This window comes from Solanum lycopersicum, chromosome 4 (assembly GCF_036512215.1).
Source record: "Solanum lycopersicum chromosome 4, SLM_r2.1".
Classification (NCBI taxonomy): Eukaryota; Viridiplantae; Streptophyta; class Magnoliopsida; order Solanales; family Solanaceae; genus Solanum; species Solanum lycopersicum.
In genome coordinates this window covers 59,670,855-59,732,036 of record NC_090803.1, presented here as the reverse complement: position 1 = coordinate 59,732,036, position 61,182 = coordinate 59,670,855, and the positions used below count along the sequence as shown (strand labels likewise).

Genomic DNA, 61,182 nt, shown 5'->3' with positions numbered 1-61,182 from the left:
GTTATTGATTTAACATTTTTTATAACAATTTTAATTTTTTTGTTATTGGGTTATCAGTTCTTAACGGTTTGAGGTTTTTTCTTAATGGGTTAATCGATAACCCAATATCAAATTAAATTATTATATTTATATTATTTTGTATATAAAATTGTTGATTTAAAATTTTATTTTATAATGATCCCAAACGTCGTTATTCATGGAGAGCAAAACGTTAATAGTAACTGAAATCTACTCTCCCAACAGAGTAGGATTATGCCGACAAGGCGGTGGTGCTCCAGAGGAACAAGTATCTCTAGAGCAAGAGGGTCCGGGTGAAGGGTGGGGAGGGAGGGGGGTCAGAACTTAAATGAGGCAAAATCTTATTTTTTGCAGGTAAATTGCTTCATTGTTTGTGTGTATGTATATGAATAAAGAATGTGAATCATAAATAATGAAATGATTATGTGAATAATACATGTCATGAACATGTTACTTGATTGTATGACTATAAGTACTGTGCATTGTGGGTGTGATTGTGACTGTGGTTGTACTAACTGGATCGAGTGTCATGTTTTGATATATATATAGAATTTGGTGCCACATTTCGACATATATATTCTCGATCGAATATCATCTTCCGACACACATGTATATTGAATCGGGTGTCACATTTCAAAACACTAAAAATTTAGGTGTGGGTTCCATGAGAGAATCAATTGTGATGATTATGTTCATATCTAATTGACTTAAAAATTGAGAAAATTTTAGGTTTACCTAAAATGATTATTGAATTGTGTATATTTTATATGTATGTTTATCATATGGTAATTAAATGACTTAATCTAGTTAATTGAAATTGATTGTAAATGAGCGGGCCCACATATATGTGATTTGGTTAGTAGAATCGAGGATCCATGTATTATTACAGAATATGGTTAAAGGGGCCGTAAGTGTTCTTGAATAATAAGAAGTAGGGGTAGTGTTCATGGTCTAAATAATAATTAGATTTTACCTTGGATAGGAGATTCATATTTGAAACAGTTAGCAAACCTGGATAGGGTATAATGTGTAGTCAAGGGTTAATTTATGGTGCAAAAAAAGTGAGGGTGTGTTGTGAGTGATTGGTTGGGTTTATAGTGATTGTATTCGAGAACTCATCCACGAGTTAGAACTATTAAGCTATGATTAAGAGCGAAGCGACTTAGGGGGTTAGAGTCAAGTGTTATGATATGCTTAAGGTATACGCTAATGGTAAATGTGGGAGGATAAAGGTTGAGAATGTACTTTCCTATAACATATTTCCTGCTGGTTGATTTCTTTATATTATGTGATGTGCATCGAGTTGACCGATGATGCCTACCAGTACCTGTGATACTGCTCTTACTATGTCTCTTGGCATAGTCTGATTGTAAGGTCAACAATATTTCAAAGGTGAAGACAAAGACAATCTCCAACAACTTCTACTTTTCCTTTCATGTGGTGGAAGTTGTGTCGTTAGTTATCGATTTTATATATTGTAATCGTAGAAGCTCTTGTACCTATTTAAATTAGGAGTGTGTTCGGGATGAAGGAAAACATTTCTCGAAAAATATCAATTTTCTCATGTTTGGTGGGCTAAAAGTTTTAAAAAATTTTCTAAATCAACTCATTCTCCTCAAAATTAAGGAAAATGGTTTTCCCTTTAACAATTAAGGAAAACATTTTCCAAAACTTCCTTCAACTTCAAATTACATTTTTTTTTGTTGAAAAATATATTTTTAAAAAATATTTCCAACTTCAAATTTTTATTTTTTTCACCTCACCCCGCGCCTACCCACGACCCACCCCCTCCAAAAAATATTAAGTTGTTTTTAAAAAATATTTTCAATTTCAAATTTTTATATTTTCACCGTCCATGCCTAAAAAAAACTAAGTTTGTTTTTAAAAATATATTCCATTTTAAGTTTTATCCCCCTTAGCCAGCCCTCATAATTTCATTTTTTCACCCCTCCCCTCCCCTCCCCCCAAATTAAGTTTGTTTTAAAAAGATATTTTCAACTTCAAATTTTATTTTTTCATCCCTACCCTTGACCCTCCCCCCCCCCTACTCCTAACCAACCCCATCTTACCTCCCAACCAAATTTTAATTTTGTTTTAAAAATGTTTTCAAAATTTTTTTTTTAAAAAAAATTACCCCTAACCCATACCACCACCATCCCTCCCAAAAAAAAATTAAATTTATTTTCAAAAAATATTTTCAATTTCAAAAATTATTACTCTAGTAAAAATAAAAGATATTTCTCAAAAATATTTTTCGTTCATAAATCAAACACAAAACATACCCTAGATCTTTGGGGTGTTATTTATTCCGTAAATTTAACCTTGGTATGTTTGAAACTCTTTATTTTATAAAAATCTAGTGAAATTCCTTTTATATCCAGTTTTCTTAATATTTTGCATGTTGTTAACCATTTGGCAATCAAGGGTTCTCCTACTTAGGTGTTAGAGTGGGTTCCCGCACGACTCGGTGATTGGGTCGTGACAGATTTTCTATTTTTATTTTTGCTTGCCTGAACTGTTGATTATTCTACAATATAAAAGTGTTTGCTTTTGAGCAAGATTTAACTTATGAACTCATGTCCACGGTTCATTTGGTTTATCGCCTCGTTTCTAAGTGATTTTCAATGATTTTTCTTGTCAAATCTTAACGGTTAAATTAATAACCGAACCGATGATATCAATAACCGATAAGTCAATATCTTAATGGTTTTATAAAGGATTAACATCTCTATAAATCGATAACCAATAAGTCAAATCGATAAACTTCAAAATCAAACCAAATCGATCGATATGCTTGCAAGAAATGACACCAAGACTCTCAATTGAGTCTTTCGATAAGAAATTCACTGATGTTATTAGTTCTTGTCATTTTTACTACTTTGAAGACTTCATTTCCACACTAGAACAAACTTATTAATATCATTTTGATGGATATAACTAGGGGTGAACGTTCATTTCTTGTGTTCAGTTTTATCAAATTTTGGTTTGGTTTTGATTTTAGAAAAGTGTTCATCGTATATCAAATTAAAGTAATCGATTCGGTTCTTTTTTTGTACTTTGGTTCGATTCAGTTCGAAGCTTTTAGATCGATTTTTTGATGTGAATGAATGATAAAATGAGGATAAAATCAAAATATAAAATACTTAGAGCCTGTTTGGCTCAGCTTAAAAACTGGTCAAACTGACTTAAAAGCTGATTTTTGATTTATTTAGCTGTTTTGCAATACTCAATATAACTTATTTTAAGTTTAAAAAAAACTTATTTTAAGCCAAAAGTTAAAAGGTGGGGTAGGGGTGTTTTTTTTTTAGTTTATAAGCTGTTTTAAGTTGACCACATTATTACCCTTTTGGCCTTAATATTTTTATACAATCTCCAAATTACCCACATAACCCTAACATCTCTTTCTTCCATTTTTTCCTTTTCACGTGTGGATGATAGACAATTACTATTACTAATGAATGAAAATAAAATAAATCTTAAATCTTTCAAGTGATCTATTTAAATTATATATTATTAAAATGTAAAATAAGTTGCGCATATAACTTAAATAAAAATTTATATTCCTCTTATAAATAATTTGTGGTAATAAAGAAATATGCGAATGATAGACAATTATTATTACCTATGGATGAAACTAAAATAAAATCTTAAATCGTTCTTTGATCTATTCAAATTATATATCTTTAAAATCTATAATAAGTTTATATTCCTCTTATAAATAATTTGCGATGAGAAAGAAATATGTGAATGATAGCAAAATATAATTATTTATGGGTGTAAAATATAAATTAATTAACTTTTACTATGTTAACAACTTTTAAGGGCATTTCAGACATTTTGATTTAAAAAACTGTTTATAGCACTTATTTGCCAAACAGATCAACAAATTTTTTTTAACTTCAACACTTTTATCCAAACGCATAACTGCTTATTTTAAAAATAAGTTTCAGCACTTTGAAAAGTGCTTTTTTAAAGCTACTTTTATTAAGCCCATCCAAACGGGCCCTTAGAAGTTGGAAAGTATGTTAAAGAATATTGTGTTGCCATGAAACACTTATTGTGCTAACTAAAATCCTATATTTATCTTTGTCAAGAATATCATGCATCCAACCACTTCTCGAAAAAACAAGGACGAAGATGAATTCTTTTACATAAGGTACATTGATATATTTGATTCCTCTTGAAAATTAATATTTGACGTTAACTATTGAATTATACATTTCTTCGTTTGAATGTCTACTTTATACTATTTAACAGATTTCTTATATTTAATTAGTTTTCTACATTCTCTCTCTAAAACTGATTGATAAAAGTTCTCCTAGTTAGCTATTAGAGTAGGTGTCCGCATAGATCGATAAATTGAATCATGACAAATAATTAAACTCATCAAACTCCAAATCTCTTTTTTCCAATCCCACCATGTAATTATTTTACTTACAACTCAATCTTGAACCTTCATAGATCTTCTAGACCGTAAGTCAATTTTTACATCACCTTGGATCTAGACATCTTTAGGCAGCTTATCAAACATTAAATATCTTAGAAACAATACATGCTTGAGTTTTCATAAACTCTTCCCCTACTTTTTAGATTTTTGGTTTTGATATTAAAAATCATGATTTATTTCATCAAGGAATATTCTTTTGTTAGGTTTGCACAATAAAATTTCAGAATTACTTAATACCAAACGTAATTATATTTGGAAACAAAAGTAATTGAACTTTTAAAAGATTAATTGGTTATCCTTTCACATCAATGAAAATCATTAAACAAACTGAAAATGGATTGCTGAAGAGGAAAAGCAATTAATATTTGTATGGTTGGCTAGTGAAGTGGGATTTTTCATAATATTAGTAAATGGGGAAGAGTGTGGATTCCACACGAATGCCACCAGCCTTTCATTATCTTATAGCAAATATCAACATTAAAATAAACATAATATTAAAAAAAAAAAAGCCCTATCTTGTGGCTTTACTTTCTTCATATCTCACTCCAACTTTAATTTATAATTTAAAAGTTACTTTTACAAAAATTGAAGTCCCACTTATGAGTAGTAGTTATTATTATTAAGTTGCTATCCTTTTCTACCATTTTGGTTAATGAATGTGTCTCATAGAATTCTTCTTCCATTAATTTGTCTAGTGAATTATAATTATAATGTTTTAAATTAATCGTATTGAGTTGGAACTTTTTAATTTGTGGCATAAAGAAAGATAAGTTTATTTTTTTAAAATAAGAAAAGTCTAGGGAAATATGGATAGGGTTGTCACATAAAGTAAATGAATTAAATAACAGTCATTATAATTACCTCCCAAATAAAACTATATTATTTACATAGTTATTCATCATGGTTGATGACAAAATTTGCTGAATTTGGTATCTTTGAGCAATATAATACTAATAACAATGTCCGATGAACATTTTGAAAGACTCGTTGAAATTGATTCACAACGAAATTAATACACAAACGAATTAATCTAAGTGTATGTGTGGGAAGTGGAAAATGGAAATATAAAAGCTAGTAGATGACAATCTGGTAAATTGGATTGTCATTATAAAGCTTGAATGTAAATGATTACACAATTGAAAAATAAGTGTTGAATTTGCACTAATTAACTTTTTCTTTTTTATCACGAACAAACATGATAATAAGGATTAGTTTTTTTTTTAATTAAATATTTCAAACTCAAATCATGTAAATGATTAAAGGATAATAACTCTTATTCAAAAATGAAACATACGTATAATTTAATCGAATCAGTAGATTTTGAATAGATAAAAGAATTCCTTCTTACATGCATGTATAAGTGTCGGCCTATTTGTTGACATGATAATAACGGCCATTGGACCTTATCCACCTTAATTTAGTTGGTCGTCCTTTCTAAATTTTATTTACTATTTTGGTTCGATTCTCATTCGCAATATATTTCGTACAGAAATTAAATATTTTATAAAAAATATTTTCGTAATATTTTATATTTGATTAATTAAATTTATTGATTTTTTTCTTTTATGAAAATTATACTATTTTTAGTGAAAGTAGAAGGATTTGTTGTTTAAAAATGTAACTGTTTTTTTTTATGTGAAAGTAATAAAAGATGAATTTTACTAGTGATATTACTTATTGATTGTGTTATTTTCGTTCTCTAACACTTATCTTCACCTTTACCTCACCCACCCCATGTTAAAGAATGACAAAAGTCCCACATCAATAATAGTGAGATGCATGGGCAATCCTTCTCCCTTTGAACTAGCTTTTAGAGTATGAGTTACGCCTAAGACCTAATTTCACATGGTATCAAAGCAGGGTTCGTCTCACCCGATGTTGGAAAATTGCCCACGCACCAGATGCTAAGCACTGGGCGTGAGGTGGAGTGTTAAAGAATGACAAAAATCCTAAATCGGTAATTAACGAGATGAATAGACTCCTTATAAGGCTTGGACAATCCTACTCCCTCTGAACTAGCTTTTGGGGTGTGAGTTAGGCCCAAGACCTAATTTCACACCCCACCCCACATTCAATTTATGAAGAATATCAGAACTAACCAATTATAGTTATATGTCAAAAGGTATGTGTATAAGAGAAATTAATACATCTACTGTCAGTTGTGTTTATGTGTGTGAGAGATCAGAGGGGGCAAATCTGAGATACCTTTTCGCTCTTCCCTATTTCTCTTGAACCCTCACCTCTCTAATCTCTAAATCTATTTTTATAAACTACAATTATACAAATTATGGTCCAAAATATAATTATTAATAAAAATTCCCACTTGAGTTTACTCATCTTTTAAATTAAGTGCGCACAAATCTTGGGCCTAACCAATTTTACGAGGGCCTACTTAGTCATACCATTTCTGTATAAACCTTTTTGACGTCACTCTTTAAATTATGTCTCTAAGCAAAATAATTCGTAAGTAAATACAAAGCTATGAACAAATATATAAATAAAAGTTAAAAAAGAGCAAAGCCAAGTTGAAAATGAGTAGAATTATTAATCATGTCCTTCCAAAGATGTATCTTTGGTCGCAAATATTCTTGTCATCAGGTCACCAACTTCCTTCATTTTAATGTATTACACATTAGATTAAAGTGTTAAATTCGTGTTTATAAACAGTTAATTTTTATTTTTTTACAAATAGATTAAATTTGGTCGACAGCCTCAAAAATTATTTGTGCAAATTTCCCCATTTGGAACACAAGAAATCTTTAATAGAAAATAGATATATAACTCCATTTCGTTGAGAATTAATAGTCAATTCTATTTTCAATAGGGACAATTGATAATCGAATTCGATTTTGATCATTATTATCATATTCGTAATATCAACAGTGAGCTTTTCCGACCCTTTTCATGATTTGAGAACGAGAATTAAACTCTACGAGATTGAATCTCCTATTGTTCCTTGGAAGCTCATTAGTGGAGTGTGATTATTATTAACTGATCAATCGCAATTTTGAATCCTTAATTCTTCAAGAGATTTGTCAATTAACATTCTATCTCATCTTATCACATTCTTTTTTGTAGAATTAGAAAATGACCATCAATATGTAGTGTACATCTTAATATTAACTTTTGGATGATTGTTTGAAGTTTTCATTGTTAATGACTTAAATGGTACGACATGCAATATTCAAAAGACTAATAAAGAAAAAGATATGAAAACGAAAGAAAGTAGAAAAAAAGGAAAAGATAAAAGGAATCTCACGATAATAGCTAAACATACGTGTGAAACATTGTGAATCATATATATTATTATCAAGCAGTCAAATTGTATAAAATTTAATGACCACAAGTAATTAAATAACTATGATTTTATATGCTTTTGTCAAAATAAAATTAAAGCTACTCAATAGTTAACTAACACTTGGTTCTACGGGGTGTTTATAGTGAAAATCACACTTTATCATTTGATTGTGCGATTCAAAAAAAAAATTAAGTTTATAAATATATAAATTATTGATTTGCTTAAAAGTTGTTTGGACGGAAATAAATTAAAAGTTGGTCATGATTCAATTTATTCAATTTTTACTGAATTTTATTTTTTGTTTCCGATTAGTTTTTTACTCTTTATCATAACCATATATAACATGAAGTATTATCAATTTTTAAAAAAATATATGACCAAGATTTTTTGGGAATTAATTTAAATTACATATCAACTGAATTTTTAATGAACTAAATGAATTGAACTGATCAAATAGAACGACAAAGTAATAACCAACTTAATCTTATATAAATTTAATAAATTATCTTTATATGAACTAAATTTGTCACCTCAATCGTCAACAAATGTTATTATATATTAAAGAAGATTGAAGTTTAGAACCCAAAAAGGGGAAGAAAAAGGCACAAATTATTGGGGTTTTGTGCAATTAGTCATTACATATATTATACAACTATTACCAATATATCCAAATTATTATCTAACTTTTGTACAAATGATATTAAAATATAAAAAAATACATCTTTCAGTAATGGTGTAAACTATACACGTAGCCAAGTCATCTCCATTATTAATTTGATTGAGGAAGAAATTGTTTTTTTTTTGTTATTAGAAAAATATGTCGACATTTTATCTGGAAAATCACCATTTAAAATCATTTCTCACAAAGACTAACACTACCAAGGGCCAAGGCATGAACTTTTGGTTTTGGATAATACAATCTTCTTTACTATATTATATAGTATATATTATATAACAAGATTAGGTTACAAAGTCAATTACATTAGATGGGTTGAATTGTGTTATGTCAAAAATCTAATCAATGAGACCATAATGGAGATTTTGTTTTTTATTTATTTATATATATATATATATATATATATATATATATATATATATATATATATATATATATATATATATATATATAAACATATCTGAAAGTCTGAATTTGAAATATATGAATTTCAATATGTATTTTAACATTTAAAAAAATAAAAGTACTTATTCTCTAATCAAAATTGATATGAAGTGGTATAGTACTTCTAAAAATTGCAATTATCTAATCAGAGTTTTAATTTTGTTACCATGTCCACCCGCTAGTGGTGATGGTAACTGAAAATATCGTGATTAATAATGATGATGGATGATGATTGACAATAGTTATTAACAATGATTGTTTTTAGTGATAATGGTTGTAGTGGATCTACAATATGTCCGAGTTTGATAATAGTGATTATTGATTATTGATGTTATAATGATAACTGTAAATAACAGTTATTGATAGTAACAATTAATTGTGATAATTAACGGTGATGATGATAATCGTGAGACATATATGAGTTGAGTAACAATTAATTGTGATTCCTAATATTATATATACATACATTTTGTTGTTTGACACTTGAACAAGAAAAGTTGAGTTAAATTATTGAAATTTTTTTTTAAAAAAATAAAAAGGAGAATGATAATTATTGTTTCCATTCTTCTATTTTAAAACTTTTCATGAGTATCCATTTGACCAAGAAAGTCATGCTAGATTTATCTTTTTGTGCTTAACAAAAACATTCATGGTTCTTGTCTAATCTGTCTCCATCTAATATATACTCTCTGTCAATCTTGCAAATTGATCTTTTTAATTTATGGGAGATATATATACTATGGATTCATTCGTAGATTTATGTCCGATGGACTAGCCTTTTTTCGATATTATGATTGAAAAATAATCGTTATCATGAAATATTTAATTTTATAAGTGAAATTCTATGGCAATATTACAGAATTTCATTAGTTAAATTTCGAACTTCATGATAAATAGCTATTTCTCAATAACATAACTGAAAAATAACTTGGGAAGATTTTACTCAAATATCATGTAGGATTTATTAAAGGAAATCAAGTATTTGTCTATTTTCCAAAGCTAGAACACATGATAATGGTAAATCACAATATTCTCATGATGCCCTTAAAGTGATTTATCTAATCTCATTGGTGGTCAAACTTTGATTTTTCCTAAAAATAAAAATATATAATATGGAGACAAGATTTAATGGTGGGCATAATGGATTCTCTACTCCTTTACCAATATGTAAAATTAAAGTCCTATCTTTTTTGACCATATAATACATATTGTCTCATGTACTTTCTACTCCTGTTGTTGCAATTGGATATGGTGTGACCAAGAAAGTTGACTACATATATTTATTGTATGTTATAGTGACATATTGAACCTAGCTAAGAGAAAAATAAATAAATGATATTACTTAGCTTAAGGGAAACCCTAAACTACTTCAATTCTAGAAATGAAAAGTGTTATGAGTCTAGAAAAACACATACATTACACACAAACACACACACACATGACACACAACACACACACACACAAGACATACACACGCTTCAAGATCATGCACACACACTCCAACATAAATCAAACAAATGATAAAAAAAAAAAAAAAAAAACTCAAAGAAACACAATTTTTTTCTCAAATTGGACTCACACTAACTATGATTGATCGGGAAAAAGGGGGAGAAGTAAATAAGTGGAGGAGTAAGAATTTTTTTTTTTTTTAACATTCGCATGGGAGTACGTAAGGAATTCAATATCACTAAAAATATTCATATCTAAGATTTTTTTTCCTTAATTATCGATTGATTAACACGATAGCTTAAGGGGTCATTTGCTAGCTAGATATAAGAAGTAAGTTGTTCATGTATCAATTTCTATATAACTTATATGATGGTTGGTAGGTAGAAAGAAAATAAGCTATTCATGCATAATTTATACGATGTTTGGCTGACAATTTAGAAACTCACATAACTAATATAAGTTAAAAAGGAAATCTATAGGTATACATTAATTTCATGCAATATAGAGGACGGAATAATTAATTATTGTACATATAACTGATACTATGTAAAATGATAAATAAGTTTACTCATATCTAATCCCTACATTATTAATATTCGCATAAATCTAACTAACTACCAAACGACCGGCAAGTTATTAGAGCACTCCTAATTGATTGCATACTAAATTTGGAAGTTTTCTTACTGAATTAAATTTCCAAATACCTAAAGCACCATTATTATCAATTTGACTTCCATGCAAGAACGTAACGTTAAATATAAGATTATGAATCACTACTTTATTTTTTTCCCCTTCATATCGACAAATGAAACATAAAAGCAAAATAAAGTATCTACCAATTAAGATACATCCCTTTCATCTTTATCATGAAATGTGACTTGAAAGAGAAAATAAAAAGAAGAAAGTTGCATTCTAAAAGGGATTGATAAAAAGACTTGATTTTTATTTAATTAAATATATTTTCCAAAAACTTTGAATGTTACAAAGACATGCATGGACACGACATTTATTATTCTCAATGTTATGCCCTATGCAGTAATACAATACGTCAAAAAATTAAAGTAATTTCGTCTCTTTCTTCCTTTTAATTTTTGATTAAAAAAAGTATTATAGTTTAGATGATAAAAAGAAAATATTATTATAAAGAATATATGTCACTTCAAACTCGAACATTTTACGAACCCCGGTTTGGTCGTTTATTTATAAAAAAAAATATATATATACTTTTCAATTATTAAACTCACACAATGCATTATTTGCAGCCAAACTTTTTAATAATATTATCATTGCTTTCGAAATATTTAGACTAGAATAATGATTGACTGTTAATAATACGTCTCTAATATTATTTTGACATTTGAACAATATTTATTTTAGACAAAAAAAATGCAACGTTGATAAAAAAGTAACCAAATTATCTAAATTTTAAATCTCATAAATATGCATACTTCACTAACTAAAAACTAAAGAGTGATACGATTAAATAAGGAACAAAAAGTACACAGACATACTTCACTAACATATATATTTTTGTCAAATTTTACGTATCTTACTACTAATTAAGAGTTTCTATCATATATTAAGGAAGATATACTTAGATATATATATTTTTACTACCAAAGATATTAAAATAGAGAGAGAGAGACAAGCAAAATTTATGTATAATACATACATGCGAATCACACTAGATATAAACTAGATATATACATGTATTTGTATGTATCAGTGTGATACACATGTATCTGGGGTATCACATAGATAGGTCATAGGTAGTGCTGGCAATTTAAGCCTATTTTTCACTAATCCGCCCAAATGGCCCATCAAATATGAGTTGAAAATGATTTTAAAAATGGGTAATATTTGGGATTATACCCATATTTTACCTATTAAAATATGGGTATATTATGGATAAACTACGGGTCAAATACGAATACAATAAGTTTTCTCCAAATTTTCAAAAAGCCTTCTGATACTAAGTTTTAAAAGCGATCTTTGAAAAATTTCATATATGGGTCTCTATAAATATTTTAATTCTCGACCTCCACCCTATGCTTCCCAAAAAAAATTAAATAAAGTTTATTTTTAAAAAATATTTTGAACTTCAAAATTTCATTTTTTTTACCCCTACCCTCGACCCCCCCCCCCAACCCACCCCACACCAGCCCCCTCACCCCCAACCCACCCCCACAATAGCCCCCTCACCCCCCCAAAAAAAAATTAAGTTTATTTTTTAAAAATGTTTTCAACTTCAAAATTTCATTTTTTCATCCCTGCCATCGTCCCCATCACCCCCACCCCCACCCAAAAAAAATTAAGTTTGTTTTTAAAAAATATTTTCAACTTCAAATATTTATTTTTCACCATACTCTGGACCCACCCGACCCCAGTCATCGTCCCCCCACCCACCCACGTCCCACCCCCCACCCCAACCTTGATATTTTTTTAAAAGTTTTTTTTTACTTTTATAATAAAATAAAACTAAATACAACATTTTCAACAGATTTCATCTAAAAAAAGACTAAATTATTTTCTCCATATTGAATTCTAAAGAACGAAATATGGGTAAACTAGTATTTTATCAACCCATTTATTACCCAACTCATTTTTATCCATATCAAATATGGGCGGGTTGAATGATTACCCATTTTATGCTTACCCATTTTCAACCCGCCCACATTTGACCCAACCCGCCCATTTGCCACTAGTAGTCATAGGAGAGTGACAGGTGAAATAGGAGAGACGCGAGCTAGATTTGTTATGTGGGTAGATGCATGCAAATTCACGTGGATACATGGTATTTAGAACAAATTACATCTAATTTTGACCTTATATATCTCGAGATACATGTATATGGACACACCAAATTTAATAAGATATGAAATATTACAAATTAGCTTCTAAACTAGTGAGATTTATGTAAGTTCCCACATAATAATTTCCCAAGGGCCAAGACCCACATTTTAAATCTACTCGAAAATTAAATTTTTTTGAAGATTGATTAAAGAAATTTATTGAGAAAAATATGTTTTCATATAATATATATATCTTTTGTCATAATAAGTGAAGTATTAAATTATCAAATTATTTGATCAACCTCGGCCTATTGTTGATATTAATCTTGAAGATCCTGTTTGTATAAAGTTGATTATTATCATATTTCCAAGAAGATAGTCGTTATGTAGATCGAGGGATAAATTTTACAAAATGCTACTGAACTGTTATAAACATGGTTATTATTGTTATAAATCAAAATATTTTTATTAAAAAAATATTCTCTTCGTCTTAATTTATGTGAAAATTTTCAGATTTTGAAATTCAAATAAGCTTATTTTTTATCTAAAATTTTCACATATTTAAAAATATTTTGAATTGTCAATTATTGTGACTTATGCTACTTTTTACATAGTGTGTAATAGATAAATTTCATTTCAAAAAACAATGAAGATTTTATGCGCAAATTTGCGGTTAAATTTAAAATTATTTGACTCTCGAAAAATGAAATTTGCCACATAAATTGAGACAGTGAAAATAAATATAACATCAAAAATAAGTTTCTAGAAATATTTGGTTGTTAATTATATAACTTGTAATCATGAGATGTTATTATATACAGGTCTGACTATGCTACATTTAATTTGAAGACAATATAAAAAATGTCATCGAAAACATGAGATGTATTATATATAGATCTGACTATGTTACATTTAATTTGAAGACAATATGAAGAAAAAACATGAAAACAAAAATAGTATGTATGATTGAATTAATTCTAGGCTTCTGCCTTCTAGAGATAATGCATAGAACTGTTGAGTTTTGACAAGTCAATCGAGTGCAAGCTGCATCATAGGCACATATTGAACTTAGAAGCAACAATATGTGATCCACTAGGCATGCAATGTTAGGCCTTTTTTGTACCAAAAATGTATATGCAATGTTTATGCTTTTTAGTCAACTCGAAAAGATCGGAAATAAATAGGGATGACAATGGAACGATAAAGTTTAACGTTCGAGGCATGTTTGGATATGCGTGGTTGCGGGACGGATCCTAGTTGTGAATGTTCAAAAATCTCATAGTATATATCACTAGTTAATTGTTTGAGTGATATCTACGCATGATTTTATTTTAAATTGTAAAGCGCAACTAAAGATGCATCTTACGAGGCGTACGCCATCATGCGCCGTACGATAAATGATTTTACGACGTTCGCCTTTCGTTCAAATATTGCCCTTTTGATTTGAATCTTATCTTTTTGTTGCCTTTTAGAATTTTTGCTCATCTTTTTTTCCTTTTTGGCTCCGAATTCAAATTTCTACCTTAATTTATAAAAACGAAAAATGACCTTAATAATTGTGTACCATTTTCAATACTTCGAGAGTATTTTAGGCCCTTTTCCGTTAATAAAATAACTCTTATCATGTACCTTTTTCTCTGTTGTAAGTACTTTTGAAAAGAAAGGATGCAAGATGGGCCAAAAAAATGCAAACCCATATCTGCTAAAGTTCTTTGTAGAGCAAGCAAAACTAATCCATAGAAATAATAAATATGTTATCTTTCAAGTGTTTTAAACTATTTTTATGGCAAAATTTACAAGCTCGGTTAGTTGACTCTCTGCACTTTACTTTTTAAATGCGACGATGACACACTTTAACATTATACAATAGTAAATAGAGGTTCTAGGATACTCGAATGTCACTCATTATAAAATAAATTTTCATATATTTCACCCATTAAAAAAAATCAGGTCTACACTAAAACGGCATCAATGTTATATAACTAGTGTATAATTATGTATATCTGATATATTACTATGTATATATATATATATATATATATATTATTTATAAATTGTACATCTTCCTCAATGGTTAGTTTTATTTTTCAATTCCAACCAGCTCGATCAAATCACATAGTATCAAATTTTATATATGAGCTCCTCTTGATGTTTTGCTATTCTTGATATATTATTCATGAATTGATTCGCATTTGGCATTTCCGGAAGGTTGAATTTTAAAAATTTGAACTTCAAAGGTCTTCGATGATGATTTTCTTGATATCCACTTCAATTTCCTATAAATTATCCTAAATTTTTTATATTATACACTTAAAAAGGCTGCATATTTGCATTCAACTATGGTAAGATTATTACTCTCTTTGCTGCATTTAATTCTATTTACTAAAATTTTTCAGATTATGTACATTTTTATCAACTTTCAAAGGGTCCAAATTTAAATGCATTTTACATGAATTATAAGAATAATATTTGAGTTAATAAACTTCTGAGTCGTACAAGGCTCCAACAAAATTAAATTTCAATCATTCTTTTCTTTTGAATTTTTTATGTTCAATTTTCAAGTTACAAATTGAGTTCTTGATTCTACTTTTATTTTTATTTTTTTAGAAAGAATTGGATTTAGAACTTCGGATTTTTAGGTTCGATCTCTAATAGAGGCAAAAATACAAGCTAGGTGATTTCTTTTGTTCCAATCTTGGTTGATAGAGTTGCTTGGTACATGATGGTGAGTGATAAGTATCCCGTGAAACTAATTGTGATGCACGCAAGCTTGCTTTGATACCAAAGTTATTAAAATATTTATACCTTATCTTTATTTGTACCGATTAGACATAAACTCATATAACTAATCCTATTAAGTTCAACATCGTCTTTCTAGATCCGTCCCTATATCCTATTAGGCTAATGAATAAAACAATTCATTGTGATCGTATTTTCATTGTCATTTGAGGAGTTGTGGCATTGAATCTTTAAGGAAACATATACTGATCTATGTTTGAAATGCAAAAATTAGTCCTCCATATTATAGACATTTGTGAAGAGTAATGGATTTTATTAGTTGGAGTTATCAATATTTAAAAAATGGATGTAATAAACTCATTAATTTAATTTTTAATTGTTTTAATTTGGAATTTATAAAGTATATATAAATATAAATAAAAATATTTACAATAGGGAACATGTTGTGGCTGTAGTTTAGTGGTAAGAATTCCACGTTGTGGCCGTGGAGACCTGGGCTCCAATCCCAGCAGCCACATAATAAATAATTTTTTTTTATCCAAATTTTTTTTTCACTAATTAAAATCATGTGTAATAATTAATTGCTAACTAGTTTACATCAAGCAGAACATTTAACTAAAAGGGCAAAGTTTCAAATATAGCAAACAGAAAATTCATATTTATATGTTATAGCAAAGTTTACATAAATGCCCTCAAACAAATACATATATATAAGTGTGTAAGACGAAGATATATGTATTTGCAAGTGTATATACAATTTTATCTTGCTTTATACAAACAGAAACACAATTTATACAATTCGTTTCTGTTTGTATAAGCGATAGAGGAGAGGGTGGCGAGCGAGATCTAGGAGAGTGGCGAGCGAGATTTGGGAGAGGAGAGAGAGGGAATCAAAATTATGTGTATATATATAATTTTTTTCGCTTTGTAAAACAAAAATACATTTTATATACTTGTGTTTGTACAAAAGTGAGAGGAAGCGAGCGAGAGATGGAGCGAGAAAGGAGAGTGGCGAACGAGAATTTGAGGGAGAAATGTAACTGTCAAACAATTTGCTACTAAGTACAATTAAATCAAAGTGTAACATTTAATTTAATTTATTAGTTTGCTATTATCTAAAATTTTCTCTTTTAAGTAAATCCCATCCCAATTAAATTTTTCTTCAGATTAATTAAAATACAAGTGTAAGCATCAAAATAAGTTATCTATCTATATTGTATTAAAAGCATGTTGATCCTTAAAAGTAGAAACATTGATTGTATTTTTTATTCTTCATCAAAATATTTTGTATAGAAAAAATTGTCATTTATTATTTTTATTAAATAATTGTCATTTAATTATTATTCTGAAATCAATGATTTTGAAATTAAATAAAAATATAATTATCTTTACGTATTTGTAAGATGTAGAACTTCTAGCATATAGTTTTTATCCACGTCTCTTTTATTCGCTACACTATATTCATTGGGCGTTACTTTTTTATCCGCTGCACTATATTCATTGAGCTTTGCTACTATCACGGAATAATTTATCTCATATATAGATTGATATGTTAATTTTGGATTATAATCTTAAAGATAACCTGATTGTAAACCAAATGATGAAAGAAATAAAAAGTGTAACTTATAGGCTTGAAAATGGCATACTATTTGTGTTTCTATAAAATATAATGTCATTAAAAATAATGTATAATTAGTTACTCCATCTGTCCCTATTTACTTGAGCATATTTCTTTTTTAGTTGTCCCTATTTACTTGTCCATTTTGGCAAATCAAGAAAGGACAAAAAAAAAATTCTATTATACCTCATTTAAATTTTTGAAAATTTTCCAAGTTTTAATTCATCATTTTTGAAATCATAATTAATAAGGGTAAAATTATAACTTCACTATGTTAACTATTGCTATCTTAATATGTGTGTCAATTGTAAAATGGACAACTAAATAAGGACAGAGATAACATTAAATATAAAATATAACATATTTTAATGAATTGAAAAAAAAAATTGCAATGACAAGGGTATACTTTACGAGTTTCAACAGATTAGGTAGTTAATACATGATCATATAATCAGAGAGCTGTAATTCATTACCATTTGAAGATAGCTTAGCATGTCTTCTTAGATAAATTGAGTTTTATATGCTTAATCACATGATTTTAATTTATTAATAATGTAAAATGTTATTAATTCATCTGTAAGTTGACCTTATATAAGCTAGTTAATTACTTCTTTCTTTTCAATTTATGTGATATAGAATGATTTGATATGGAGTTTGAAAAATATAATATGAGATCTAACATGAATAAAATATTGTTAGTGTCATTAAATTTTTGCCAAATAAGCAATTGTGTCTTTAATTCATTTTTGAACTACCTAAAAAGAATAGATTTTTGAACTAACTAAAAGGAATAGAGTGATATAGTATTCATATCAATCAATGATTATTAAATTGTTACCTGCAATATTTACATTTATATTTTATATTGTCATACCATCAATTTTTTAAAGTTTCAACCTCCATAGCAGATGTTTCACGAAAATGTAGAAAAATATTTTTCTAAATTCTCTTTCAATCTTACCACCTCATCCTTCATCACCTAATCCACCCAAACACCCCCGGTGCCTAACCCCCTCAACCTAACACCTTATAATTTGACCAACCTGCCCCTAACCAACTCAGGAGTCGAAGAAAAACCTCTCAATCCGAGAAATGTCCTGACCTAAACCCTAACTCAAGACCTATTACCTAATCTAAGATCTTCCTTACCCTAGATCCAACATCAACCCTAAACCCGACCAAAACCTGTGATCCAACCCTTGAGGCCCTGACCCCAACTCAAGACTCGATCCTTAATCGACACATTACCAAACCCTCAACCGTGAAGTGACACATGACTAATCCCTCCCCCTGACTCAATCGTCTCGAGACTCGATCAAATTACAGCTTGATATAGTCTTAAGTCCTGGAGTCTCAAGGTTGGAGTTGGGTCTAGGATTGGGTTGAAGGTTAGGTCTTAGTGTCTTAAGGTTGAAAGTCAGGTCTCCGAAGGTTTTCTTTTTCTTTTTCTTTTTTTTAATTGCAATGTTGAGCTTTAAAGATTGATATTCTAAAAAAAACATAAACGGCCCTAGAGGTCACGGACCGAGCTCGGTCGGTTAGCACTTTACTGATTTTTTGTGCTAAAAAATCGACCTTCAAAATTCAATTTCATAGTAAAAAAATAAATAAAATATTTAGGATAAAATCAACAGCTCAATATCAGTTCTGTTTTTGTCAATTTTCGGAGGTTGATTTTGAATCCTTTTTGAAAGTACGAAATTATTTTGGGACATGATTAAATTAAAGAACAAATTGTTCATCTAAACCATAAAAAACTGACTTAATTATCGTTATGAATGATTACACCAGTATTATGAACCTACAAGCTAGGAATATATATTAGTAGAAAAAGCATAGTAGTATAATAATAATAATATAGCTACAGAAGGAACATGGACTTTCATGTAACCAAAAGTTGTTTAGTAGATCGTTAGTAAGTATTTTGAAATATTTGATTTAATCAAAGGGCATTTCTTAGCCAATTGACCAACGGAGATAACATTTTTTAGCTAAAAATTTGACAGAGAATAAAAATAAGTTATTTTGAATAATTTAAGCTAAGTAATTATTGGAGAATCAAATTAAGTTATTTTTGAATAATTTAAGAGCATTTTTAGTTATTTTTTCTGATAAAAGAAAGATATTAATTACTCGAAAATAATATAGAAGACAACTCGAATAATAAAGATCCACTATAATTGAGTAAATTTTATGTTCCTCGTTGCCTTACAAATTAATCGCGTTAATAATAATTAAATTTAAAAAGAAAAACATAAAAAACTTTTGGCAAAGCCCAAATTTACCAATCGTGATTCAAATTTACCAATCGTGAATCAACTTACCAATCATGTTGGGTTGTTATACACATAATTATAATATTTCTGTTGACTCAAACTGTTATTTTTTCATACACTTGTAATATGCCGACATACCGACTTCTATAGCAAGACCTGCACAATGATCCGTGTTAGAATTTTAATTAAGAAGTGTTAAAATATAAAAAATAAAATTATATAGAAATCAAAAAGTGTTAATACGCAATATGCATTGTGTATATTAAAAAGATACTTATATTTAATTATATAATATAATTTTTCGATAAAGAAATATTGATTGACACCATTCAGTTATATGTGTTTCTGTTTGGGAAAACGCATACACATATATATATAAATTTTGTAGTGTTATGAGTTAATTAAATTATATTCCTATTTTTTTTGCTAATTACAAAAGATGGAATGGTCTGGTGGACCCTTATATTTGTATCAGTTTGTATTTTGAACCCTTCTACTTACCTCTTTGTCATCTGGACTCCTAAACTAACTAAAACACAATTATTAAACCCCTCTAAAATTTTAAACTTTAAATTTTAAGTTTTAAATTATTAAAATTATATAATAAAAAAATTTTAAAAAAAAATCTATCTTCTTCCCCACATCACTTTTTTAAAAATAATCAAAAACTGCTTCTTCAATCAACTCAACCGTGCCGCCACAACCCTTTCTCTCTTCATATTCTTCTTCAGCTCAATCCCACCTTTTTTCTCTTCTTTTCAGCCCAGATTTTCCATCCACCCACTCCCTGCCCCTATCCATTTTCTTTTCTTCTCTTTTGACATATACACCATTAACATAATCATAATAAAAAAAAACTTTGTTAAAATACATCTCATTTATCTTCTTAAAACTTAATTTTTCAAGATCTATTGCTTGAATTTACTTATAAACATATTTTTTTTTTCAAATTGAAGTTTTCTTGATAGATTTTTTACCAAATCTAAATAAATAAAACTGAAAGTATATGTAAGAGCTAACTATAATCTTTCACATTTTGTCAATAAAAATTTTTTTGAGTGTGAGAAAGACGAAAAATGATGATTTTTATTTTTTGTAGTGAAGGGTAGAGGGTGAGGAGGAAGAAGATGAAATGGAAATATGAAAAATTAGTATAAAGAGAGAGAAATTTTCACCTTCTTAAAATTTTTTTTTTTTAAATATTTAATTTTTGATGTGTCATTAAAAATAATAGTAATACTGATGTGTCATTAAAAATAACGTGAAATTTCATGTGTAAATTGAGTGTAATACACGCACATACAAATGATGAGAAAGGGGCTTGAAATATTGTGTTTGAATGAGTTTAAGAGTTCAGTTGGCAAAATCAGAAGTACAATGGTCCAACTTACAAACAGAGCCAAGTACAAAAGTCTCGAGATCATTCTGTCATTACAAAAATCCCTTAAATTTAAAATTCTCAAATTCATCAGGAAACATGTGGGTACAATGCTTACAAATTAAGATTGATACATTATGAGATGAATATATTCGAAATGAGATAGAAATATCCGAAGGGGATAGAGATATATTCAAAAAGAAATTTTTATAACTTTTTTAAATAATAAAAAATCATAAAAATTATAATAAGATAAGATATTTATTTATGTTATTTTTTCATATAATTAATCTAGCTCGTAATTCAACTATACTTATTTTTAAAATACATAAAGATCCAAGCAATCTTTTTGCATGGTAAGTAGTGATAATTTTAGAATACATGTTTATTGATTGAATTCCTAACCAGTTATTAATTTTAGCTTTAATACAAAGTTTAATTTATTATTCAATTATATCTTAAATTAATTAAAAATATGAACATCCTTTTTAAATAGCAATACCTGTCTTTATCTGCAAAAAATATTCATATCTATGGCCGACGATATAACTTGTGATCCTTGAAGAACTATATATAATTAATCCATAGACCATATATAATATCATCATTATTTTTACAAGTGGTATTAATGAATGATTTAGTTCCACCATAAATATTTTTTTTTTTTTAAAAAAAATCTAATACATTACACTTTTATTATGTGCAATGTCTAAAAAAAGATCGAATTATTATATACAATTTTACTATATTAATCCAAAAGATAACTTCCACAATTGAAATATTTAATTTCTAAATTAAATGACAATAATTTTATGAGTCACATTCAGATATCATCTGAATATATACTTTTTAGTTTAATTCATTGTATCTATATTCCTTTGTTGTCTAATCATTTGTTGGTGGCATTGTTAATGTCAAAACCATTATAATTTTTTTTTGTTAATGAGTAATAAACACTCATTGAATCACTTGAATAGAAAACAACAAATTGTTCCGACAAGAAGCAAACTTCTTTAACAATATTACTCCCCAATTATTTGGTGGTGATTATATTAACCAATTAAATAATTGAGTGTTCTAGAGTTGAGCCAAATAATTTAGTAATATCCCATTATTTTTTAATTTGTTCCATCATTTCCAATCCTTTGATTAATTTTCTCACATTTGATTCTATTTTTTTTCAAAGCAAACCAATAATGTTTGTTAAACATATTTTATAATTTGACAATATTTATTATGAAAATAGAATAAGAATATTTCTTAATTATTTTATCACTAATTATATTTATTCATCATATTTCTAAATTGGCAATATTTGTTATGAAAATAAAATAAGAATAATTATAATTTTATCCCCCCCCCCCTTGTTTCATATATTAATTCCTGCACCTATATATAATTGTAGAAATTTATTGCTAATAAATATTCTATCATTTATTAATTTCGTCTAGAAAAAAGAAATTTCAAAATTAGCAAACTCCTAAATATCTTGAAGTGATTAGATTAAAAAAAAGTGTGAATTACACGGAGAGTAGTATGATTTTTCTGTAAATTTCACACTAATTCTCAAAAAAAAAATCCTATATAATTCACAATTTTTTTTTAATGTTATGAAAGCGTAAATTTTTTTTGAGAGACTAATATCTCAAATTCATAAAACACTCACCTCACTTTTTATGCATTTGACCACTTGACTCATTTCGAAAATGTATTTTACGTTGTGTCTATGGTCTCTCCTATGTGTTGTAATTTATTTTTAAAATTTTAATTTAACTATTTGACGATATTTATGAATTATTAATATGACACACACACTATATATATATATATATATATATATATATATATATATATATATATATATATATATATATAGTTGAATCAATTCTTGTATGTATTGCCAAAAACTTTATTCATATACTCGGAACCAAAATTTGTACTTGGATACAAAATTCATTATAGAAAAACAATACATTTGTTAGATACAAACTTCTTACTCGAATACAATATTCATTAAAGAAGAACTGAGTATATTTATTGGATATAAATTTGTACGTACATTTTTCGAATATAAAAATTTATCATAAAAGAATTAGAGTATCGAACCCTGTCCAACATCTTATGAATCATACGATCATTATAGGTTTGTTCAGTAGTGATGTTTTTTTATCAGCAATTTCTCCTATCGATTTTTCGACTTTATAACATTTTCATTTTAAAGTTTATTGTCATTACTTACAACGTTATCACGCCACTTAGATGTCACATAGCATAAGAATGTCTTTTAATACTAGGTCGTTAAGAGAATGAACAAAGACATGAGAGTTTTGAAGAAGACTTTTATATTGCTTAAAAAATTGGTGAGTTTTGCTTGATGAATTTACAAATGAATGTTCATTTAATTATACTACTAACTTAAGATCTATTACGTAAATAATAATTATCAAACAAGTCCTTACATATTTATATATAACTTTTTTCTAGAATACTCTACAACTCTAGAACATTCCATGAAATTATATAAAGATAATGCACAAGTACCCCTTCAATCTATGTCCGAAATCCCAGAGATACACTTATACTATACTAAGGTCCTATCACCTCCTGAACTTATTTAATAAATAATTGTCTACCCCTTTTCGTCCTACATGACACTATCTTGTAGGTCCTGCATGTGTTGACAACATGTCACAACATGATATTATCCAAAGTCGTTAGTCCAGTTTTAAATCTTAAGTTATATATATACTAGTAAAATTAGTCGTACCTCGTGCGAGAATTCAATAATACGAAATTTACACAATAATACTTAAAATCTATCCGTCATTAAAACTAAAACACTATATTATCTTACATACAAGATTACGTAGTAACAAACACTATAATTATATAATTTATCCTTTTACTTCCATGAAGTGTTACCATTTGATATTTTTGGGGAATCAAATGAACATCACACCTAAGGTATTAAATTTCTAATAAATAAATAATCGTTGGTGAAGGGATAACAAATTTGAAAAGGCAAAAAAAAAAATAGACAAATATTCTAATAGTGATGGAGTTCAATATAAAACTACACTTCTATTTCAATCTCAGTGTGTCGAGAAACATATTATTACTTCAAGAAAAGTATTTGCAAACTTGTGGTAAGCTGGATAGTGTATTCATACTTCATATTGAATATTAAATATTAAATATTAATTTATTGTGTTTATGTCTTTGGGATTAAAAGAGGTTTCAATCTAGTTATATTCCTTTATATGTCATCCGCATAACATTTTTGAAGTCATGTCAAAAGTTTATTAATTTTTGTCTTCTTTTACTGGTTCACTTTGCACATCAAGGTACGATAAGGTTTTTATGTCCTTACAATGACGTATCAAATTTAATTTTGTCCTCGAGAGATGGTAGTATAGATCTTTGAGGGATTTTTTTTATTGTATCTTCAATATATCTAGTAGAGAAAACTTCTGTGTATACCCAATTGACGTGTGTTATTAATCTGTACTAACAAATACTTATAATAATAACTTTGCAGAAATATAAACAACAAAGTTTAAAGCATGTACTCAAAAACAAGTAATAATATAAGCATAAATTGATGATTGTAAAAAAACATACCAGGATTTGTAACAATAGAATGAAATCGAAAGGAAAAATCGAGTACGCTGAATGCATAATGTTCCCGTAAGGATATTATTCTCCTCAAGTACCCGAGGTTCAAGATAATAGATACCCTTATAATAGATTCTATTCGTCAGCGTAATGATATAAAAATAATGGTGTCAGTGAGCCACTCAACAGGAGAAAAATATATGAATATTTAATTGTGTAGAAGAAGAAGAGCAACTCAAAAAAATTCATTATTTTAAGATGAGAGAAAATTCCTTATTCGTAGATAACAAAGGGTAGTTTGAACAAATGATTATTGTGCCTCATTATCGGAAAGGTGACAACTTTTTGAAAAAGTTATAACCCTTCGGAAAGATCAAAACATTTCATAAAAGGTACAATTTTTTCATAAAATTTGCAATTGTTCATAAAAGTCACAACTTTTTATGAAAGCCGGAACTCTTCATATTTCATTCATACTTTTTAAACATGTACTTCAGGTATCAAATTAAAGCTCTAATAAATGACATTGACCTTTAATCTATATTGTACCATCCCTAGATAAAAAATAATAATTAACTCAAATTAGCAAAGATAAAGAAAAGTTATCGAGAAACGATAAATTAATGCATGCAACAACGTTTAGGATTTTAAGTTTGGTTCAGTATTCCTATCTAGCGACCAGTTGCTTAAGTAAGTTCAAAGAGGCTCATATTTATACATATGGAAGATTTGGTGGAGGCTTATTTGCAAGATGATAGTGACAGTTTTAAAAGTTTCTAAGAGGAGGAGAAAACTAATTTTAAAAATAAATAAATTAAAAGAAAATTTTAGTTTATGATAACGCTATACAGTCAAAATTAGGATTGTTTTATATATATATATATATATATATATATATATATATATATATATATATATATATATATATATAAGTTTTATAATTTAATATTTTATACTATTTCCTATTATTTTTTCAAATTTGAAAAAATTCCTTATTATGTTAAAGTATTGGTTAAAAAAAATAGAGTTTACACTAGTCAATAAAATAGTAAAACCTCTTATTTAATCTTCTACATATTGGACTTTGAAATTTTATATAAATCTTTTAAAAATCTCGATTTGTAATTTGATTTTTACACTAAAATTTGATTATATTCAAACTTTTATTTATTCTCCTCTTTATTAACAAAGAGTAATTTGATTATATTCAAACTTTTATATATTCTCCTTTTGATTAACAAAGAGTATTTACCTCTCTATGCTTAATTTAAAGAGACTCAAATTTAAGATCTCTCTATCAAAAATGAATGAGCAATTCAACACTTAATTATGACGAATTATAATTAAAGCATTTCGTAACTAAATAAATGAGTCTTTACCACTTCGACATGACATGAGTTGTTTAACCATTCCTAATAACTATAATAAAGGGATAATGATATATAATAACAAACTAATAACTTAAAATAAATGGAGTAATCGTTGTTTGATTTAATTGTGTCCCATAGCAAATGATTGTCAAAGTTTGTCAGTCGCCTCTCTTCCAAAACTCTCGCTCGCCACTCTCTTATACTGGCTCACCACTCTTCCTCTGCTCGCCTCTCTCGCTATATACAATAGAAGTGTATAAATTGTGTTTTTGTTTAGTATAAAGCGAGAGAAAATTGTATGTACACATGCAAAAACATATATCTTCGTGCTATACACTTAATTATACAATTTACAAACATTTTACTTAAATTCAATTGTATACAAATGCAAATTTTATATAAGTATTGCAGCGAATTATACAATTGCAGTGAAATATAACTTTCTCTCATTTTATACAACAGAAGTGTATAAATTGTGTTTCTGTTTTTATATAAAGCGAGAGAAGAATATATATCTTCATCCTATACACTTATAATTATACAATATATAAATATTTTATTTCGATTCAATTGTATGCAAAATAAATTTTATACACATATTACAGTGAAATATGCCAGTGAATTATACAATTGTAGTGAAATAGGTCACATACAATTATATATGTATAGCGAGACGAACGAATTATACAATTTAGGCCAGCAAATTATACAGTTATATATGTATAGTAAATTATACAATTATATATTTGCTATAAAATGTAATTGTATCAACTTTGCTATAATATACAAATATAAATTTTTTATTTGTTAGACGTGAAAGTTGCCTTATTAAAAACCCTCCCATGTGAGTTTGCACTTTTAGCCAACTCCCTCTCTCCCTTCTTCAACCCCCGCCCCCCAACCAAACCCCATTTCTACAGTCTCTTCTTCTTCTTCTTTCCAAAATTGAACTGAAGAATTGATTTGGGTTTGTCTGCTATGGACCCGAAGTTCACCGGAAAGCCTATATCCATCCCATTTCTACCGGGTCGGATTGACCTTGACCAGATGGCGGATACTCCGACCCGTATAGCACGTCACCGCCGGGCACAGTCGGAGACTTTCTTCAGGTTGCCGGACTTCGATGATGACATCCTCTTAGACGACGTCGTTGCTGACTTCAACCTTGACATTTCGGCGCCGGCTTTATCCCCTTCTACTGATACCCACATGCAGCCGGCGAATTCAGCTGACTCGTCTTCAAATGGACCGGGTGCTGATCATAACCCTAGACCGTTGAATCACTTCAGGAGCCTTTCCGTTGACGCCGACTTTTTTGATGGTCTGGAGTTTGGTGAAGCTGGAGCTACAACGCCCGCTGCGTCGGAGGAGAAGAAGATGATGGGTTTGGGTTCCGGTTCGAGTTCTCGTCATAGGCATAGCAATTCGATGGATGGTTCTTTTTCTGCTGCGTCGTTTGAGGCTGAGAGCTCTGTTAAGAAAGCTATGGCGCCTGATCGGCTTGCTGAGTTGGCTTTGATTGATCCCAAGAGAGCCAAAAGGTTTTAACTTCTATCAACTTTTTTCTTGAAAAATTTATGTTCATTCCGATTTAAAGAGGAAACGTCTCTTAAAAAAAAACCGGGGTTGAGGTTATTTGTTTGGTTAAGAGTTTGACTTTGGAATTATACTTTAGCTTTAGTGATTATTAAGGTTTGAACTTCCATAAAGTTTTTGTTTTTGTTTGCCTCGATTGTTGTATGAAATTTTTTGGGGTTGAGGGTTTCTTTCTTTGGTTAAGAGTTTTTTACTTTGGAGTTATACTTAGGTCTAATGCTTTAGAGGAAATCTCTCTTCGAATTTTATTGGGCATTTTGGGCCTCTTGGGCACATGAAGCAAAATAGATGGTTGCTGTATTTCTTGGTTTTGAAGTGATTTAGAATGCCAAAATTGTCAATGTTTTTAGCTGTAAGGAGAATGTTTGACTTGGTATATGGAGTTGTCAAGTGTGAATTTGGTGGAAATTACACGAGTTTCATATTCTCACACTCAGAAAAAGAAAAGAAAAGGATGTGATTTGAGAAAAAGATGTTGGTGATCATTTGCAACACTTCTCTTGTGGGAAGTGAAATAAGTTTCCACTTCATTATATGTGAATGGCCAGGATATTTAACACAGGGGATTAGTCTTTACAAGTTAAGTTTTTATATTGGGAAAATAGAAGTAGGGATTGAGAGGGAGGGAGGGGGGACTATACTACTTAAAAGCAGTGCAGAGGGTCCTAGCAGAGAAGCTGAAATACTGAGTTAATGAAGAGATATTATTGTACCTTGTATGCTCATTTAAGATGAAAGAGAATGCAGTGCTACTATGATGTATTCTTTAATGAGGTGGTATTACCTGAATGGTAAGAGATGAGAAGTTTTGGAAACTATAGGTTACTTACGACCTCTCAATGTAAACATTAGTAATCTAAATTTTTTTTGCACAAAAGGTTATAGCGTGTGACGTGTCACTGTTACATAGCATGTCTTCCCTACTTTATTGTCTTGTAATTTGTATGTTTTCGATTTTTCCTTAAAATACTAAGTCCGCTTATAGATAACAGTTCTAGCATTAAACTTTGGTTTATGCTTTTGTAGAAATTCATATTTTTTTCTGCATTATTACAGGATTCTTGCAAACAGACAATCTGCTGCACGTTCGAAGGAGCGGAAAATTCGTTATACTAGTGAACTGGAGAGGAAGGTGCAGACTCTGCAGAGTGAAGCTACTACCCTGTCTGCTCAAATCACGGTTCTGCAGGTACAAAATAGGGAGACTGTATTCTTAAAAGCTATTACAGTACTCTTCTTTGTTTTATTAATAGGCAAAATGACTATATGCATCACTCTTCATGGTTATCAAATTCTATTGTATACACTTACCTTGAAAATTCAATAGCTTCTCATGTTTTCATACAATAAACTATTGAGTGTGTGTGTGTGTGTATATATATATATATATATATATATATATATTTGGTTATGAGATTTTGTTGTATGATAACCCTAGAGATTCAATAGCTTTTTGTGTTCCGATATGTGATTGCATGTGTGAGAGTCAGAGTCGTAACATTTTCAAATCAAAATGGCTCTCTGCTTTGTATGATTTTTTTACTTAACTTGAATTATCTCAATTTATTCATTGCCTTGATAATGAATTAGGATGTTATGATTTTATATTCTTGTGAGATTTTAGTTTGGCTCAAAAGATTAACTACATGGTTTTCTTATTCTGGCCAATTTGTTGCATTAAGAATTTTGGTAGGATGATTTTCTAATAGATGTCCTTATAAAGATTCTGTCTGTATTTCTTGCTAAGTTGCTCAAACTCTTCACTTTTGGTGCCGCACCTGTGTCGACACGACATGGGTGTGGGTGTGGGTGTGGGTGTGTGATCCATGTCCGATATGGTCAACCAATTTTGGGTAGTTTGACCAAAATGGATGGAGAAAGTCTGATAGTTTTAATGATTTCTATAATCAATAGCACACAGGCTAAGGTGAAATTGAAGAAAATGGAATACCTTTTATATAGAAATTTATATGTCACTCATTGTCCTTTAATCTCTTTCCAATATTTTCCTCGAGTTCTCCACATAATATCTCATAATTAAGGTTTTATAAACTCTATTTTTAGATATTTTAATTATATTTAGGTGAATCCCCACACCCTTATCTATACATGGATCCATATCCCGAATCTTAAAAATTAGATCATGAAAGATCCGACCTCTAGATTCGTAGCCATATCAGACAGCCGCACCCGAGTCCGAGCAACTTAGATTTCTTGTACTTTTTACCTAATTGTGAGGGTTGAGGAAGAGAAACAAGCTCTCATCCATTTTGTAATTGAAGATCAGAGGTTATGAATGCTGAAATTGATGTGAAATTTAGAGGCTCTATTTGCTATTTTCAGTGTGTTCTATAGATTAGGATCATTTCTTCAGTTGATCTGAAGGAAGAGAGGGATAGAAATGTTTTTGCCTACAAGTCACATCATTGGATATGTATAAGATCATATCTAAAGGTTATTTTTTGGGAGCTTTTGAAATAAGATTCATGCATAGTTTGTAAACTATCGCAGCGTGTGATTAAACAAGTTGGCAACAGTGCTGGTAACTTGAGCTGAGATCTTAGTTGACTTAATGTGTAGTTGATCCAATGTTACCTGGATGATTTTGTTTGAATCAGAATATAGCTTTCAGAAATCGAAACAGGTTACTTCCCTCTTAAAGTAAAGTTGAACTGTCATCGAAGAAGCTTGAAAGTTAAAGTGCTCTTTTGGATGAAAACACCCCATTACTCGACTAGAACTAAATTACAATCATAGCATCAACAGAAATAAATCTTTGTTTTTCCCCTTTTTAGGTTGTCTTTCAGCTGAGTAAGTGCCTATCAGGAAAAGTAGATTAAAAAATTGAATAAGTGCTATGTTTATGATCTTGTCTTTTACTCAAATTATGGCTTTATGGGATGAGAAAGTAGCTTTTGTGAAGGATTATCATTGAGGTTGAGAAATTGGAGAATTGATGAACAGCAGTCTAGGGGGTGCTGCAGCCAAGGAGGGGGACATCACAAAGCTAGCGATGGGGTTTTTAGGACTTGAGGAGTGCCGGTGCTGGCAATGGATGAGGGGGTTAGTGGTGCATGAGGAGGAGAGGGGATTAGCATTATGAAGGTGAAGTAGGTTTGCCTTCAGGAGGAGGATCAGGATTGCAAATATTAGCAGAGAGTGTAGCTAGGAAAGGGAGAGGAGTCCCGATGATTCGGAAGGAGTGTGTTTGTGTTGATCTTTAAATGTTTTCCAACATCTGGTTAGATGAAGGAAAATACATTGAAGTACCAATATACTGGTCAAGCAATTGATTGCTTATGTTCCTAATGAGAGGACCATGATGAAGAATCAAGAGTCCTACTGTTCGCGAGAAAATTTGGCTGACCAATTTAATGAGAACTTCAAACTTGGGAAAGAAAAGTGCGATTAATAAGAAAGTGACTTTGAAAGAAATGTTGGCAGATGATCAAAATATTCAATGCAATGGGATGGTTATTACTAAAACAGTGAAGCGACCTTTGATTTTCAGTAAACGGGTTTTCATTGTTTCCTGCTTGCAGAATATTAACCCTTTTATCATCAAAGAAGTTAGAATTAGGACTGTTATTGGGTTAACTTGTTCCCATCTAACACTAAACTGTTATGACTACATTGACAGCAATCATTTCTTTACATTATTTATTTATTTATTTAGGATTCTGTTTGAACGAGTGAGTACTATGTTCCATGTTCCTGCCCTCTTTTGCAAGACACATGAAATGGTTAGGCCTAAAAATAGTAATAGGGAACTGGAGAAGAGAGAGATGGTGCCATTGCTAATCACATATGGAGGGTGCTGTTGCTGGCACTGGAGGACGGAACTAGTGGTTGGGAGGTGAATATTGGAAAACGTGAGAAAGTGTGATCCCGTGAAGGTCTGAATGCATAGAATCATAGAAAGGGAAGTTGTGCGAGCATTAGCAAGATGGAGGGGAGGAAAATACAGGAAATTAAGCTTTTCTAAGCTGTTGCATTCTCTTTGGTGCTAATTATGGAAAGCATAACTCTTCTTAGGATACAGGAAAATTTTCAGTCAAACCTTTTTTTTTCCACCCTTTAGCTGGCAAGCAATTAGGCTTTTTCAAGCTGCTGCGCTTCTCTTTGATGCTAAATTCATGATCTTTCTTTTAATGGAGGAATAGTCATCATCAATTAACAGGTTCTTATTCTTATCTTATTTTCTAGCATCATCTAAATATCCGAGTATGGTATCTTCCTAGCTGGCAATAAATTTTTTTGTAGAATCTATGTTATTTTCATTGCTCTGGTTGTAAAATCTTTTTTTTTTTGACCTTCAACTTTTGATTGATAAGTCACCTTTATGCTCTACTTCTTCGCTCTGTTTGTCATCGTGGAGTATGGATCTGACTGCCACAAAATCATGCATATGAGCTTGTGTGGAGGTCTGCCATTCTTGTTTTCCCATGAAGCTCCTTGCCTTTTTTGTTTTCCTTTTTAAAAAGAATTACTTGGGTCAACGGTTGGACTTTTTGCCCTTATTCTCATTAATTTTGGTGGGTAAAATACATTAGGACAATCCATTTATTCGTCATATATGCTGTGCGTGCAAAATCAGAGTTTCAAGTTGTGGACATTTCTGTAGACATAGACTGTATTATATTTATGTGGTGCTGGATGGAATATTACCACTGCAAATTATGCTATTGCTAACACTGTTGTCAAGAACCATAATACAATTAACATATCCTTAATCATTTACATGTCATTTCTATATGATGATGCAGAGAGACAATAGTGGATTGACTACTGAGAACAAAGAACTCAAACTACGGTTGCAAGCTTTGGAACAACAAGCCCATCTTAGAGACGGTATGTCTTATAACAACTTAATAAGTAGTAAAATTTTCACTGCTGTTTATTGTATTAACATATGTGTGTGAATAACTTCCAGCTCTGAATGAAGCTTTACGAGAAGAACTGCAGCGTCTAAAGATAACAGCTGGTCAAATGTCAGCTGCAAATGGAAGCAGGGGGCCGCCGCGTCCACATTTCCCTCCCCAGCCTCAGTCGTTTGTCCAATGTGGTAATCACCATACTCAACAACAGCAGCCACACATGCCTCAGTCTACGACAAGTACCCAAGATATCGGTGGGCAGACTCAACCTAGCTTCATGAACTTCAATAACAGGGGTTGAAAATGTCAAAGAAAGGCTACATGTTATTAATGAGTAATTAGCATAGAGCCTTGTATATATTGATAATGATATGTAATGAATAGTGTTACAGGCTGTGGAGTGCATTCTGATCAGATCACTTTGTACTATGATCAAAATACCTAGTTACTGGTTATACTTGTTTCATAAACATCAGTTAGATATTGTTCAACATCTTTTATGTATTTTACTATAGAGTTTGAAAATAATACTTTGCTGGTGAAAAGATTCCATACTTTATCTCAGATTATGGAAAAAAAATTTGCATTTATTTCTCTCCAGTTATGTATTTATGAGTACCTGACAAAGCCTCATACTAGTTTATAGATTGGTTTCTTTATGATTTCTATTGAACATGATTGGATTTTTGTCATCGTTGAGTATGATGGAATGTCTCGATTCGCATCTTGAGAATGATATGAAGTCTTTATGGGAAGCATGAATTGAATTCCAAAATGAATACGTAGATAAATCGAGAAAAATAAATGAGTTCGAATCTACAATGTGAAATAGACATGAAACTATTTTGACATTATTAGGAAGAAGATGCCATATATTAGCGCCATGATTTCAACGCCAAAAAAATTCATTGTTGCAATGATTAAAATATTAATTAATTAATCACTTTCAAATGTCAAGTAGCCTGTCATTTACACCAACTAAGTTTTTAAACTTTAGTTCCAAAATAAAAAACAATAAGTGGCTTAAGACAAAACAGAAAATTTTTAGAATCTATGAATCAGCCAAAGTTAATTAAGGATTAATTAATAACTCCCCTCATCCACATGGCAAGCAGCTGTGATTAGACAAGGATGTTGATACCAACTAAGCTAAACTTGGCTTAATTCCAATAGGAAAGTAAAAAATCGTCTTGTCCATTTGTAGCATTGCAGAAAATTAGGTAGAATGATAGAAATAATTTTTTCGTGTTTGGTTGGTTAAAATTTTTGAAAAATATATTTTTTTTAAGACAAATATGTTCCTTAGAATGGAAAAAATTCACTTCTTAATGGAGTTGTGCGAAAAATCTTTTCGCTAGAATGGCACTTTATCTATATTATTTACCTTTTTGAACAGTTTTACCTTTTTAACATTAACACTTCAAATAAAAAATGAAAAGAAGATTAATTTTTTTAAAATTAAAAAAATATTATAGATTTTTAATTTTCTAGCCAAATTTTATTGTCATTTCGCATTTACCATAGAAAAAGCAAATTTCATAAGTATCTTTCCACAATTATATATCGTCTCCTCTCTGTCCTTCGATACACTCCACCCTACCCCACTCCGATAGTGTTTGAATAGATTATACGCAAATACTTGTGGTCTTAAATGAGAAGTTTAAAATTAAATTATTACTTATTAAATATAGAAATCGGTTATTTTTTGAGACTACTGATGAGGAAAAGAAAAGAAACTCACATAAATTTGGACGGATGGAGTATTATATTCAATGGGGTCAAATTTGTCTTATACCATTCATCTTGTACAAATTAATGGACAACAAAAAGGAATTATTTTTTAATACTAAGCTGTTCACAGAACATTCTTGAGATCATCAGTAGAATATCACATATAAACTCATCAAATTTTGCAGATTTAACACAATCAAGAATGGACTTAATCATTTTTATTGTAATGTTGTTAGTGATGGTTTTAGTAGTAGTTTTATTAGTTCTATTAAGAACAAATAAGGCTTCTCCAAAAGAAATGGAAGCAATTCCAGGTACCTTAGGATGGCCTATTATTGGAGAAAGTCTCTCTTTCATATCCGAATTTTCGAGCCCTGCTGGTATATACAGCTTCATCAACAAGAGACAGAAACTGTGAGTACATCATAATATAGCACGTCGAAAATTGTTCAATTTTTTCTCCAGGGACAATCCTGAATATGTGCTATGTTTTAGAAAGGTTATAAAGTTGTTCAGCAAGATAATTCTTGCTATATATAAGCTTTGGAGATTGATCTAACATTGTCATTCCCTTCAGAAAACTCTTCAACATGCTATCTTTACATCATTTCGCGAAGAAAACTCTGTTATCTAAAGTCTGACCTCAATTTTATGATTTGTGTTATGGTTTTGCTTATTAGGTATGGGAAGGTGTTTAAGAGTTATGTGTTGGGAAGGTATACAGTATTCATGACGGGAAGAGAAGCAAGCAAGATCTTGTTGACAGGTAAAGATGGGATAGTGAGCTTAAACCTTTTCTACACAGGACAGCAAGTACTTGGACCTACAAGCTTGCTCCAACAGACAGGAGAGGCGCACAAGAGACTCCGAAGACTAATTGCTGAACCACTTTCTGTTGATGGTTTAAAGAAGTATTTTCAGTTTATCAACAGTTTAGCTATTGAAACATTGGATCAGTGGTCTGGAAGAAAAATTTTGGTTCTTGAAGAAACTTCCACAGTTGAGTCTTGTGATCATTTTTTCCTAGAGTTTGGTCTAACGGAGGCATTTTTGAACCTTTCGCATGATGTTTTTTGCAGTTTACACTGAAGGTGATAGGCAACATGATAATGAGTTTAGAGCCAACTGGTGAGGAGCAAGAGAAATTTCGAACCAATTTCAAGATTATTTCTGGCTCTTTTGCTTCTTTACCCTTTAAAGTCCCGGGAACTGCCTTTTATCGTGGCATTCAGGTAACAAATTGTTGATATTCTATGCAAAATATGATGAACGGACAGCTTAAAAGAGATGACTGTCTTTAAACTACAGGCTCGTGATCGAATGTATGCTATGTTAGACTCGATAATTGACCAACGGAGGAGTGGGGAAAACATAAAACAAGATTTCTTGCAATCCCTGGTGAAGAAGCATGGCAAAGATGCACCCGAAGGAGATGATGATGACAAACTCACAGATAAACAACTTAAGGATAACATATTGACGCTTCTAGTTGCAGGCCACGATACTACAACTGCCGCTTTAACATGGCTCCTCAAATTTCTTCAAGAAAATCCTGCTGTATTGGAACGACTAAGAGTAATTCTTATTGAACCTAACAGAGAAGAGCAACCTACTGCTGACATTAGTTTCTAACTTAGAATCTTTTATTACAGGAGGAGCATAGAGAAATCCAAGCTCAAAAACAAGGCACGTTAGATCTCACCTGGTCTGAAGTCAACAATATGCCTTACACCGCCAAAGTGAGCTTGCATACTAGTCATAAATCCAGCTTCTGTTCATCCCTGAAATTTAAAAAAATTTAACTTTCTTTTGTGTATATTTCAATGTTCAGGTAATCAGTGAAACACTTCGAATGGCCACAATCCTTCCATGGTTTTCAAGAAAAGCAGCACAAGATTTTGAGATTGAGGGTAACTGTCAGATTTATTGATATCTAGATTTTGTATGATGTAAAATGATTCTTTAAAACCATGTTCAGGGTGCAAAATCAAGAAGGGATGGTCACTTAACTTGGATGTAGTGTCTATTCATCGCGACCCCAAAATATTTCCTAATCCGGAGAAGTTTGATCCTTCTAGATTTGATGTAAGTTCTTCAACATAATAAGCAGGCTCCTTCTATTCAACACCTCTGAGATTTTCATAACAAAGAAAATTGTTGAATTCTGTACAGGATCCTCTAAAACCTTTCAGCTTCCTTGGATTTGGAAGCGGACCACGCATGTGTCCTGGAATCAACTTAGCCAAACTGGAAATTTCTGTCTTTCTCCATCATCTTGTCTGCAGATATAAGTAAGGAAAATAAACAAGAAACAGTATTCTTGAAAGAAAAAAAAATCTAATTTCCTGTGGGCAACTGCATTACTTACTTGAAAATTTGTCTTCCTTGTAGATGGACACCGTTAGACACAGATGACTCTGTCCAGCCAACACTTGTTAGGATGCTGAAGAACAAGTATCCCGTCATGGTTGAGCCACTTTAGATAATCTTTTACATTGTACTACAAAAAGAAGAACTAGACCATTTTCAGATATATAGGATAATGTAAGGAAAAATAACCATGGTGCTGTAGTTGTTCCTAAAGATCCAGTGTTAAATTGAAATATATAAAGTATGGAACTCTTTGGTAATGATTAAATATTTGCAGTAATGATATATCTTTACGTTCAAAGCAACTACTTGCTGAAACAAATATTGCACTCATAACCGAACAAGTGCAGAGGAACACACAAAAAATTCACAAAGTTGCCACGTAATTTTGGCAAATTCTTCCTTATAGAAAACACACATACGCAGAAGCATAAGGGCCACAATAATATGCTTCTACGAGATTCGAAGTCAAAATTCAAACATCACTTCTACAATGAATCTAAAGTTTCATACAGAAACAAAGAGAAACCAATTATAGCTTCTCTAATACAAACATCGTTTTTACGATGCCTCTAATGTTTCCGACAGAAACAACAGGAAACCTATAGCTTTTCTCTTCTCTATCTAAGAGATCACTTAGTGCTGAGGGCAGCAACAGTTTTTACTCCCAATATCTGAAGCGAGACAAGGAGGTTTGACGTCCTCATCCTTGTACCAGATTGATCGTGCTTCAACTAATTCGTCCAAGAAGTTATCCAGCTTATCAACTGTCACACTAGGCATCACAACAACATGTGCCATATTTCTTTCACAAGCAAGTTGCCACTTGCGAACAAACTCCTCATCTTTAGGTCGCTCAAAAACAACTGTGCTGCTCAGCTCATTCAGCATAGCACTGATTCCAGCTCCTATAAGGCGGTCTTTCAAATAATGAGCATTCCTCAGGCACTTCTGGACTTCCTTCTGGAATCCCTTGTACCCTTTTCTGTTCAGAGTGTACCAAAGGAAAAGTGGAGCATGCCCATTCCGACTTCCCATGATAGTGGCATCCCTTGATGCAAGGTACTCCACATTACTAGAAAGGGCATTAATGTGCTCTAGCCTTGTTAGTTGAACACCACATGGCATTGGACATCCCACAAACTTGTGACCAGAGACACTCACACTACCGATTGGCTTTTTGAAAGTAACCTTTGGTGCCTGTAAGAATTGAACATATTACAATTAGGAAAATCTGAGACAACAATAACATCTTGTTCCATAAAATAGTAGTAAGTAGGAGCAATGAAAGATAATAGACAAATCTATGTTATAGAAAAGCTGCGGCAGTGGATGGTCTATGCTTACAGAATCTCTTTTTAGTTTTTTACTGTGAAGAAGTACTCACATGAGAGCATTCATTTATTTATCAAAAAGAAAAATGAACATAAACACTAAGATCTGTATACCAAATCTCTTATCTTCCTATCTCTGATTTGCTTTTACTGGGAAGAAGTATATCAACACAAGGAACACATGAAAAGAAGATTAGTTTATCTTTTAGTCCTCCTAATCAACCAAAAGAAATGAATTCTGCGTTTTTCTTCATCTTTTCTCCCTAACTATCAAAAGCAATGGTTACGGAGAACAGGAAACAATTTTACATTATAACCTTCCGCAACATTAGTAGTGGCATCAAATACCTAACAAGGCTGCATACTATTTTCACATTTTTGATTTCATAAGAGTACCTCAAATAAATCTTGCTTTGCTAACATTAGCCAAGTATTTCTACATGCACTTCAGAGTGGCTTCGTTTAAGAAATGCAAGGAGAAGTTGAACAATAAAAACAGTTTGGAAAAACAAATCTACTTACGCGCTTGACAAATGGCATCATAAGCCCAAAGAGAGCCCCATCACAGTGGATATAAAATCGATCATGTGAAAATCCGCAGTCTTCAAGGGTTTTTATGACAAGATCAAGATCATCAACAGCTCCTTTCACAGTAGTTCCTGTAAACCAAAAAAGATGGCACCTTAGGCAACTAATTGGTCGCTGCATTTAGGGAAATATCTCAGACAGTGAAAGAGTAGGAAGGTACCAATGTTGACATTAATGATTGCAGGCTTATCCTTGTTGGCTAGTAGCTTAACTTTGAAGTCTGCACAATCTATTTCACCAGTTAGTAGAGTGCCAACCTTTTCACATTCCATCCTATACATTCGTGCTGCTTTAAAAATAGAATAATGAGACTCCTTTGAAGCATACAAAATTCCTTCAGGAAATACTTCTCTCCTGCATTATTAAGATTGTGTTTTCCGTAGGATTAGTAAAAAAAGAGGAAAAACGAGGGTAATCATTTCTTAAGCAGCAAACCTAAAGTTCTGAAGGAATAAATTAAAAAATATACTAACCCAACAAGGATTCCATGAAGATTTCCCTCAGTTCCACAGTTTGTGATGTATCCCCAATATTCATCCTTTTCAATATCCCATAGGCGTGCAAACCAGTCCAAAACACCAACTTCAAACTGCCTTGAGTGCACACCGTAGTTGCTCTCAATGAATGGATCTCCTAAGTTATTGATGGAGAAATGCTGCAATTGTGTGAGTGCACCATAATCGAAATCCAAATTATATGGATACCCTGTGACAATCAGCAATCATAACTAATCAGGCAAATATTTCTTTATACTTGGAATGCAATGAAAGAAGTAGAGGATATGGTAAACTAGACTAGTTCATCCACCCACTGGACATAAAGTTGGCTAATTTCAACATATTCATCACACAAAATATAAGTATTAACATTACTAAGATAGTCCAAAGGCAATCAATATCTAAGGTTCTAATAAAGACTGGCCTTTTTAATAAGGAAATACAAGGATCCGAATAATTTTAATTTTAGAGAGCACTTTTTAACGCTAAAGTCAACAGAAAAAACAAACTTTAGTCATCAGCAACTTAGGAGGTGGGGGGAAACTATATCAAAATTAGGTGAAGATTATGAGAAACACTTCATATTAAATAGCCACCCAGTGTTTCATCCTCTCAGGTTACATCAATATCAGCAGATATGACACCAACACCAAAACACACACACTTTTTGGTAGAATAAACAACTTTGCTACTTTCATATAATATTTCACACAACTGCTACTTTTAAGCCCGGAGAATAAATAAATTATCAAAATCTGAAACCAACAAGAAGACCAAAAAGGAAAATAGTAGTAGAATCTATGCCAAATGCATAAGCTGCCCCTTTCTTGCTTTATTATTCATTTGGACACCTAAACTAGGAAGGACCTAACGGAAAACTAGGCTACTCAAGAACTATACTCATTAAACACAAGGCATTGATACTGTAAAAAAATGAGAAACGTATATTTCATGTGTGGGTAAGTTGGGGGAAAAAATGCAATAAAGACACATGGATTCAGTAGCTTCCAAAAATATTGAGCAACAGGGAAAAAGATATCTTCTACTTCTTCTTCCGAAAACCAACAATAAGACCAGACCCACAAACATTTAATCCTCATCTCTTTCCAATCAAACCCAGCTACACTCAAAAGCTAAAAAACTAATCCTTCTGCTTCCCCCCTCTTCCTTTTTTGTCTTGTTTACTTCCACTTCTAGCTGGAGAAGGATCACCACCGACTTAAAGACACATCGACGATATAAGATCAGTAACTTCTAGATTAGCATTAGCTTAACCTTTTAGGACAACTTTGTATATTTCTAGAGATAGCAAGATGAGTTGGTCTGTAATTCTAGTTCTTTCCATCATATAGAGACCTTTTATGGCCAAATCTCACCAAGTGTTATAAAGTAATAGAGACTACTTTCCTATGTTCCAGTTCACTTGCAATAGCTTCTCCAACCCTGTGCCACCAGCAGAAATTGGCAGAGCAACCTATCTGTTGGTACATTTAAGGGTTGCACCAACATAGCCCACAAAGTTTCCAGAGCCATCATACTTTGCCATGGAGTTTGGTAGGTCATTTTTACCTTGTGTTCATGAACCAAAAATGATCACTTATATTTTTGTTGTTATTGATTTTAGTTTCTGAGTGTTCTTGGAGCTTTTGGTGTCCAAGTGTTTTACAAAATGGTAGACTTTGACGGGGAGAAATAAATCGGGAGAACTATATATAGAAGAGGAATGGATTTTATTAGTTTTAAAATCAAGGTTAACTCAATATCGACATGTATACGATCTCAAGATAGGTGAAACTCACCCACTTTGTCATGTCAGCACACAGTGTATAATTGAGACAGTTTGAGCAGGTCATGAGCTGAGTTAAGGTGTCTAGATGAAGTGTTTTAACAAGTTAGGTGTTTGTTTACGTATTCAGCCTAAAATTTACACTGGAGCTGATATCCTTGTGTGTATAATTGAGACAGTTTGAGCAGGTCATGAACTGAGTTAAGGTGTCTAGATGAAGTGTTTTAACAAGTTTGGTGTTTATTTACATATTCAGCCTAAAATTTACACTGGACCTGATATCCTAGTCTTTCTAGTCATAATATATATGTGTAACAGCTATTTGAAGAGCCAAACTTAGCCGTCAGTAACAACTTTTGTCAAAAAGGTAATCTAAGCCAATCTAAACAAATATACGATTCTATCCATAGTGTAACCAAATATAAACAGAATCAAGTGTGATAATTCAAAATCAAAACGAACATAATACCTAAATGATACTTAGTTCGATCAGTGAGAGTCTTCCTATACCGAGCTAGAACACTAGCCATATACGCTTCCTTATCACCAGTAGAATCATCATCCGCATCAGGTTCCGTAACAGAAAAGGACGACGTATGTATATTCCTCCCTAACACTATCTCCCTCTTCTGCTCCTGGCCACCGCCATTAACCGCCGCATCTACTTCCGATTTCACCACTGCAGGCACCAGCTCCGGTACTACAGCCGTCGGATCAAATCGAACATCCGCCACCTCCTTTCCATTAACAGCTGAACCCATCGATTCGATTACTGCACTTGTTCCTACCATAGCTCTGTTCGAATCAACAATCACTGCTTCCATTTTAGTACAATTTAATCAAATCGTTAATACAAAAATTAACACAATGTATGAATATAAATGCGAAAAAATAGGAATTGGTGGATAAATTTATGGTTTACCTTGGAAACAATGGAGATTTCTGTAAACGGAGAACCGGCAGCGTCGGCTAAGGAACGATCGGAAAATTTATTGATTTTTGTGAGGGGAAAATTAACGAAGAAATGTCGTTTGTATATATAGGTGTATAACGTATTAATAACTGATATTTTATTCGTTATAGTGTTTATTTCTTTCATATTTGCTAATCACTCCCTTGTAGAATTTATCTTATCACAATATGCCCCTAAAAGGAACTCCCTCGTGGAATCATTATGATTTTATTTGATTACTTTCACTCCTCGTTTTCTCTAGAATTGGATATATTTCCCATGAAATAGTCTCGTTTATCTTATTTATGAACAATGATTTTTATTTTTTTTCTAATTTAAGACATAATAGTGGAATTTAGGAAGAGTGATGTGTACATAATTTTGGGAAAGTACAAATATAAAAATTGTTTTAAATAGACGTTCAGTTAAAATAAAACTTATTTAAAAAATAAATAAAACAACAAAGAAATCTCTTTTAAAATAGCAATGTCCTTCGGAATGAATCCGTTAGTTTGGAGGGTGGTTATTCACATGGATGACCCGAAATCGATCCCCATCAACATCTTTTGAGTCAAGCCTATCGCATAGGACTTGCCTAAGCATTAGGGCTGTTCAAAATCGAATCGAAACTGATAAGCTGAACCGATAAAAAAGTTATTGGTTTATAGTATTGAGTTATTGGTTTAGTGGTTTTGATTTTTTTAATTATCGGGTTATTGGTTCTTAACGGTTTAAGGTTTTCCTTAATGAGTTAAAACCGATAACTGATAGTAAATTAAATAATTATATTTATACCATTTTATATATAAAGTCCTCGACTAGGAGTTTAATTTCCTACTTTTATTTTTGGTTGTCTCAAACACTTGATTATTCTACAAAGTAAAAGTGTTTGTCTTTGAGCAAGATGTAACTTGTGAACTCAAGTGAATGGTTTATTTGATTTGTCACCTTGTTTCTAAGTGATTTTCAATGTTTTTGCTTGTGTGTCAAATCTTAACGGTTAAACTGATAACCGAATCAATAACAATCAATACCCGATAAACCAATTATCAATAAGACAATATCTTAATGGTTCTATAACGGTTTAGCATTTCTATAAATCGATATCCAATAAGCTAACCCGATAAACTTCAAAACTGAACCAAACCGGCCGATACACAGCCGTACTAAGCATTGTGTATTTCTATCTATGATAAATATATTATGTCATGTTAATCATTATTTGAAAGAATTTATGTAATTAATGTTATGTTAATCATGATTTGCATGAATTTATGTAATTATGTTTTGATATATACTATGATATATTTTTAGGAATTGGAAAACATGAAAAGAAGTGTTATAGAGATATCAAATTATTCAAAAATAAAATAAAAATCATATAGTTTCAGTATGTTTATTTGACTTTTGGCAATTGTGGAGATAATTTTAAGAAAATTAATCATTTAAATAATTATCACTGTCCCTTGGGAGTGCCGAACAGCCATTTTATTTTTATCGTCTATTAATTACTTTGTACATGTAATTTAAATTTCTTAAAATTATGTAAATGAAAATTTTCATAAGCTGTGAAATGATTATAAAAGAAATTCAATTCTTATGTAATTTTATTGAAAACGAAAATTACAATTTATAAACAAAATATCAAACGTTAATTTAAAATCATTATCATATCCAAGCATAAAATGACACAATGAATGCAATGTAGGTCCGAACTTTGTAGATAATTTTAAAAAATATTATTTTTGGAATTAAAAAACATATAATAGTACAAATAATTTAAATTTAAAAAATAGAAAAGAGGGAAAAAGATACGTATGATAACCAATGAACGTAAAGCAATTGGATTCCACAAGATTCAGTAGGGTAGGGTGCACAATAAGTTATCATGGTGACGTGGAAATATCTGACTAGGTGGGGACCACTTGACTGTTGGCACTTTCTCCTATATCCCATCAAGCTAATTTTATTGATTTTTTAAGTGGGCAAGTGGCAAATGTGTAATACACACAAAATCTATGGGGCCCATGCAATTGCTAAATTGCTTTTCTAGTCCTTTTGTTTGCTTAAATTATAATTTTATACCCTTTAAATTTTTGCTATATTATAGTTATTGGATGTTTTTTTTTTGTTAGTTATAAAACAAACGTTTTTGCTAAGATTTACATATTTCGGATATTACTTTCACCTTTTGAAATTTTAAATTTGTTATTTTCCTTGTAGTACGTTTTAAAAAAGAATGTATTTTTTATTTTTGATAAATATTTAATTCTAGCTTTGATACCAAAAGCATAACTATAGTCATCCAAAATTACTTTGTATATATATATGTCACCATAAACAAAAATTATGTTTTTGGTGTATGAATTGAGTGTTTATTTAAATGAAGGAGCTTCGAATTTAAACCCCAAAAATATAATATTTTTTTTTATTTATTTTGACAATCATCTACCATTATACCTCAATACTCTTAATATAAATTTTGATTCTGTCACTTCTTGAGACCATAAAATTAAATGACATTTTAGTATATTCTATATATTTTTAATTTATAAGACCACGTGATTCAAAAAGAATTTATATATTTTTTTTAAATTTTTATATTAAATCATAATAAAATAAACAGATTGAAAAATAGAGAATTATTGATTCACAAATTTACTTTTTAAAATAAGTCTTACCCTTGTCTTTTAATTAACTACTCCTCGTTGAAGAAAGAAGGAAGATTTAAAAAACTGTTTGAATAATATAATGTTAATAAAATGGATATCGAGTTTAATTGTGCATTCCACAAATGATGAGGACTATTAACACTCCTCTCCTTTAAGCATGCTTAATTAGACCTACTAATCCATTAATTTATCCCTTTATTTAGGTTGCATGACTCCATAAATTTTAAGAGATTAACACTATAATGTTACTCCAAATTAAACTTTACTCTAAAGATGATTAGTGAAAGAAAAAAAAACTCTAAAGATAGATTCATCAGTTGAGAATGGTCAAGCCTATATAATGAGTTTGATTATGCATCCCCAAATGATGGTGCATTACTGATAACACTTATCTCCCATGCCCCCATATTGGTCTTTAAATTGTCATTTGGACGATCATGATACTTTTCAAAAATCGAAATTCTTGATCAATGGAGGAACAATATCACCATTTTTGTTTAATAAGATATCAAAGTGGATGATTAACTCATTTCGTATTAGAAATAGTCGCAAGAAATCCTTTTAAAACTCAAATTCCTATTTCTCAATAATATTCCACGATCAAGACAATTGGCTAAATCTCGTAAAGCCATTTCATAGAATTTCAAACCTATCAACTAGATAACAGATAAATCTGATTCTACTATCATATTACAAACATTTAAAAAGCATAATTTGATTTTAAACATTAGCTTGATATGATTCCAATTATTTATTGCATGTGGAACAATTATCATACATAGAGGTTAGTGGAGGAATATAATATTACCTTTGAGTTGATATTGATTTCCATTGGATGGATGAGGTTATTTTCTTTTGCAAGTTGAAGAGTACCTTCAAGGGACACCAATTCATTTTTAGTATTGTAGACATTTTATGAAGGTGGGAGAGTCATTGAAAATTTTCTACTCCATTTATAAAGACAAAGTTGTCTTAAGATGACATCAAATTGCAAATGAGAACTAATTAAATTAATTAAAAAGTGTGAACATAACTACTTTAATTTGGTTGTTGTCATGGCTAAAGTATAATAAAATCTACTTTCAACATGGGGTTCTCCTTTTCGAAACATTTAAATAACTAGCTTAAGATAAAATATTCTTTTACATATCAATTATATAGATTGAGAATCACAATATATCCATATTGTTTATAAACCATGATTTTGTGATGTCAATAAAGTAATAATATTGCACGTTTATGAACCACGAGTGTTGTGCATGTTATGATAATAAATTAAATGCAAATTACATTAATTTTTCCTATATATTCGTTACCGTATATATATACGAATTCAGAATTTCAAAATGATGAATATATATCATTATTTTTTAAGATATAAAATTTTATAAATGGTGACAATAATTTAACGAACAAAAGGATAATTAATTAGCAATAAGAGCTTTTGCTTTTTATAGAATAAAGGAAATGAAGAATGGTTGTTGTGCTGCTTTAGAATTTATTTTCAAGAGAAGAAAAAGGGTGGGGCAGTGGGGTTCAACACTTTTATCTTTTTTTTTTAATCATACATGTCTTAAGACAATATTATATATATTTTAAGAATTATACGGATAATATATCAAACTTAGTAAAATGATTATGAATTTATGTGATGTTATTTTATGGATAAATTTGTAACTATTCATTATTAATATTTTAAAAGACTCTATTAGAATTTGCTCGGAGCTAGTTCGTTTATGAGTGGGGCTTTAGCAAAATGCTTTGAGACTTTAGTGAGGCTTGATAATGTACTTACACTCTAAGCACGCTCAGAGACTAAAGTGTGGGGCTTAATAATGTATTTACGCCCTAAGCATGCTCAATGTCTAACGCTCGGTGCTTGCCTCATAGTTATTATACAAATTATGTATTAAAATCTTAAGTTAACATCAGTGTTTTCAAAAACAAATCCCAAGCGAGCCTAGGGGCGGAGCACACCAAAAACGCACTGGTAGAACACAAATGTAAGGCATGGATAGATTCATAGGGTTTAAGTCCTAAATTTGGGACGTAAGCTCTGGGTGTAAAAACGTATTCTCTAAGGGTATTATTTATTTATTTTTGAACTTTTTTTGCTTTAAATTATATTTTTATTATTGATATAATGAAATTTCTCAAACTCTAATCGTAATACTTTTTTTCTTCGTTATTGGTGATTAATATCTTTCTCAAATAAAAAATTATGATATATATGCGCGTGTATGTGTTTGTTATTTAATAAAATTTATTTGTAAAATAATTGAAAGTTTTACTTTTACTTCTTTTTTTGTAATAAAATTATAAAATTAAATATAAATGAGACTATGCCCCATAAATTTATAAAACTAATACATTATATCTCGAAACTTAAGTCTCGTTCCATACTATATAAAACGTCTCATCTCATGCTCCATCTTTTAAAACATTGTCCATTACTAATGTCAACGCACAAATAGTAAGAGAATAACACTAAAGACCCATTATGGAAAGAATAAGAATCAAGACATCAATTGGATTTTTCAATGATTGTCTTGAGTCTTGACCAACACTTATAGTATCAATTTTTAAGTCTTTTGTTGATATACACAATTGTACAAATAATAAATTAATAAGATCAAATAGCAAGCCCACAAAATTTTGTGATCAATATCAATATAGTTATTTTAATAGAGACTACAAAACTAGAAATAAGAAATTTAGTAAACTTAGAGACAAAATTCAATAGGAGAGAATATTATAGGGGGTAAGTTAATTAACAATGTTGAGCTATTCAGTTGAATTAACTAATTTATTGTTTAATTGAGTTAATATTGCTCATAAAAATCTCCCAAGTTTATTTGAGTTAATCTTATAGTTATATATTTATGAAATTAGAATCAACTGGACCACATTAATAATTTATATAATAATATGAAGAATTCAACTATGGAGATTCAAAGATATGACTTAACAGTCCATTAACAGAGAGAAAGAACTGTAACTTTCATTCATCAAAAAATGAATCTAACTTTATAAAATATCTACATTCAGATATATATAGTGTGTACTAACTATAACTATATGATTTAGTTAATCTAACTTAACCACAGTTTACTTTAACTAAGATTGTAACAGAATATATAACTAACTTTCCAGATTCACTGTGCAAACTTTCAGTTTCTCATATTCATGACACCCCTCCTCAAGCTGATGGTTGAAATGTGTCTTTCAATCCCAGCTTGGACATTAGATGCAAGTGTGAAGCTTTCCATAAACTTTTTGTAAGTAAATCTGTCAGTTGCTCTCTTGTAGATACATGATGAGTTTTTATCATTCCTTTGAGTAGTTTTTCTCTAACAAAGTAACAATCGATGTCAAATTGTTTAGTTCTCTCATGGAAGACTGCAATTTGTATTGCAGCTATACTATCACAAAATAGATCAACTGGTTGTTTGATCTTCACTCCTAGTTCACTGTATAAGCCAACAAGCCAAGTAATCTCATCCACGATTGATGCCATGCTTTTGAATTCAGCTTCGGCAGAACTTCTAGCTACCATCTTTTTTTTATTTCCAGGAAACAAGAGCACCACCAAATTTCATCAAGTATCCAGAAATAGATCTTCTTGTTTGCACATAGGTGCCCCAATCTGAGTCATAGTAAACTGTCAATAATTCTGAACTTTGAGAGGGCATGAACAGGCCTAATCCAGGCGCTGACTTGATATACCTGATTAATCTAAGTTCAGCTTCCATATGAGATTCCTTAGGGGCATGCATATACTGGCTCAAAACTTGTACTGCAAAAGAAATATCCACCCTTGTCATAGTTAGATACAATAATCTTCCTACAAGTCTTTGATATCTGCCAACATCTGTTAGAGGTTTATCTCTTGCTATAGTGTTTGTATCTTGTATATGTGAGTCATATTCAATACATATGAGTTTAATATTTGGATAAAGTGGTGTGTGAACATGTCTAGCACCACTTAATCCCATTTCTGAGATAAGCTCCAAAGCATATTTGCGCCAGTTCATGACATACCCCTCCTTGGTTCTGGGAAACTCAATTCTAAGAAAAACTTTAATTCTCCTAGATCCTTCATCTTAAATCTGAGTTGAAGGTCATTCTTGGTTTTGACTCTCAAGTCACTACAACTTCCGGTCACCAGGAGATCATCAACATACACAAGAACCACTATCAAATCCTTAGTCTCTCTTTTAGTAAATAGAGAGTAGTCATAATGACTTTGAAAAAATCCCAGCTGAGTTAATGCCTCAGCCAGTTTAAATTTCCATTGTCTAGGTGTCTGTTTTAACCCATATAGTGACTTGTGCAACTTGCAGACCTTGCCAAACTCCCCCTATCTGCCAAAACCAGGAGGAACCACCATATAAACATCCTTAAGAAGATCACCTTGAAGAAAGGCATTATGGACATCCATTTGAAAAATAGGCCAGTGTCAAGCAGCTGCAATAGCTAAAACAGATCTCACTGTAACCATCTTGGTAACAGGGGAGAAGTTTCAGAGTAGTTCAAGCCTTCCTGCTGATGGAAATCTTTAGCAACTAATCTGGCCTTGTATCTCTCAATAGCTCCATAGGCCAAATATTTCACTTAAAAAACTCACTTGAAGCCAATAGGATGTTTGCCTGGATGTAAGTTAGTAAACTCCAAGTATTATTCTCCTCTAAAGATGTGATTTCAGCCTGCATGGCTTTCACCCAAAGAGGGTCAAGAGCAGCCTCATGGAATGTTTTAGGCTCAGAGGTACTGGAATAAGCAGCTAAAGCTGCAGCATAAGGAACAGATAAAAACTGATAGCTGACATGATTGGATAAGGGATATAGACAAGAGGTTTTAAGTTTGGTGGAAATATAGTCATGATGCCAAATGGAAGGCTTAGAAGGTCGAGAGGATCTTTTTAATGGTGAGGGACAATTGAATCTGCAGGACTTGGAGACATAGAGTGATCAAGGGATAGAGAAGTACAATTAGAAGGAACAATATCAGGACCAGGAGATATAGACTGATCAGGAAAGAGAGGATTATCCACAGGAAATAGAGAAGAGTCTGTGAGCTGAACCACTGGATACAAAGGAGAACAAGTAGATGAGGTGTGAAGGAAAGGAAAACCTCCTCCTTGAAGATGACATCCCTGATCACCATGAACTACTTAGTCTGTAATGAAAAAAGTTTGTAGCCTTTCTGGAGAATGGAATATCCAAGGAATACTGTAGGAACAGCTCTAGGAGCAAACTTGTCAACCTTCCTCACCTCAGTTGCAAAGGCCAAGCAGTCAAACACTCTAAGGTGTGTAAGAGAAGGAGACTGAAGAAAGAATGGGTCATAAGATGTCTTACCCTTGAGCACAGTAGAAGGTAATCTATTTATGAGATAGACACTAGTAAGAACACACTGACCCCAAAATCTAAGAGGCAAGCCAGATTGAAATCTAAGAGATAGAGTAACATCTAGTATATGTCTATGTTTTCTTTCAACAATACCATTTTGTTGAGGGGTGTAAATGCAAGAACTTTGGTGCAAGATACCTAAGGATTAGAGAAGTTCAGTGACTTGGGAATTACAAAATTCAAACCCATTATCAGTTGTAAGAATCTTGACTGAAGCACTAAAGACATTGCCAATCGTGATCAAGAACCTCTTGAGTGCTACTATAACTTCAGACTTGGATGTTAGTAAGAATAACCAGGTATATCTGGAATGATCATCTACCATGGTTAAAAAATACCTCTTACCATCATGAGTAGGAACTCTGTACAGACCCAATACATTAGCATGTAATGTGTGAAAATAACAAGAAGTAGTAGTATTACTTAAAGGAAAAGATAGTCTTGATTGCTTAGACAACGAGCACATAATACAAGGAATATCAGTAAAATCATGTAGATGTGTAAAACAACCTAACTTTCTGAGAGAGTGAAAGGAACATGACCTAATCTTTTATGTCATACAGACAGACTTATTCTAGAATGAACTGTAGTAGACTGAATCTGGAGTGCCTACAGTGGAGTTCTTTCTGGATGTAACTGACAGAAAATTGTAAGAACATACATGTCATTCTCCAACCTGCCAATCCCCCTCACTCTCCCATTGAAGAGGTCCAGAAAAATACAAAAATCAGGATAAAAGAGAATGGTGCAGTAGTGAAACTCAGGAATATGAAGAACATTTGTGATCTTAATCCCTCCTAAGATCTAAGATGAACCAACATGTTTGACTGTGGCAAGATTACCAGTAGGAAAATAAACTCTTGCATTTTGAGATACAAATATTAGTTCATAATGTGTTAACATTTGTAAATTATAAACCATGTGCTTAGAAGCACCAGAATCAATTATCCACTTAGCAGTAGAATATATACATGTGGTTCTTACAGTAGAATCAGTGTCATTCTTTCCATGACCAGATTCTAGGAGTTGTAATATCTGCATGTACTGTTGATGAGAGAAGTGAGGATATGATAGTGGTTGTGGAGATGAATGAGATTGCTGAGATAAAGTTGCAGGTGGAACATTACTCATAAAAGCATGTGACGCACTAGTATTAGAGTTACCACCACCTGGAGGAGCACCGCGGCTGTTAGTGGAACCTACAAGATTAGATGAACTAGGGGAAGACCTTCTCCTGCCCTTCCAGTCAGCAGGATAGTCATGGAGCTTATAACACTGAGTTCGTATATGACCTTTCCAATTACAATAGTCACAATACAAGAGACTATTAGAATTTTTCTTTAGGTCTGAAATTGGAACCACCAATACCAGATCCTGATCCTGCTCCACCAGAGTTTGATCTTCTTGAAGTAGATCCTTAGAAGCTCTGGCGTATATTGTTCCCACTGAAGAAGGCTAACACTCATTCAAACTACCAGTTGGAGGAGACATATCACCAACAGAGTTAGCCTTACAAGTATCTTCTGACTCTCCTCGGCTAAAACTAGAGAGTAGGCTTTGTTAACACTAGGTGCAGGATCCATCATCATGATCTGGTTCCTGCACTAATCGTAAGATTCATTCAAACCTAGAAGAAATTGCATCAAGCGTTGGTACTCAAAATGCACTGCATAATCTTGTGAACCAGTACATGCACAACCAGGTACAAGCAGGAGTGAGTGAAATTCTATCCATAGCTCCTTAAGTCTCGAGTAGTAGATGGAAATAGATGACATTCCTTGAGATAGTGTTGCAATTTCCTTGTGGAGATAAAAAATACGAGATCCATCTACTTTATCAAACCTTTCGTTTAAATCCATCCACACTTGTTGAGCACTGCTAACATAGACTAGACTATACCACTGAGAAGTTCACGACTAACAGAGATCATGATCCATGACAGAACAATAGCATTACATTTTTCCCACAAAGCATGTAAGGAACTAAGGAACTTATCTTTGGAACTGGTACCATCAAAAAAGCCTATTTTCCCGTTACCTAGTAGACCTATCTTCATCGAACTACTCCACAGAGAATAATTCTCAAATCGAGTAAGTTGAAGTGAGACTAGGGAGCTACCTGGAGTATCACTAGATTGCAAATACAATGGATGATGACAGTCACCTAACACCTCTCTTCCTACAGCTGTAGCGGCAGTAGACCAGAATTAAGACCTTCACTGATCGCCATTAATACAGATCTAATAAAACTTGCGGAAAAAAAATCGAACTGTTTCTCAAACAATTTTGCTACTCTTGAAGCAGCTAACACTGTAAGCAGATGATCGAACTAATGAACCAATCAGTATCTCACTGATGGCTCTGATACCATGAAGAATTCAACTATGGAGATTCAAAGATATGAATTAACAGTCCATTAACGGAGAGAAAGAACTATAACTTTCATTCATCAAAAAAATCTAAACTTTATAAAATATCTACATTCAGCTATATATAGTGTGTACTAACTACATCTATATGATCTAGTTAATTTAACTTAACCACAGTTTACTCTAACTAATACTGTAACAAAATATGTAACTAACTTTCCAGATTCACTGTACATATAACTTTCAGTTTCTCATATTCATGACATAATAATTAAGGACGATGAATTAGCTAAATATCTATTAAATTCACGAAGTTCCTACCTTCTCTTCTACTCCCAAAATATGTCAAAAATATAAAATAAAATAAAAATCATATTTAAGATTGTATTTTTTTTATGTGTCATTAGTGCAATTTCAATATAGATGTACCTTGAATTTTTTTTTAAAATATGGCTAAGTGTTGAGTACAATCATTTTGTAGCTCTGAATCATCTTCAAATACCTCAAAGTTCATCTTACACATATCAAAATATATATTGATATTTATATATCAATATAAATATCACTTAAACTACATTTAGATAAATAATGATTAAATATATGTAATTTAATTAGGTTGAACATCACTCACATCAAATAAGGTCTCAAATTAGCCAAAGAAATGAGATAAAAAGACTTAGAAGTGAAATATGATTACTTACTTTGATATCAAGCTTATTAATGAAGAGAGCACACAAATTACAATGTCATTATCTTCTGTCCCTAGTTATTTGTTCACTTTTAAAATGACATACCTATTAAAAAATAATTCTTGACATAATAAGTTTATCATTTTATCTCTATTAATTAAGGACAGAGGAGTATTGGCGGACCTACCTTGGTCCAAGGGGTGTTGAGCGACATCCTTCGTCAAAAAATTATATTGTATATAGTGGTTAAATTTAAGTTTTATAAACATAAATACATAATTAACACTTCTTGAAACAAGTTGAAGTTTAGTCTATTATTGGTTAGGAGCTTACAAATATTATATGAGGTCGTGTACTTCAAGCCCTACTAGCCTATTAATAATTTTTACTATAACAATTGACACCCCTTAATGAAAATTCTGCATCTGTCACTCTCATCGACTCCGTAGGAATTTTAAAGAATGCAAATGTTTGCGGGCTTACTATGTCATTCTCGTACGCATAATATTAAAACACGACTTTTTAAACTTGATTTTATCGTACAACTATGACATTATAATTGATTGATTTATTTTTTTATATATTTAAAATTTGTAACAAATAATACGTTACTTGAATCAATTTTCTAATGGAAGCACCATGCATGCACATTAATGATTTTCTATAACTCCAAAAACGTTAAACTTAATTATTTCCATGGTCATCCCCAATTCTCCTAATTTTCAAGATAAAAAAGATTATTAAATAATTTAAAACAAAAAAAGATCTTATAAAGAAAAGATACAGAGAACCATAAACAATCAATGAGGCAAGACCCCAATTAAAGATTTAGTATGAGAAATGACAAAATAGACACTTGTCATGCTTATCCATTGAGAACATGCGTCCTAGTCAAATTTGTTGTAATTCTACTTTCCCTTATATTTTATCTATTCGTAATATTTATATTAATTAATTTTTTTTAATAAATCGAACGTCTTAATTCTGTTGTTATAATTTAAGTGAAACGCATCAAAATTTTTGAAAACCACTTGGAATTAGAAGAAAATAAAGAAACCGAAGGAATCTAAGTTAAATCAACCATTCATTCACAAGCAATCCAATCAAAACTATTTACAAAGGCGAAATCGTGATTTTCTAATTTATAAACCCTAGATTATTTTTTTATTTATTTATTAGATTCTTGATAGATTATTTGTGCGTATTTAAGAATTTTACAATATAATTATAAAATTTAAGGTAAAGCAATTAAATTCTATCGAACTTATAATGGTAAATGCCTCTACAAAGTATCATAAGAGACTGCGAATTGTTGACAAAGTTACGATAAGGAAAGCCCATAAGACAGGAGATGGGCCTTAAAACAAAAAAGAACAAAAAATTGGGAGAATATATACAAAATTAAATTCATATTTACACAAGTAAATCACGAGATTTTTGTTTATCAAATATATCCCAGGATTTTTTTTAAAAAAATAAATCGCTTAAATGGTTAAAAATTTCACTACTCAAATTTTCGCGAATGAAAAATGTTATAAAATCAATATGAAATATGTATATAACTGTATAAATTCGCAGTAAGTTCGTGTTAGCTTTTAGATGTTGAATTGTTGTATATGATGTTTCATATGGGTTAAAATAATAATTAAAAATTATTTAAAGGCTGCTAATCGATTAACAGATTATTGATAACAAATATTTCATTGGTTTAATTATTAATTTAACATGTTTATAAATCAAATTGATAACATTCAAAATTAAATCGAACCAACTAATAACAGACCGATCTAACACTATATTCATTTTCCATCTTCAAACCACCTCCAAATACTTCACAAAATTTGAAAATTTGAAATTATGAGCGAATAACAAACAGAAAACATTCATTGTAATCATACACCATAGTGTATAATAATCAAGTGGCTAAATTAGTCGTGATAGAGTGATAAATATTTTTTCATCCTTAATTAGGAGGTCTCGTATTTGAGTCCCTTTGGATATAAAATTGTCTTTGTTAGGAAGTGCATCATCCTCCATCTAAAACTTTTCGCATAAATTTAAATTTAATTAAATTTTAACATAAAATTAATATAACGGTTATGAAAATTTGTATGCTTATATATGTCGGGAAAAAAAATGACAGATGAAAACATATCTCATCATGACATTTTCTTCTCACTAGATTATTCTGAATTTAGCATAGTTAAAAACACAAATTAGTAGGTGTACTAATTAATTAGGGGTGTTTTTGGTAGGAAATTTTTTTTATATTTAATTGATTAAATTAATTTTAAAATGAATTTATTAGTGACGGTAGGGAAAATACATTTATAAGTAATTTTTAAACTCATTATATACTCCCCCACCCCAAAATTCCCCAAATATCCCACTTTGTAATTTCCATCCTTTGAATATTATTTTCTTGTATAAGTATTATTAAATAAGAAATAAATTTAAAAATACATTATATTTTCTTTTGTCCGAATGAATATTAATTCAAGTATGTAGCACAATCTTTATTATAACATTGGTTAAAAATATCCATAAGTTAAGGTATATTAGAATTAATTCAAAGTATTCTTAGTTTGTCTATTGAATTAAATTTATTTCTAATGAGTACTATTTTTAAATTTGAAATTGCCTCTTCATTAACAAAGTAATTATGACACTTGATTAAATACGTGTTCTTAATTTAGTTATCCGCATAAGAAATTAATACAACCCAAAAAACAGAATTTATTTTTAAAATTAAAGCAACTAAGCAATAAAATCTCTTCTTTTTTTTCCCTCTCATTTTTAACCAATTCCTATACCATTAATTTTAAGAACTTATTGTAATTCTTGTTTAAAAAAAATCAATACAATTTGTAAATACAAAACAAGATTCTTAAAAGTAGTGCAAATATTTAAAAAATAATTCATGTCCTAGCATTCTTGGGAATCGTTCAAGAATTGTTTACTTCATCCTAGTTTGCTAACCAATTTATCATTTAGTTATTGGTACATAAATTAATTAAAAATGGGAAAGTGAAAAAATAATTATATTGCTTGGTTGTAATAATTTAAAATGAGTTCTATGTTGAGTTGGATCGTGAATGATTGAGGTCATTTCGTATAATTGTATCGCTAATATTTAATAGAAGGACAATTTTAGATTCTAAAGAAACATTTAAGATAAGTGTAAGTTATTAGACGAAAACAAAACTTTTTTATAGCAGTTTCAAATATATATAGGCATTTTTCTAAAAAAAAAATCCTTTTGCTTACTTGGTATTACATGAAGAGGTTAATCAATAATAGTATTATGTCTAGTACAACTTTATAAGTGGGGTTTCATAGAGATTAATGTATGTACAAGTTTTATTACTATTATCAAAATTATTTCAAAATGATCCCTCACTTAAATATAGCTTTTTTTAAATAGAGAAAAGATGATAAATATACCTTTGAATATCGTAAATGGTATACATATACCATCCGTCATACTTTTGAGATATTAATGTCCCTGCAGTTCAAAAGTTAGAGCGTATATGTTCTTCATTCTAACGGAAATATAATTATTTTAAAAAGGTAAAAATGACAAATATATTTCCGAATTATCATAAATGATATGCAGATACCATTAGTCAGATTTTGGAATATTGGTGTCTCTATCGTTAAAAAACTAGAGCGTATATGTCATTCGTTCTAACGAAAGACTAAATAAGGATGCGTGACACAATCTTATCCATCGATCCGATGTCGGGTCGATGGGTAAGATTATGACATACATATTTCTGTTAGTATAAAGGGTATATATGCTTTAGTTTTTGGACGATAGGGACACCAATATCCGTAAAGTGTGACAGAGATATCTATATACCATTTATGATAGTTCGATGATATAATTATCCTTTTTCCCTTTTAAATATAAAGAATAAGAAAAGATACAACTAGTGATAAAAGAATCCTATAAAACTAATCTAATAATTGAAACACAATAAATAATAAGAAAGTAATAAATATCAAAAGCAAAAACTACAATTATACAACTAATACAATAACAAACACAATCAATCTAAACTTTCGAAAACAAAAGAACATCATATTATTTACTAACTTTCTACCTTAGTACGCCATGTTATCAAATCGATTGCAAATTGCAATAATTTATTGATCCAATTTGGCAAGTGCATATAATATAAAAAAAGAATTAGAAGAAAAAAAAACACTTACCCATCATCATAGCCAGATACAATGTGACAAAGCAGTCAATAAAACAAGAAAACCCCTTTCTTTCTTCTTTGGCATACATACAAAGCACAAACCTTTACAGCTGATTCGTCAATCAATCTCTCCGACCACCGCCCGCCGCCGTCCTCCGCCGTACACCGGCGATGGAGTTTTCACCTCTGAATCGTCTACCTCAAGATACCCTTCATCAGATCTTCTCCCATTTAACTCTCCGTGAAATCATCGTTTCCAAGTGTGTCTGCAAATGTCTCAACGCTACTCTCTCTTCTCCGGCGTTCCTCCACCTTATCTCCACCCAACAACCACCTCTCTCCCTCCTTGCCCTCCGACCATCTCACCGTACCCATACTCATACACACAACAATTCATCTTCTCATTGTGCACTTCATGTGTTCGACACCATGCTTAACTACTGGTTCCGATTCCCTCTTTCTTTCCTTCCGTTCAGATCTCACTACCCCATCACTTCCTCTCATGGTCTTCTCTATCTCTGGGCTGAAGGACCCACTTCTGTTTCACCTCCTGGTAACAACAGCAAAACCCTAATCGTGTGTAACCCTTTAACTCGTCAATTTAAGCTGCTTCCTCAATTGGGTTCAGCTTGGTGCAAACATGGGTCGGTTCTTGTGGGTTCACCTAATCAAGTTCTAGTCTTGACTGAGCTAGCTGCTATTTACTTCTCTGGGTCGACAACTTCCAATAATTGGCTGAAATTCTCATCAAATTTACCATCAAAGCCTAGGAGTCCAATCTTGATTTCTGATACCATTTTAGCCCTTTGTGATGTTGGATCCCCGTGGAGGTCTCAATGGAAGCTGTTTAGGTCAACAGTTAAGGATTTGCAGTTTAGTCAACAATGGACTAGATTAGAAAAACATGAATGGGGTGATATTTTTGATATAATGAAACGCCCTAGATTGCTTGCTGGTAAAAATGATAAGGTGTTGATGATTGGTGGTTTGAAGTCGTCCTATTCGTTGCATAGCACGTGCTCGACAATTTTGATACTTAGATTGGATATGGAGTCTTTGGAATGGGAAGAAGCTGGGCGAATGCCGCCTGAGATGTTTAGGTATTTTCAAGATTCTAGTAAGTTTAAGGTGTTTGGTGGAGGGAGTAGAGTTTGTTTTTCGGGTAAGAGGGTGGGAAGATTGGCACTTTGGGAAGAAAATGAGCGTGGGAAAGGGGAATGGAGGTGGATCAGTGGCGTCCCAGGGAATAGTGATGGACTTTATCGTGGATTTGTGTTTGAGGCTCGGCTAAATGCGGTGCCTTAGAAGTGGAGTTGGAGGAAGACCATTTGCTTCAATGGTAACTTTTATGATTTGGGAATTCTAACTTCTCGTTATGTTGAAACTGAATGTTGGTTTTATATTAATTGCCGTGCTAAAACAGGATGGAGGCAGTGCTCTCCTAGAATCCTTGGTCCTTCAGAAAGGATAATGTTTTTGTACTACTTGATGGTTATTTATTGAAGTAAATCGGCAATTCAATTTTCGAACAAAGTGGTTTGTTTGTTTGTTGTATGATGTCTGATTTTCGTGTATGCAAGGATTCCTATTTCATATATTTGAAATGTATTTGATTTATGAGTTTTTTGGTTCCATATGATGCATAACAAACTGTTCTTTGCTTCATCAGTAATTTAGCTATATTCTTTATGAAATCAGACTGCTTGTTGCACAGCAGTGATTGTGATTTTTCTATTGCTTCAATAACAACATACCCAATATGATCTCACAAGTGGGGTCTGTAGAGGGTAGAGTGTACGGAGACCTCTCCTACCTTGTGAGGTAGAGAGGTTGTTTCGGATAGACCCTCACACCTAATTTGTACCATTTCCAAAGCTTATGAAGTTGAAACAATAGAGATCACTTATGTAACGATTTTAAGTTATACCATGTGGACTATGTGATGACTGATGTCACCCATCGATGGATTTGCTCCTTTTCTAACTAATAGTGTTACGTTAGTTTTCGATTATTCCCCTTCTCGATCATGACACTTAACTCTTATCAGTGTTAGCAGGACACTAGGATCAGAGGTACTTCTTAAGCTACTTACTTGGCTGAGACCTTTTTTTATTCCATTGAATGCAAATATTGATGGTGGATTGACATGCTATTATTACAATCACAGAGTGTTATCAAAGGTGAAGAGTGAAAAAGGTGTTGGTTTGTTAAGTCTTTATATGCAAATATAGTGCGGTCTTAATGAAAACTCAAATGTTGATAAAAGTAAAACAGTATATATAACTCGAGTAATAACTAAACCAAACTAACAATTTTAAATTACCATTAAAAAAAGACAGTTATATGAATAAAGGAGTTGAAAAAATTATAATTGAGTGGAATTGATATAGTAATGAAGGGTCCATGAATGATGAAACAAACACCTTACTGTCTGAACTGAAGTGTGGGCTAACAATTTTAAATTACCATTAAACAAAGACAGTTATATGAATAAAGGAGTTAAAAAAATTATAATCGAGTGGAATGGATATAGTAATGAAGGATCCATGAATGATGAAACAAACACCTAAGTGTCTGAACTGAAGTGCTGCCTAAGTGGTCCAAAGCACTCAGCTTGTTTTGCACCTAACTTGAGAAATTAAGCGCACGTTAAGCAAGCCTTTGACAGCACTACAGTTATGAGTGCTGCACATTCTCTGGGACAACCAACTATTGGAGGGGCAATTTACTTTTTGAAATTTGATTCATTCAATGGATTGCTTGATATCACATGGATATAGACAACGGAAGCATAAAAGTAGATATAGATTGTGCTACCATAGTATTTTTAACTGAAGCATGAACTTTTTGAGGGAATGATTCTTGAGAGTACATTTTGTACCTTTTAGACAGGAAAGTGATCTTTTCCTCTCTCCTTTTTTTCTTCTCTTTTCTCTTTATATCTTTATGAACTGCTACTCTCTTTCTGTCTCTGTCTCTCTCTCTCTCTCTCTCTCTGCCTCTCACACATAGCACACATACACAAAGATGAGTTGTGTAGATAAGGTGTGAGGTTGAGTTTGTATCATTCAGTGATGTAGGGGTAACAAGCAGGTTAGTCGTCATATTCACATCTGGAGTTTATTGATCTGTGAAATTGTTGAATCTAGAGTGAACATCACCAATTTGTAGATGAAAGTCAGTTTACATCTCGAGAACTGTATAGAGGAAGTAGAGAAGTTGGTTGATTTCCTAGATACTCTGTAAAGTTCAGATTTGATTCTCACTCCCCTGTAACATGTTTTTGGTGGTGGCCAGCAGTCCTTATGCTGAAGAATACAACAGTACTAATTCTTTTTAAAAAAAAGCTTAGTGGTTCTCATTCAATCCCTTAAAGAGTTCATTAAAAAGGAATCTTTTGATGAACTGGTGGTGTCTTCCTATTTATGGTTTTGACTTTTTTCTCATGATTGATTTGATTCTCTTGAAAATCAAAGTGTTGCAGTGCCCTCCTTCTCTGCTAACCTCCACCTACCTTCCATTTTTTTCTCATTAAGGGCTCTTTGCTCTTTGAAGAGGAATCAACTCTTACTTGTCTGGAAATGCAGGCGTGGTTTTAGGAGCTTGAACACATTATAGTTGATCATCCTCTTATGAGTATAGAGGCTTATTCTTTTGTGGATGTTTATTTTAGGACAAGTTGAAGTAGCCGCTTGTTATGTTGCTGATACACTGTACATGTGGAAGCAGCTGTTTAGTGCTACTTGTAGAGTTTAACTGATTTGATGGTTGGTAGGTCACTTCTACTTGTACCTGCATTGTCCTAGATAGTCCAACTACTTTATAATTTTATTGGGTTTGTACAATTCCTTTTGGTTAGCATGTGTAAATAATGGCGACTGGTCACTGTTCTCCGTGTTTAATGGGAGAAGTTTAATCTTTGTCCTTTTGTCGGACATTTCCTAAGGTTTCATTTGATGATGCATCTCTGTCTTCAATGTTTTTTA

The 61,182-nt window shown here is 31.2% G+C and overlaps 5 protein-coding genes and 1 non-coding gene across 7 annotated transcripts; 4 read left to right on the top strand and 2 right to left on the bottom strand.

Annotated features, from left to right (window-relative positions):
• The first annotated feature begins 16,308 nt into the window (after positions 1 to 16,308).
• On the top strand, positions 16,309 to 16,380 carry TRNAH-GUG (transfer RNA histidin (anticodon GUG)). Its single transcript has one exon. It is a non-coding gene; the product is annotated as a tRNA-His (tRNA).
• Positions 16,381 to 26,790: 10,410 nt separating this feature from the next.
• LOC101263700 (transcription factor VIP1) lies at positions 26,791 to 33,183 on the top strand. The gene is made up of 4 exons (XM_004237729.4): positions 26,791 to 27,661; positions 28,773 to 28,905; positions 32,483 to 32,567; positions 32,650 to 33,183. The coding sequence occupies exons 1-4, from the start codon at positions 27,099 to 27,101 to the stop codon at positions 32,892 to 32,894; spliced, it is 1,026 nt and encodes a 341-aa protein (XP_004237777.1). The 5' UTR covers positions 26,791 to 27,098; the 3' UTR covers positions 32,895 to 33,183.
• A 1,126-nt stretch (positions 33,184 to 34,309) lies between these two features.
• Positions 34,310 to 36,962, top strand: LOC101263406 (abscisic acid 8'-hydroxylase 3). The gene is made up of 9 exons (XM_004237728.5): positions 34,310 to 34,738; positions 35,005 to 35,323; positions 35,404 to 35,556; positions 35,633 to 35,899; positions 35,977 to 36,063; positions 36,156 to 36,234; positions 36,303 to 36,409; positions 36,497 to 36,615; positions 36,716 to 36,962. The coding sequence occupies exons 1-9, from the start codon at positions 34,527 to 34,529 to the stop codon at positions 36,804 to 36,806; spliced, it is 1,434 nt and encodes a 477-aa protein (XP_004237776.1). The 5' UTR covers positions 34,310 to 34,526; the 3' UTR covers positions 36,807 to 36,962.
• Positions 36,963 to 37,060: 98 nt separating this feature from the next.
• LOC101262912 (serine decarboxylase) lies at positions 37,061 to 42,130 on the bottom strand. Of its 2 annotated transcripts, none has more exons than XM_004237726.5 (6): positions 41,822 to 42,130; positions 41,369 to 41,713; positions 39,090 to 39,321; positions 38,777 to 38,970; positions 38,551 to 38,687; positions 37,061 to 37,894 (listed from the first exon to the last, which is right to left on the bottom strand). In XM_004237726.5, exons 2-6 carry the CDS (start codon positions 41,688 to 41,690, stop codon positions 37,331 to 37,333), a joined length of 1,449 nt encoding a protein of 482 aa, XP_004237774.1. In that variant the 5' UTR covers positions 41,691 to 41,713; positions 41,822 to 42,130; the 3' UTR covers positions 37,061 to 37,330. The 2 variants fall into 2 exon arrangements, with proteins under 2 accessions (XP_004237774.1, XP_010320069.1); XM_010321767.4 differs by having other exon boundaries at positions 41,369 to 41,694; positions 41,822 to 42,128.
• A 5,956-nt stretch (positions 42,131 to 48,086) lies between these two features.
• LOC138348208 (uncharacterized) lies at positions 48,087 to 52,163 on the bottom strand. Its single transcript, XM_069296831.1, has 8 exons — positions 52,117 to 52,163; positions 51,449 to 51,533; positions 50,853 to 51,389; positions 50,596 to 50,738; positions 49,756 to 49,951; positions 49,513 to 49,678; positions 49,151 to 49,312; positions 48,087 to 48,319 (listed from the first exon to the last, which is right to left on the bottom strand). The coding sequence occupies exons 1-8, from the start codon at positions 52,161 to 52,163 to the stop codon at positions 48,087 to 48,089; spliced, it is 1,569 nt and encodes a 522-aa protein (XP_069152932.1).
• Positions 52,164 to 57,046: 4,883 nt separating this feature from the next.
• Positions 57,047 to 58,813, top strand: LOC101262613 (SKP1-interacting partner 15). The gene has a single exon (XM_004237725.5). The coding sequence runs from the start codon at positions 57,368 to 57,370 to the stop codon at positions 58,499 to 58,501; it is 1,134 nt and encodes a 377-aa protein (XP_004237773.1). The 5' UTR covers positions 57,047 to 57,367; the 3' UTR covers positions 58,502 to 58,813.
• Positions 58,814 to 61,182: the final 2,369 nt, after the last annotated feature.

Coding starts and splice junctions, on each gene's coding strand:
- LOC101262613 (XM_004237725.5), top strand. CDS start 57,368: ATGGAGTTTTCACCTCTGAATCGTCTACCTCAAGATACCCTTCATCAG.
- LOC138348208 (XM_069296831.1), bottom strand. CDS start 52,163: ATGGCGATCAGTGAAGGTCTTAATTCTGGTCTACTGCCGCTACAGCT. Junction 49,952..50,595: donor GGCAGGTTGGAGAATGACAT/GTATGTTCTTAC, acceptor CTTGCCTCTTAG/ATTTTGGGGTCAGTGTGTTC. Junction 49,679..49,755: donor CTCCTAGAGCTGTTCCTACA/GTATTCCTTGGA, acceptor CATGGTGATCAG/GGATGTCATCTTCAAGGAGG.
- LOC101263406 (XM_004237728.5), top strand. CDS start 34,527: ATGGACTTAATCATTTTTATTGTAATGTTGTTAGTGATGGTTTTAGTA. Junction 35,324..35,403: donor TTCTTGAAGAAACTTCCACA/GTTGAGTCTTGT, acceptor TGTTTTTTGCAG/TTTACACTGAAGGTGATAGG. Junction 36,616..36,715: donor CATCTTGTCTGCAGATATAA/GTAAGGAAAATA, acceptor TCTTCCTTGTAG/ATGGACACCGTTAGACACAG.
- LOC101263700 (XM_004237729.4), top strand. CDS start 27,099: ATGGACCCGAAGTTCACCGGAAAGCCTATATCCATCCCATTTCTACCG. Junction 27,662..28,772: donor GATCCCAAGAGAGCCAAAAG/GTTTTAACTTCT, acceptor GCATTATTACAG/GATTCTTGCAAACAGACAAT. Junction 32,568..32,649: donor ACAAGCCCATCTTAGAGACG/GTATGTCTTATA, acceptor AATAACTTCCAG/CTCTGAATGAAGCTTTACGA.
- LOC101262912 (XM_004237726.5), bottom strand. CDS start 41,690: ATGGTAGGAACAAGTGCAGTAATCGAATCGATGGGTTCAGCTGTTAAT. Junction 39,322..41,368: donor TCGAACTAAGTATCATTTAG/GTATTATGTTCG, acceptor TGATTGTCACAG/GGTATCCATATAATTTGGAT. Junction 37,895..38,550: donor TGATGCCATTTGTCAAGCGC/GTAAGTAGATTT, acceptor CAATTCTTACAG/GCACCAAAGGTTACTTTCAA.